Raw genomic sequence first — 72,089 nt, forward strand, 5'->3', positions numbered from 1 at the left:
ACAACATCCAGAGAACTACTCCATTGTTTTCCCTTACTCCTCCACCTATTTCAGTTAACCAGATATAAAAGATGATTGCATTTTGCATAAATATGAAGTTCTTTGAAGCTTATTCAAGCCATGGGGCAATAACACCTTCCATTGAGAAACTTATAAACACTTTCATTATGCCACCATAGAATCATAGCACAGTAAGAGCTGAATGAGAACTCCAAAGGCAATCTTTTACAATTATCTACATGGATTTCCCTCTGACAGGTCTCCACTTGAACAACAAACTTCTTTTAAATACCTGGATATATCTTCCTTTTCTAAATTAACAAACATTTAGTGAAAAAGGCACCTTTCTATCCACTGCTCAAGTACAAATCTGAAAGAGGCACTGGGATTATTACCAAAACGCATCAACTCATGTAGATCCCTTTGGAAGGCAGCATTTTTTGAACTTATCAATAATTAATAAGTGAGGAATTGTTGCAAAAGTTATACTTTAGGCTGCTTGCTTCAGTGTTCACCCCAGAAAAGTGTTATACCTTTCTGTTACAGAAATGCTCATCATTATTTACATATGTTGAAGCTTCTGATTCCAAGTCTATCATCCATCCACTCCACATATTATACACACAAGTTTCCTGATGACTGAATAATATGGTCAATAGACTACCACTTCTCTTGAATAACTGACACATATTTATACCACATGGATGTTATACATACCTCAGGGAAGACAGGCCAAGGGAATCAACATTCTCAGAAGTTGTAAAATATAATAATTAAATGAACAGCCAAAATAACTAGAAAAATATTTCATTGTTAATTATTAATATTAAAAAACAGTGATTCTAGTTTCCCTTAAAAAATAATCGCTAAGTTTTTAAAGGGCAATAACTAAAATTAATGAGAAATTAGGATAAAAATTAATTATATTTTTATGATTATATACGCATTTTTTTTTACATTAAGCTCCTTTAAGCAGCAAATGAATTCTTGACATATTTTGCATGGTAAGGTGGGCACTTACTAATGACTTATTCATGGATCAATAGTCCAGCTATATACAATTATAATTTTTCTACCCATGGGTTCAAGATTTGCATCACAATATGCTTTCCCAAAGCAGAAAGTGAAGCTTGTTCTACAGAGAGATCTGTATCATACTTATATACTTGGTGTTCTCAAAAGTGCACTAGGATAGGAGGGTGTAAAATTGAATCTTTACCAAGGCTCTTTTAATGATTTGTGTTCTCTTTGGCACATATCATAAATCATCATCATCATCATCTTATCTATAATCACAGTCATTTAAAATCTGCGAAGTACTTTTCACATACAAACTCATTTGATGCCATAATTCTCTAAATTATGTTCTATTATTATCTTTTTTATATTTGGGGGAAAATAGATTTTTTTAAAAAATAAAAGTTCAATGATTTTCCTAGAGACAGTAATTTGCCAAAGTAGGACCTGAATCCAGGTTTTCTTGACTCTAAATTCTGTAATCTAGCTTTAAATGTCTTTTTTTCTTATCCTTTATGGGCCTTATTTTTGTCATATCTGTGAGAAATTTTGATTAAATATTATTCTATTTATTATTTTGTTAAAATAAACTGCAGCTCTAATATGTGGGATATTTTGACAGGGGAATATATGAATACCATTAGAAGGATAAACTTTTAAAAGGATTTGATACCAACTAAATGTTTTATTCTCATATAACTGTATAATTTTCATTACTTTTGGTTTTTTTATGTTTTTCTTACTCCCAACATACACTTTAGCTGACAACTTGAGTTTTTTTTTCACTGCTCTGTACTTAATATATGCATTTGTATTAATTTAATACCCTCAAAACTACCCTTTTCATGGGCAATTATGTCTACTCTAAATGTATTTAAAGTATCTTAATTTGTCCAGTAGTTTTCAGTAAGTTTTTCAAAAATGGACAAAATTTAAATACTTTTTATCCACTTTGAAGGCACTTAAGATTATGCAAATGTAGCCTGTCTTTCAGAAAGCTTTCAATTCTTTATAAGATCACAAAATTGGTATTGAAATTCTGATGGTAACACTCATGTCAAGTCCATATCTTTTGCTTTCTGCTTTCTTATGATATGTGAAGACCACGTATTATTTCTGTAACATTGATGTTATACTTCTGTCGAGCAAATAGTCTGATATGTTAGATGAAGGAGTCAAGATCCAAAAAAAAAAAAAAATCTTGACAGCAAAGAACATAGGCTGAATTGAAAACATTGAAACGTAATAAGAATAAATGAAAGGTCTTAAAAATGGGCTCAGAAAAAGAGATCCACTGTTTGAGTACAGTACAGCACAAATATTGCTAGACAGCTATTATCCTGAGGGGAGAAAAATGATGAAATTAATGAACTGAAAGCTCCATGTGAGTCAATAGTACAATATGACAGCCAAACCAATAAGTTCTCTTAGATTTTTTTTTTCTAATATGCCAAATACCTAAGGCTAGGGTGGTCTTAACCCATAGCACTTAATCATGGTTAGATTCCATAAAATTTTGTTCAATTCTGGGTATAACGTTTTGGGAAGGACATTGGATAGTTGGGTATTTTCTGTAAAATTGTAAAAAGGAAAATTTAAGACTCATATGAAGATAATTTGAAGTAATATGAGAAGAGAAACCTTGTTGGGAGGTGGGGGAAGGCAAAAGCATATGTTAAACCTGCTATATTTTTAGAAAATCTGCAAAAAACAAATGTAGTCTAATTTTATCCTCACATCAACCCTATGAGGTGGGTACTATTATTTCCACTTATAGCTAAGGAAACTGAGGCAGGGGTGACATGACTTACATAAGGTCACATAGATAATTAGTGTCTACATGAGGCCATATTGGAACTTAGCAATACCTGCTTTTAGGCACAGTGTTTAATCCACTTTACAAGCTGACACAAAAGGGGAAAAAGATAGCACTCAAGTATCTGAAATGTTTCTCTGGGAAGAAGTTTTAAATGTGTTCTTCTACTTTAAAATAATACTTTTTCTATGAAGAAAAATTAATAATTGTAGTTGAAAGAATAATGTACTGTCTCTGAATACATTGCCCCTTCCATCATTAGAGGCTTTCAAGAAAAAAAATTGGATGATCATATAGGGGATCTAGGAGATTGTTTTTTAGGGTCTAGTCTTTTTAAATGGTTCCTGAAGTCTCATAACTCATAACTCATAACTTTTGTGACTGTACTAAGAGACTTTGCTACCAATAGTATTCATTAAAAAAGCACTGGGGCAGCTAGGTGGTGCAGTGGATAGAATACTGACCCTGGATTCAGGAGGACCTGAGTTCAAATCTGGTCTCAGACACTGATACTTACTAGCTCTGTGACCCTGGGCAAGTCACTTAACCCTAACTGCTTTACTAAAACAAACAAACAAACAAAGGAACCCAACAAAACAAGTATTTGTTAAGTACTAGTATGTTAAGTACCTAGTCATAGTGCTAGGTTCTGGGTATAAAATGACAAAGATCAGTTTCTTATCAGACACCACCAACAAGGAATTTATTTTATTTTAATTTTTTTCTAAATAATTTTTTTTTGCAGGACAATGAGGGTTAAGTGACTTGCCCAGGGTCACACAGCTAGTAAGTGTCAAGTGTCTGAGGCTGGATTTGAACTCAGGTACTCCTGAATCCAGGACCAGTCCACTGTGCTACCTAGCTGCCCCCCAAATAAATATTTTAAAAGAACCTTTATTTTTTTTTTTACTTTGAATTCCAAATTCTCTCCCAACCTCCTTCCCACATCACCCCGTACCACTGGAGGTGGATAGCATTGTTCGTCATGGGTCATTCAGAATTTTCTAAGAGCATTGTATTACTGAGAATAGTTAAGTCATCCACAATTGATTATCATATAATATTGCTTTTATTGTGTACAATGATCTCCTAGTTCTGCTCAATTCAGTTTACATCAGTTCATCTAACTCTTTCCAGGTCTTTTTTTTTTCCTGAAAGTACCCTATACATCATTTTTTATATCACAATAGTATTCAATCACAAGCATATATTACAACTTCTTCAGCTATTTCCCAAATGATGGGCATCACCATAATTTACTATCCTTTGTTACAACAAAAAGAGCTGCTATACATAGTTTTGTACATATGGGACATTTTTCACTTTTAAAAATCTCTCTGGAATATAAACATAGTAATTTTATTGCTGGGGCAAAGGGCATGTATAGATTTATAAACCTTTGAGCATAGTTCATAATTAATTTCCAGAATGGTTGGTTCAATTCACAACTCCACCAATGGTACATTATTAGTATGTGGATTTCTCCAGATGCACACCAACATTTGTCATTTTTTTCTGTCATATTAGACAATCTAAAAGGTGTGAAGTGGTACCTCAAAATTGTTTTAATTTGTGTTTTTTTTAACCAATAGTGATTTACAGCATTTTTTCATGACTCAAATAACTTTGATTTCTTCATCTCATATCTGCTTGTTCATTTCTTTTAACCATTTTTAGGTTGGAAATGACTTGAATTATTATAAACTTTACTCAGTTCTCTATATATTTGAATAATCAGCCCATTCTCAGTAAAAAAAAAAAATAATAACAGTATTTTTTCCCAGCTTTCATTGTAATCTTGGCTGCAGTGATTTATTTGTGCAAAATCTTTTAAATTTTATATAATCAAAATTATCCAGTTTATATCTCACAACGCTCTCTACCTCTTCTTTGGTCATAAAGTCTTTTCTTTTCCACAGATCTGACAGGAAAACTATTCCATGCTCCCCTATTTGTTTATGATATTACCCTTCAGACCTAAATCTTGTAACCCACTTTGTTCTCTGCTTCTATTTTGTAGGTGAGTCCATCCCATTCACATTCAGTTGTGATTTATTATTTATCTCTCTTCATCCTATAGTTTTCTTCTGATTATACTTCTCTTTTTTCCCCTCTTTTCACCCTGTACTTTCCCAAAGTGTTTCATTGGGGCAGCTAGTTGGTGCAGTGGATAAAGCACCGGCCCTTGGATTCAGGAGGACCTGAGTTCAAATCTGACCTCAGACACTTACTAGCTGTGTGATCCTGGGCAATTTACTTAACCCCAATTGCCTCACCAAAAACAAAAAGAAAAGAAAAAATGCAAAAGTGTTTTGTTTCTGACCATCATCTTCCCCAGTCTCCTTCTATCAGCCCTCATGCTCCTATTTCCCTGTAGGGTAAGATACATTTCTATAATGAAGTGAATGTGTATCTATGCTGTTCCCTCTTTGAGCCAATTGTTTGAGAGTAAGATTGAAGCCTTGTCTGTCACCCCACCTCTCATTTTCTGCTTTGCTCTAAACCCTCTTTTCAGTGTGTTTTTTCCTATGAGATAATTTGCCCCCTTCTACCTCTCCCTTTTTCCTTCTCTTGCATATCCCTTTTTTTTATCCTTTTTTTCTATTAGTTATTACAGGTATTATCTTCTCATGTATGAAAGTGAACAGTTAACCTTATTTATGGCCTTATGATTTCTCTTTCCTTTTAAACTTTTTATGCTTCTCTTGAATCTCATATGAGAAAGTCATTTGTTTTTCATTTCTGGTCTTTTCATCTAAAATGCTTCAAAGTCCTATTTTCAATAAATATCCATTTTTCTTCTGAAGAATTATATTCAATTATGCTCCTAGTTAATTCTTCATTGTAATCCTAGATCCTTTGCCCTACAGAATATCAAATTTCAAGGCCTCTACTCTTTTAATGTGAAAGTTGCTAAATCTTGTGTGAGCCTTACTGTGGTTAAATGTTATTTGAATTCTTTCTTTTTTACTGTTAGAAATGTTTTCTCCTTGACCTGGGAGATCTGGAATTTAGTTATAATGTTAATGGGGGTTTTCATTTTGAGATCTTTTTCAGAAAGTGATGTTGAAATGTTTCAATTTTAATCTGACTGTCTGGTACTGGGATATCAGGGCAGTGTTCTTTTATAATTCCTTGAAATATGATGTCTGGCCTATTTTGGTTTTAATCATGGTTTTCAGGTATTAAGTTAATTCCAAGATTATCACTCTTCAACATATTTTCCACGCCAGTTTTGTTTGTTTTTTGTTTTTGTTTTGTTTTTGTTTTTGTTTGTTTGTCCTTGGTAGGGCAATGAGGGTTAAGTGACTTGCCCAGGGTCACACAGCTAGTAAGTGTCAAGTGTCTGAGGCCAGATTTGAACTGAGCACCTTTTGACTTGTGCTTTATCCACTGTGCCACCTAGATGCCCTCCAGGTCAGGTTTTGTGTAAGAAAATATTCCACATTTTCTTCTTTAAAAAAAATCGTTTAGTTTTGTTTTATTGTTTCTTGATATCTCATGGAGTCATTAGCTTTCAACAATCCAATTCTAATTTTTAAGCAATCATTTTCTTCACTGAGATTTTTAAAAATACCTTTTCCATTTGGCCATTTCTACATTTTTAAGGAGTTCTCTTCAGTGGCTTTTGGGCCTCTTATATCATTGCCCTATAATGTTTAAGGTGATATTTCCCTTACTATTTTTGTGTCTCCTTTATAAAGTTGTTGAGTTTTTCATGATTTTCTATCATCACTCCTGTTTATTTTCCCAACTTTTCCTCTTCTTCACTTATTTGATTTCTATTTCTTTCAGAAATTATTTTTGGGTACTGAGATAATTTCACATTTTTCTTTGAAGCTTTACATGTAGTTGTTTTGACATTTCTTCTGAGCTTGTGTTTTGATCTTCCCTGTCATCAAAGTAATATTCTATGGTCAGTTTCTGGGTTGTTTGTTGTTGTTGTTGTGTTTGTTAATTTTCACATCTTCTTTCTTGACTTTCAACTCTCTTAAAGTGAGACTCTGCTCCTGGACTATAGGAGACATAGTCCAAAGTTTCAGCCCTTTTTTTGACATTTCTCTTAATATTACTTCCTGGGATCTATAGTTTCTTAGTTCTTCCAAGGTGCTACGATCTAAGAAGTAATCTAAGAATTAATCAATGCTTTCCTGGACTGTGTTCTGGTCTCTGAACTACAATGAACACTTTTATATCCTGGAACTGCTTGCAGGGTCTCTGCTCCTACTAGTGCTTTTTTCTCCACCTTAGACCTGGAATCACACATGGGCAATACAACAGTCCTACTTCCAGTTTCATCAAGTGGTCCCTTGTTATCGTCTTGATCGAACCATTCTGGAGAGCAATTTGGAATTATGCCCAAAGGGATATAAAGCGGTGCATACCCTTTGACTCAGCAATACCACTTTTGGGTCTTTTTCCCAAAGAGATCATAAAAAAGGGAAAAGGATACACATGTACAAAAATATTTAGAGCTGTTCTTTTTGTGGTGGCAAGGAATTGGAAATTGAGGGGCTGCCCATCAATTGGGGAATGACTGGACAAGTTGTGGTATATAAATGTAATAGAATTCTATTAACAGGATTAATGCAGAAATAGGATTAATGTTATTATGTGTATATATATGTGTGTGTGTATATATATATCTATATGTATATGTATAGAGATATATAGATATAACCTATATCAGATTACCTGCTGTCTAGGGGAGGGGGGAGGGAGGGGTGGCAGGGAGAAAAATCTGAAATTGTAAAGCATGTATAAACAAAAGTTAAGAACTATCTTTACATGTAATGGAAAAAATAAAAATACCTCATACATAAAAAAAAAGAATTCTATTGTGCTATAAGAAATGATGAACAGGAGGAGTTCAGAGAAACCTGGAAGGACTTGCATGAAGTGATGCTGAGTGAGATGAGCAGAACCAAGAGAACATTGTAAACAGTATCATCATTATGTGTTGATCAGCTGTGATAGATTTGATTCTTCTGACCAAGGAAGTTCCAAAGGACTCATGACAGAAAAGGCTCTCCAAATCCAGAAAAAAAATAACTGTGGAATATGGATGCTGATTGAACCATACTATTTCTTTTGTTTTTGGTGCTGTTTTTCTATTTTGAGACTTTTCCTTTTCGTTCTGATTCTTCTCTGATAACATGACTAATGCAGAAATGTTTAATGTTATTGTACATATATAACCAATATCAGATTACCTGATGTCTTGGGAGGGGGAGAGGTAGAGGAGGGAGGGAGAAAAATTTTAAAAGTGGAATTCTTAAAAAAAAAGAGTTTGAAACTATCTCTACATATAATTGGAAAAAAAGAAAATACTTTTATTTTTTAAAAAGAAAGAAAATGACACCTTGCCTTCATGAGAACATTTGAACCAATTAAAGAGCTAGTGCTCATCTTTTCCTTTTCAACTCTTGACACTGGTCATTAAATGTCAAACATGCTAAACCTAAATTCTATAAGCCCAGAAAAGTATACTCAAAACATAATATTCTAATAACCAAAATAACAAGAAAAATTAACTTAGAAATAACTCAGAAACAAACATGTAATGCTGTTTAATACCTATATGACGCTGAATAAATCACAATCTTTTTGTGCCACAATTCCCTTATTGGTAAAATAAGTAGTGTGATTACTTGATCTCTAATGTTCTTATGAAATCTGAATCCTCTGATTTTTGTTTGTTTTATTTAGTAACTACTTCTTAAATGAAATTGAATGCCCTTCAATTTCACAACAAATTGAAATTCTATGTCTTCTATATAATCAAGGTATGTTGAAGGATGTGAATATCCTAGAAATGTGTGCCCAGGAAAAGAGACCAATAGTTTTCTTTTTTAAAGAAAATATTTTATTGTTCGCAATTATATGTAAAAACTATTCATCCATCATGTTTTTAAAATTTTGAGTTCCAAACTCTTCCTTTCTCTATCAGTATTCTCCCATCATCGAGAAGGCAAACAATTTGATATAGTTTATGAATGTGGAGTCAAATAAAACATTTCCATATTAGTCATACTGTAAGAAAAAAACACAGGAGAAAAAGAAATAAGAAAGTTTAAAAGATATGCTTTGATCATTCAAGAAATTTGATGCATTCAGAAAGAAAGAAATTGACCTTGAAGAGATTTTGCAAATAAACAAAAAGACAAAAATGCTAAACATCATTTAAATCCTATTATAGGACAAATATTGTAATTAAGTTAATGGAGCACAAACAAAAGATATTTTAAATGGAGGCTTAATAATAAAAATCTTAATATCAATTAGGTAAAAAGCAAATTAAATAAAAATTAATAATTATATAAAAGACAATTATAATTATGGGGTAGCATATTGAAATGTCTAGTATGTAGGTAAAAAAATTTCAGAGAAAAAGGATGCTAAATGCATAAAGTGATTTTTGTTTTGTTTTTTGGGACAAAGAGGGTTAAGTGACTTGCCCAGGGTTACACAACTAGTAAGTGTCAAGTGTCTGAGGCTGGATTTGAACTCAGGTCCTCCTGAATCCAGGACCAGTGCTTTATCCACAGCACCACGTAGCTGCCCTGAGATTGGCCTTTTTCTAAACAAAAATGGAAAGCCAAGAAAGTGACTGATTTTTAAAAAGAAAGTATATTCAATTGAAAATGTGATTACAATTTGAAAGGCAACAGATCGATCACAAATTTTAAAATAACACTGCATATAAGGAAGCCTTAAGATTAGAGGAATTTATTTATGAAAATCAAAACCTAAAAGTTCGTTATTCAAAAACAGTAGCAAAAAATGCTAATTCCTTAGCCCGAATAACACAAAAGAAAAGGGAGAAATGGTTATTTTGCAGACAATTAATAGGTGGAAATATTACATATATTTTGAGAATTTTTCAATGAAATGATCAGTTTTACTGACTTTTTTCTTCTTACTTCTTATTTCATATATATGTACAATTTTACAAATTTTTTTCATTTATTTTGTTTCTATATCACCTCAATTTCTTATATCTTTCCACTTCCTTACTCTAATAGAACTATCTAAAAATAAATAAAAGTTATACATGAATAATTATATGTAATGTAATATTTAATATGGCATATAGTGCAATTGATAATAAATTTATATTAAATATCTTATATAACATATTCTACATTATTAACAATAAAAATAATATACACTATAATTATACTTGTATAACTATATATACAATAATATCACATGTGTTTTATATTATATTATGATGTCACATGATAATATTATATATATATATATATATATTATCTATTGGATAGTTCTAGGAGAGAGAAGTTAAAGAAATACAAAGAGAAATTGGGGAGATATAGAAGAAGAGATATAACTAAAATGAATTTTAAATATAATAGTCAATAATCAAATCAAGAAATCCAAAATGAATATTGTAGAACAGCAACAAAACTAAAAAATATATCAAAATCAGAACATATTAAAGACTTTTCCATTCAAATAAAATTGAGAAAGCAAAAGAAACCTTCCAAAATAAACCATCTGATTGGCATTCAAAGCCCATCAAACTTAGCTCCCTCCTATCTTTCAAGTCTTCTTACACCTTACTCCCCACCATGTACTGTTAGGTACAATGATACAGGCCTCCTTGCTGTTCCACAAATAAGAAAGGTCATCTCTTTGCTCTGGGCATTTTCTCTGGCTATCACCTGTGCCTGAAACTCTCCTCTTTCACATCTTTTCCAATTGATTTAATTTGTTGTTGTTCAATAAAATTTCAATCATATCTGACACTTTGTGAACTCATTTGGGTTTTTCTTGAGGACCCTGAAGTGGTTTGCCATCTCCTTCTTCAGTTCATTTTATAGATGAGGAAACAGGCAAAATTGTTTAAGTGACTTGGCTCATATTACACCGTGAGTCAGTGTTTGAGGCTGGATTTGAATTTAGGTCTTCTTAACTTTGGGCCCACTGCTTTACCCACTATATTTCCTACCTGCCCTTAGCTTCTTTTAAGTCCAAACACATAAGCCATTTAATATAGGAAGGCTTTCTTAAACCCTAATACTAGTGCCTCCTCTCTGTTAATTATTTTTTTCTATCTTTCAATTTTTTTTTTTTACTTATGTGTTTGTTATTTTCCCTATTAGATTATGAGTTTCTTGAGGGCAGGAGATTTCCATGATTCTTTTTTTATCCTTAGTTCTTAGCACAGTGTCTGGCACATGGTGGTTAGTACTTTATGTCCTTCATTCTGTAAAAAAAAAAAAATTACTTAGCTAATCTGAAAAATTATTTAATTGGACTTATATGAAAAATTAAGACTACATGAAAAAGTATAAGTATAGAAAAATTATAAATGGGCCATAAATCCCTTCCTGGTTGCCATTCAAATGTAAAAATATTTTACTCACTTGCTGGGACCTAATCTAAGTGGGTGCCTAATCTGGGGACTTTTGACTGGCTGACTATCTGGCTGCTATTAATTTCCTAAGCCAATCTGTTAGGACATTTTTAAAATTTCTCCACACAGCTCTGCTCCCAAATTGATAAGCAAACAATTAAGAATCCTCTTAACTAAATAATCAAAGCACGGTTTATTTAAAAAAATTAATGTAAGCGATAAGAAATGCAAAGTTATACAAGACCCGACAGCTTTCCACATGTCTCTATCCTACAGACCTCTTAGTCCTCCTGCATCCTGCAGTCTAACTCACTAAAAAAAACCTTTTCTCCATACTGTTCTTTCTCTGTCTGTCTACTCTGTTAGTCTGCCCTCTCTCTCTTTCTCCCATCAGCCCTTACTGTCTAACTCCCCGGTATATATCTTCCTTCTCTCCCCTCAAGCCTCAGGCTCCCTGCAGCCCCACACATGCTAAGCTAATTCGCTGGCCCAGCTAGGGATTTGGAGGAAAGGGGGGCGTGCCCCCTGCTGTGCGCCCGGGACTGGCAGGGCAAGCCCAGGATCTCCATCCACCTGGCAGGTGTTTCTTAAGGCCCATGGGGCTTTTCAACTCCGCTCAAGTGGAGGGGGAGGGGCACCAGCCCCTCTTACACAGAAAAAATCCCTGAAGGTCTAAGGCTTTTTAATCTCAGTCCAAAGGCAAGGTCCCCAAATCACAATAAATTCCCACAATTCTCAAAGAATACCAAAATGACATCACTATGTTGATGTCAAGGCACAGTGTGTCTGACTGTGGCTTCTCAGACCATACAGAATAGGCACAAATAATCCATTTTGGTATTTGGAGTGGGTTATGTCTCTAAATTTATACATCTCATCTTTCTTTTGAGCTACTGTAACTCTGCTTTCATCATAGTACATGGCACATTATTTTATGGGAGCATGCCATCCTGGGCAGTCCTATACCAGTGTCTTCTTTGTCTAACAATTTATTCAAAAGTTCTTCATAGAGACCTTCAGAAGGTTTTTGTATCACTTCTTCTGACCCCAGTGTGTTTGCCTTATGTGAATTCTCTGGAAAATAGATTTTTAGGCAAACACACATTTGGCATTTAGATATTGTGGCCAGTCCATTGGAGTTATGCTCTTTGCAACAGAGTTGGATGATTGGCAGTTTAGCTTGAGAAAGGACCTCAGTGTGAAGTACCTTATCTTGCCTTATGATCTTCAGAATCTCCTGAAGACAATTCAGATGGAAGTGGTTCAGTTTCCTGGCATGTTGCTAGTAACACTGTCCAGAATTCACAGGCTTACAACAATGAGGACAGCACAATGGTTCTGCTGACCTGCAGGATGGTAGGCTGTCATAATACCTCTTCTCTCTCACACTCTCCTTCTGAGCCTCCCAAACACTGAGCTAGGTGTGGGAATAAGTGTGTGAACCTCATCATATGTGTATACATCCCTGGATAGTATAGACCATGGTAAGTGAACTTATCCACATCATTAATATGTCTCCATTTGCTGTAACCAAGGGTTATTTATATTAATGTTGTAGTGCTGACTGGTAGAACATCTGTATTCTCTTGCTGTTAATTGTTATGCAAAAGTTAACACACATACCAGAGAATCAGTCAATATGCTGTTGTATCTCAGCCTTAGGGGCTGTTTTGAGGGTAGAATCATAAGAAAACAAAAAATCACCTGCCAACTCTCCCTTCACTTTAGTCTTGGATTGTAGACTTTTCAAGTTAAATAATTTTCTGTCGTTATGGTAGCTGACCTTGATGATGTTTTCATCATCATTGAAGGTATCTGACAACATTGCCAAAAATATCATGCTAAAAAGCATGGGAGAAAGTACAGAGCATCGCACTGATGACCGAGAAAGTTCAAGAGCTTCATCCATCATCCAAAACTCATACAAGCATTCTTTCATGAAACTGATGTACAATACTGATGAATTTCTTCAGGTGACCAAATTTTGCCATAATTTTCCAAAAGCCCTCGTGACAGACAGGATCTAAGGCTATGGTCAGATCTATATATTCTGTATAGATCTCTGTTCTGTTCCTGGCATTTCTTCTAGAATTGTTGGGAAGCAAACATCATATGAATCAGCCCTTTTTGAAGTCACACTGGCTCTCAGGTAGATAACCATCTTCCAGGTAAAGGATTAGCCTATTAAGGAAGACAGGCAAGAATCTTGCCAGCAATAACTAAGAGAGAGACCAACTTGTGATTGTCACAGGACAATCTATTTCCTTTACCTTTATAGAGATGGACAATGGTGGGATCCTTGAACACCTGGAGGATTCTTTACTCTTTTCATATAACCGGGGAGATTTCAGTCAGCTTTTATATGAGCAGTGGATTCCCAACCTTATAAATCTCAGCTGTAATAGACTCACAAGATATGACCCTGATGATATTCAAATCCTTATCTTCAGATGGAAATTCAGCTAGAAAAGGAATGACTTCATCCTGAGGTATATCATCAATGGCTCCAACATTGATTGATTGTCTGTTGAGAACACTATGGAAGTGTACGTCCCATCTGTCTAGGAACATGTCCTTATCATTAATCAATGTGGCTCAATCAGCATTGAATGTTTGAGATGCATCATAGTCTTTGGACCATAAATATCCATCAGGGCATCAAAAAGTGCTTTTGTTTGTTACTATCAACGTAAAACTGAATTTTATCTAACTTTTTACTGAGCCAAAAAACCCTGCATCTCTCTAACTTTCATTTACACTTTAATTTTTTTTTTTTTTAGTGAGGCAATTGGGGTTAAGTGACTTGCCCAGGGTCACACAGCTAGTAAGTGTTAAGTGTCTGAGGCCGGATTTGAACTCAGGTACTCCTGACTCCAGGGCCGGTGCTCTATCCACTGCGCCATCTAGCTGCCCCCTACACTTTAATTTTAATGGAGTTAAACACTGCCTCCGTAGAGACAGAAGAACTATGAATTTCGCCACCATTTTTGTTAAACCAGTCTTGATGTTTGTAAGTAGGCTGGCCTAGATGAGTAAGTGCGGAGCTGTATACCAAATCTCTAAAAGCTGCCCAATCCTTTTCTGTTCCACTGTGGCCAACCATGTGTTGGCTCAGCTTTCCCTCTAAGTTAGCAATGAATTGTTCATGTTCAGAGAAGCATTTTAATCTATTGGCATTAATTCTGCTGCTAGTCTTGCCTTGGGGCTACTACTTTTGTTGAATGTGAATATTAAACTTAGCATAAGCCTATTATCAATCCAGCTCTCCATATCACACATCACCTTAGACATTTTCATATCTTGTCTGTCTCTTCTCCTTACAATGACATGGTCTATTAAATGCTAGTGTTTTCTGTGAGGGTACATCCACAAAGTTTTACTGCATTTAGGCAAACAAAAGACACTGACGCTGATAGCAAGGTCATGAGATGCACAAGTCTTTAGTAGTAAGTGACCATTGCTTTGGATTTTTCAAACTCTATTCTTTCCCACTTAAGTAGACATTTAATAAGTGTTGTTCTATTGGTTGATTAATTGATATTGAATACTCAAACTATTTGAATAAAAAATAAAGGTCTTAGATAATTATATTTCAAAAAAAGGAAATAGAGTAAGTTGTAAAGGATCTCACAACAGAAAGCATCCCTGGTCCAGAAGGATACACAGGAGAATTCTAGCATATAGAATAAATTTTTAAAAATAATAATAAACACTTTTAGAGTTTTGAGGTCCAAGTTCTATTCCTACCTCCATCCCTCCTCTAGTACATCCCTGAGGTAGTATGCAATCAGATATGGATTATACATGTGGAGTTATATAAAAGCATTGACATATTAGTCATTTTCTATAAGAAAACTTGAATAAAAGAAAAAATGAAAGTGAAAAATTACATGTTACAGTCTATGTTAAACAAATATCAGTTCTTTTTATGGAGGTGGATGGTATGCTTTATTATTAGTCCTTTGGGATTGCTTTGAATCATTATATTGCTAAGAATAGTAAAGTTTTTCATCAGTTTTTCACCAAACACTATTGCTGTGTCTGTGTACAACATTCTCCTGATTCTGATCACTTCAGTATGCTTCAATTCATATAAGTTTTTCCAGGCCTTTCTGAAATTATCCTGTTAGTCATTTCTTAAATCACAATAATATTCCATCACAATGGTATACCACTGTTTATTTAGCGATTCCACAATTGATAGGCATTCCTTTGATTTCCAATTGTAAGCCACAGTAAAAGGAGCAGATATCTATATATCTATATCTATATCTATATCTATATCTTTATCCACACATATGTATATATATACATATATTTACAAATAGGCCTTTTTCTTTTGGGGGATGTCTTTGAAATATAAACCTAGCAGTACATCAAAGAGTTTGCATAGTTTTATAGCCCTTTGGATATAGTTATGAATTGCTCTTCAGAAGGATTGGATCCATTCAAAATTCCACCCACAGTTTTATAGTGTGCCAGTTTTCCAACATCCCTTCCAAAATCCAACATTTTCCTTTTTTGCTACATTTGTCACTCTCATAGGTGTGAGGTAATACCTCAGAGTTGTCTTCATTTGCATTTCTCTGATGAATAGTGATTTAGAGCATGTTTTCATATAACTATAGATAGATTTGAGTTGTTTGAAAGCAGCCTGTTCATTTACTTTGACCATTTATCAACTGGGGGAATGATGTGTATTTTTATACATTTGACTCAGTTGTCTTCATATTTGAGAAATGAAGCCTTTATCAGAGAGAGTTTTTTTTTAATTTTCTCAGTTTTCTTTCATTATATTCCTTGTTAGATTAGTTTTGATTGTGCAAAAGCTTTTAAATTTTATATTATCAAAAGAATATATTTTATATTTTTCTCTATGTCTTCTTTGGTGCTAAATTCTTCCTCTGTCTGACAGCTAAATTATTTCATGCTCTCTGTTTTTTTTTTTAATCTTAAAAGTATTTTATTATTTTCCAGTTAAAAATATTTTTCAATGTTTGCCTTTATAAGATATTGACTTCCAAAATTTTCTCCATTTTTCCCTTCCCTCCCCCCTTCCCAAGACAGAAAGCAATCTGATAAATGGATATGTATATATGTATGTGTATGTATACACACACATATATATATATAATCACATTAAGCATATTTCTGCATTAGCCATGTTTTGAAAGAAAAATCAGAACAAAAGGGAAAAACATCAAAAAACAAAAATAAAAAAGTAGAAACAATTTGATTCAATCTATATTCAGATTCCACAGTTCTTTTTTCTGAATATGGAGAGCATTTTCCTTCAAAAGTCCTTTGGAATTGTGTTGGATTATTGTATTGCTGAGATGAGTTAAGTATATCACAGTTGATCATCACACATTGTTGCTATTACTGTGTATGACATTCTACTGGTTTTGCTCACTTCACTCAGCATCAGTCCATTAAAGTCTTTCTCAGTTATTTCTGAAATTCTTCTGTTCATTAATTTCTGATAATACAATAGTATTCCATTATATTCATATACCACGACTTGTTCAACCATTCCCCAGTTCATGGGCATTTCTTCACTTTCCAATTCTTTGCCACTACAAAGAGAGCTGATATAAATATTTTTGTACATGTGGATCTTTTCTCATTTTTTATGATCAGTTTGGGAGACAGACCTAGTAGTGGCATTATTCCTGGGTCAAAGAGGATTCAGGGCCCCATAGCCATTTGGGCATAGTTTTAAACTGCTCTAAAAAATGGCTGAATCAGTTCACAACTCCACCAACAATGCATTAGTGTTCCAATTTTTCCACAGCTTCCCCAACATTTATTATTTTCCTTTGTTTGTCATATTATCCAATCTGATATGTGTCAGGTAGTAACTAAGAGTTATTTTAATTTGCATTTCTCTAATCAATAGTGATTTAGAACATTTTTTTTTTCATATGGTGATAGCTTAGATTTCTTCATCTGAAAACTGCCTGTTCATATCCTTTGACCATATCTAAATTGTGGAAAGACTTGCATTCTTATAAATTTGTTTTCATTCCCTATATATTTTAGAAATGATGCCTTTATCAGAAATACTGACTAAAAATTGTTTCTCTGTTTTCTCCTTTCCTTCTAATTTTGGTTGCATTTCTTCTGTTTGGACAAAAATCTTTTTTTAATTTAAGGTGATAAAATGATCTATTTTCTATTTAATAATATTCTCTATCTTTTGTTGGCTCATAAATTCTTTACCTCTCCATAGTTCTGAGAGGTAAACTACTCCTTCGTCTCCAAATTTACCTATGGTATCATCGTTTATGTCTAAATCATGTGTCATTTTGACCTTATTTTGGTATACAGTATATGATGTTGGTCTATACCTAGTTCCTGACATACTATTTTCCAGTTTTCTCAGCAGTTTTTGAAAAATACGGAGTTCTTATCCCATAATCTGGAGTCTTTGGGTTTATCAAACAGTAGATCACTAAAGTCATTTACTACTGTTTCTCCTGTGCCTAAACTATTCCATTGATCCATCACTCTATTTCTTAGCCAATACCAAATAACTTTGATGCCTGACACTTCATACTATAGCTTCAGATTTAGTATTCTTGATTTTTTTGTTATTCCAGATGGATTTTATTATTTAGGGGCAGTAATTATTTTCTTCAATTAGCTTTTGCACCTCTTTTTCCATTTGACCATTTTTCCCCCATTTGGCCAATTGTATTTTTTAATGAATTGTTTTCTTCAGTCCATTTTTGTGCTTCTTTTCCCAAGTAGTTGACTCTTTTTTTCCCCATAATTTTCTTGAGTAACTCTCATTTTTTCTCATTATTCTTCTATCTCTCTGATTTTATTTTTTAAATCCTTTTTTGAACTCTTCCAAGAAGGCTTTTCGATCTGAAGACCAATTCATTTTCCCCCTTGTTTCTTCACATGTAGACATTTTTACAGTATTGTCCTCACGTTAATTTGCGTTTTGTTCTTCACTGTTGCCACTATTTCTTACTCATATTTATAGCCTATTTTTTAACTTTTAAAGTTGAGGTCATTGCATGGGACACAGGGGCCACTGTTGCAGACTTCTTGTACTAAGAGATAGAGGCCTGGTCACTGGTTTTCTGCTCTGAGGCCTCTATGTCTTGGGGATTCCTCACTGCCCTGGGCTGGCTCCTAGTGCTGGGATGACTTGGCGTAATTGTTCCTATCCTGTGAGTAGTTCTCTAGCTGTCAGTTTGGTCTTCTCACCCAGGGCTGGAGTGTCCCACAACTAGCCTACTGCTTCATCCTGAACCAAAGGGCCTCAGCTGTTGATCTGTGCTGTTGCTAAGAGCCTCCTGCTGACATACCCAATCCCCCTTTCCCACTATGCTGACCTGTGCTGCACTTCCCTTTTCCTAAGTGATATTTTTCACATTTCTTTTTATTATTTCCCTTTATACACTTGAGCTTTTGTTCTTCCAGACTTATTTTTTATTTTGTTATTAATTTGTCTGGTTCCATAAAAGTTTCTCTCTCTCTCTCTCTCTCTCACACACACACACATACACACAGACATATATATATATATGTACATATGTATGTATGTATGTATGTATGCATGTATATATAGTTTGATTGGTATGGTACTAAATACATTAATTTATATAGGATTGTCATCTTTTATTGTATTGGCTCTGCCTAACCATGAGCAATTAATATTTTTCTAATTTTTTAGAACTGACTTCATTTGTGTGAAAAGTGATTTACAGTTCTGTTCATGTAGTTCCTGAGTTTTTCTTGGCATGTGAATGCCCAAATATTTTATATTGTTCACATTCATTCATTAATCTAGCTAGCTAGCTAGCTAGGTAGTGTGAGACTCAAAATTGGATATACGGAGCATTAATCTCCCCCTTTAAACTTTCCCTTTTATATATATATATATATATATATATATATATATATATATATATATATCCCAGGCCAATAAGAAAAGAAGCCTCTGAGCTTTAATCTGTGAGGGATCAGTTTTTTATTGCTTGGGAATTAATTAGATAACAAAGGTGAAACCAATTAGGGAAATAAGGAAGTAGAGATAGAGATGAATAATCTTAGATCTAAATTTAGTTTATTCAATCCCAGAGATTAAGCTGGTTTAAAGGAATTTAGGATTTTCCTTTATAAAACTCACCAAAATCCAAAATTGCCCACCAGGCTGCGAACCAGCATATCCAACGACTGAACACCAACCATGTGTTTCTGAACTCCTCTCACCAGAGCACCACCACAGCTAAGTTTAACAGCTAGAGAGAGAGCGAAATTCCATTCCTGCCTCAATTTTAAGTTGGTGTTCCTGGAAGTTCCTAGCATTTTCATGTTTTCCTCCCAAAATGGTTGGTCCTTCAAAGGCCACTTCAAGTAGCATGCACAATCTGCCAAATGATTCAGCTAAAACTTCCGATTTTAATCTTTACCACAAATAATTTTTACCACACAAGCTATCTATCTATCTAGCTAGCTAGCTAGCTAGCATATTTCTATCTATGTATCTATGCATCTATTTATCTATTTATTTAGTTATTCATTCATTTATTTGCCTAGTTTATTTTTGCACTTTATCATTTGCTTATTTATTTTTTTATTTAGTAGTTCATTTACTTATTCATTCATTCTTTGATTATTTATTTAATAAAAGGCTTTCTTTTTATACCCATAAAATGATACAATTTTTCACATATATAAATGTATCATAAATTATGTAGAATGTTCCTTAATTACAGCTCAATATAACTCAGCACTTCCCCCTTCCAAAAAAACAAGAGAGAGAACCAAAAATAATATATTACAATGTGTGTACATACACACATGCATATATGCATGTACATATTGTACATAAACATGTGCATAGATATGCACTACAACTGTATGCACACTCGTAGTGCATAGATATGCACTACAACTGTATGCACACTCGTGTATACATATGTGTGTGCACATACATATGTGTATGTATGTGCACACATATACATACTTATATGTATATGTATATATTAGACAAACTAAACATTAAAAAATAATTTCCTCTTTTGTATAAAAATCTTGCCTGAGAGAGACTTAAAGACATGATGTAAAGTTTGTAGACTCTAGGGCTAACAGTGCCATTCTTCTCCAGACTCCATCCATTCTGGACCACACTTCCCTTTGCCCCAGTAAAACTCTTCCTAACAAGCCTCCAAATCAAAGCATGAAAATTCACACATTCCCTGAAAGAGGGAAGGAGGTTTCCCCAAGATTGATTTGGTAATGGAAGAAAACTACCATTGTGGGTGATGAGTGCCCAGCACAAAGAGGCAGAGACAAACTGTCCTTCTAAAGCTGTGTTCTGTACATGCCAACCCTAGGGCTGTCCCATGTCCACTGAGTCCTCTCCTTGAGTTCTAGGCAAAGTACCTCTTATAAAACTTATATTGATTGATGGGTACAAGAAACAACATACCACGTAGACCCACCAAAGTAGTTCCTTCAGAGGCTGCTTGGAGGGATCAGGGAGGATTCAGAACTGAGGCATGGCCCGCCTTGCTTCTCATCTCAGAGCTGTAAGAGATTGGGGAATCATCTAATTCACATTCAGGGAAAGAAAGGGGAAAGAGTGATGAGCAGTAGGATCAAGTTCACCTTTCTACTGAGACTAAGGCCCTCGACAAACAGAGATTGGTATAGTCATATTTAGGCTGTTGAGGGAGGGAGTTTAACTCCAAAATATTTTGGATCAAAAAATAAAGAAAAACCCAAACCTTTTTCTTCTGAACTGCAGTTCTCCTTGGCTATAGCTTAATAAATGCTATTCCCTAGAATCACTCAGGCCCCAGCCAGCACTCATATGATCCTTGTGCCCAGGGGTACAGGCAAGGACCCCAAGGGCCAAGTTCTAGAACAGGAGGATGATGCACTTGAACCCCAAATTGAGAAGGTAAAAGGATTAGCACATCCCCTCCAGGCTGCCCCTTAGGTAGGCTATTCCCACAATTGTCTAAGCTATTCCAAAACTGCTTGAAAGCTAAAACAAATACCCTCAGACAAATGTTCTTCTGTATGTGCCTCCACATGGGGCCTAGACCCTGAGAGGGGAACTGTCTGCTTCAACTTTCCTCTCCAGGACTCATGATACCAACCAGAACACAGAAATCATTATAAAGGCTTCCTCCACTTAACAAGTAAGAAAATAATGTTATGTTTAAAATCTAACTGTTATGACAAAAAATGTAATGTGTGGTTGCCTTAAATTAGAAACTTATAGCACCATTCTTTGGACATTAAGCATTTATTAAAGTATATTAGAAGTTAGCAAAAGAGAGAGGAAGAACACATGGAGTTCACAAAGAAAAAGCCTAGCTACCTTCGCCCTACTGCCACCACCAAGAGCACCAACCAAAAGAAGGCAGATCCTCCAGTCTCCTAGAAGAGAAGTCCCTTGCAGGACGCAAGAGGGGGTAGTGCCCACACACAACTCCAAGCTAATTGACTGATAGCATTGATTGGCATGACTTAAAGGCATTTCTATGAATAGATGTAACTTCCAGATTTTAGTTACATGCTTTCTCCTCAAGGGGGTGTTGCCCTGGTTCCCTCACTGTCTTTCTCAGCAGTGAGGATGCACCCTGATTCTCACAAAAAACCAAACCATACAGAAACATGAAGTTATACATGACACATGACAGTGTGTGAGGGGCCCCAGGTCCTGCAAGCTTTTGGGCTTCCCAGCATAATACATTCTTGTGTAATTCAAGAACAGTGAATCTTGTGGTCCCCTCCAAGGATTAGGAGCAAAAAAATAATATTTATTGAATCCCACTTTCTCCTTTCATCCATTCAACCTGTGGACTTCTAGGCAGAGTAGGAACAGCTCTCTTTCTGCAATAGGTCCTTTTCTCTTTTTTTTTTCCTTTTTGGTTCCACATCTGTCTCCCCCTAATGAAACTGGTCCTCTTTGATCCCAGCTTTCCTCTCAGTACCTCAATACTCTCCAGCCTATTTTTTGAGCTCCCTCAGCTGAGGATGTTCTCAGTCATCCTTAGTTGGATCAGAAAAATGAAAGGAAAGAATGTTGGTGGAGAGACCAAAGGGGAACACCACCTAAAAAAAGGGAAAACAGAAACAGCTTCCTTAGTGTCAGGTGGGTACCTATGTTAAGCAAATGGCCAGGCTTTCCCAGATGAAGAAGTGGCTGATGTCTCTTCAGTATCCTGTATCCAGCCCAATCTGTACACTGACTACAGTGACCAGGGAGATGGACACAGTGGCAGCAAAGGATTGGTAATCAGCCAACTGAAGAGAAACAAGCCTCAAGAAGCATGCCATAGGGGATGAAGAATAGGAGTACTGAAGTGTAGATGCCTTGGGTTTTGCAGATTAAAACTTCCCCTTGTTAAAGAGAAGGTTGAGCAGACCTGGTTCATAGAGTTTTGATTACTCCATGCTCTGCTGTTCAAGTACATCCTGATTGAAGAGCCCCATATATGATATTATAAAGCATGATGAAATATTAATCATAGACAGTCTGACGTAAGAAGCTCCAGACGAAACCAAACCAGAAGTAGAACATGGTGAAAGCAAAATTCTTATAGAAGACATAACAAAGAAACTTGCACATGCAAAGGTGGGACCAAGGCCCATGCAACAGCAGAAGGCACTGCAGAAGAAACTTGAACTGAGAGGAGTAATATGAGACCAGCACTGCCTGTATCCCTTACTGTCCACTGATCCCCACTCCAGTGTGGACAGTCTTGATCATGCTGAAGTCATTGGCACCATCCCAAGTGTCAAAGGTCACAGCCTTCGTGTACTTCACCCAGTTCCAGTACTTGGGCTTTCTGCAAGCAGGTCATCCAGAATCAAATGACAGCTTTGCAAGCACAGGCTGTGTTAGCAACTCCAGTTCCATATCTGCTTCCAGGGCATGGGCCAGGCTATGACCACTGATGACAAGGGCATACTATGTAGTGATAGCCTCCAGGACAGAGGTGAGCTTGGAAGAGGAAAGTTTCTCCTGGTAAGAGAAGCCATTTCCCACTGTGTGTGATGACTCTACCATCTTCTCCTGGGCTTTCCTGAATTCCTCTTGCACCTCCAGAACAGTGTGTCCAGTGACATTAAACATAACAGTCATATCATCTGTCAATATCTTGCAGGAGTAGCCAATATTTACTGCAGTCTTTTGCTTATCTCCACTTAGCACCCACATCTTAATATTGACCAGAGTCAGAAGAGCAATCATCTGGTACCCCTTATTGTAACCTGTCCTCGATGGATTTTGAACCCAGCAGCATCATGCCATTTTCAACTTCCACATAGACATTAGCCAGACTGTCCTCCGCACTGTCATGGGCCAAGCAGACTCTGAGTCATCTTTCTGCCCATTCCTCATAGTAACATTCTTCCATATCCTTGTAGGCCAGGACCAAAGTCTGTAGCCCATCCCCTGCATATTCATTCAGGTGATCATTGATAGTATTGAGTAGTTCTTGTTTGGATGGGTGGAGTCTCTCCTCTAGGATAGTGTCAGCAGTTTTGCAATATAGTCAGGTCTTTCCTTCTGGATTCTGTACTATGACTGACTTGTGTTTGCGAATATTGTTGGTCCAGAGTGGCCAGGAGATAATGAATGGTAATTTTCATTTCTTTTTTGTTGTTGTTGTTGTTGAGGCAATTGGGGTAAAGTGACTTGTCCAGGGTCACACAGCTAGTAAGTGTTAAGTGTCTGAGGCCGAATTTGAACTCAGGTCCTCCTAACTCCAGGGCCAGTGTTCTATCCACTGCACCACCTAGGTGCCCCTGAATGGTAATTTTCTTTGGAGTGTATGAACAGAACACAAAGCCAAAGTTCCTGGCTGAAGTAACTAATATCTCATCATCAGAGGATTGAGCTTTGTAGTATAGCTTCCTTTCATTTTTTTTTCCTCAGACATGACCATGTGACACAGTGAAAGGATCCAAAAGAACTGGTGAGCATAGGGGTTCTCTACCTTCACTGCTTCCAGCAGACTTGGGTCCCAGAATAAGACTCTCCGATTGTTTTAATTCTTCACCCCTTTCATTTTTGATACTAATCATTTGGTTAGAATAAACTTTTAATATGATAAAATTAACCTATGTAAAATTAAAAGCAAACATTTTATACAATGAGGGATCATCACAAGCTCTCCCAGTAAATATGGGAAATTAATAATGAAACTTATTTAGAGAATTAATATTTGCACAAATTTTCATAATAAATCCACAGAAATCCACATTTCTATTTAATAATATCAAAATCAATAAGATAACAATAGAAAGGCAGTTCTCAATTGAAGTAACCATAAATGCTTAAAATATAAGGGAGTCAATCGATTTAATAAAATGACAATGGTCAATACTTGTACATATTCAATTAGAAAAGGCAATTCAGTTAAATAATGGGAAAACTAAATAGATAATTGTTTTACAGATTAGGAAACTGAGACAGGTTTAAGTAAGTTATCTAGGGTCACACAGCTAGTAAATGTTTGAGGGCAGATTTGAACTCTTCCTTACTTCAGGTCCTGGATTCTTTCCACTGAACCACCTACCTGCCTATAAATTTACATACAAGATATATAAAGTGAAGGTAGAACATAATCTAAGAGTAAAGCTCTAGTGTAAGGAATTAATTGTGATTTGGGGTTTCTATGACCCTATCTTTGGCTAAGATTAGAAACGCCGGTGCATGCCCGTGGACGCTGACCTCACACTGGACACCCGCACTCCTATATGGACCTGGCCAAATAGGAGTGCGCAAGAGAGGCGGAGAACCAGCTGCGCAGTCTCTCTCCCTCTCTCTCTCTGGCCAGAGTGATACCTCTCCTCCCCTGCTTTCTCCCCAAAATCCTCTCTCCTACAGGAAACAGGGCCATCCACACACATAAACCCAAGCTAATTGGCTGGCAGCCCTGATGGACAGAACTAACAGGCTGCTATACAAATGCAAGCCAGCTAGCTTCTGGACACTGAAGACCATCTGACCTGTCCTCACCAGGCTTCTCATCATGGCGGGGCTTCCCTACAGTATAATTTGGCCAGGTCCATGTAGGAGTGCGGCTGTCCAGTGTTAGGTCAGCATGCATGGCTGTGCACTGGGGTTTCTAATTTTAGCCAAAGATGGAGTCATAGAAACCCCAAATCAGAATTAATTTCTTACATTATCATTCAGAGTAGAGGGCCTGGTCTCCCAAAAGAAGGAGTTTTTTTGGGGGTGGGGCAGGGCAATGAGTGTTAAGGGACTTGCTCAAGGTCACACAGCTAGTAAGTGTCTAGGTCTGGATTTGAACTCATGTCCTTCTGAATCCAGGGCCAGTGCTTTATCCACTGTGCAACCTAGCTGCCCCAAAGAAAGAGATATTTGAGCTGATTGTTAAAGGAAGTCAGGGGACAAAGGGAAAGAAGGTGAGACAGGTGAGACAATTTATGAAAACTCATGAAATATAGTTATGGCAGATATTGTGAAAAATATACAAGTATTTTATATTTGGGGCAGCTAGGTGGCAGAATGAATAGAGTGCTAGGGTCACAAAGAGTCAGACATGACTAAAAAAGGCTGAATAACATTACCTTCAAAATCAAATTAGAAACTTTCGGGTTTTCAATTGTCTGACTTTTTATGGCACCATTTTGGTATTTTATTGGCAAAGATAACTGGAATGGTTTGCCATTTCCTTCTCTGTTTCATCTTACAAATGAATAACAGAGGCAAACAGGATTGTGTCTTGCCCAGGGTCATAGGGCAAGTGTCTAAGGCTGAATCTGAAGTCACAAAGATAAGTGTGTCTGATGCCCACTGTGCCACCCATCTGCCCTCTTGTAAGTAATAGAGGGGTGTGTGTATGTGTGTGTGTGTGTGTGTGTGTGTTTGAGAGAGAGAGACAGAGAGACAGAGAGAGACAGAGAGACGGAAAGACACAGAGACACAAAGAGAGAAACAGAGACAGAGACAGATAGAGAGAGAGAGTAAAAGAGACAGGATTCAGTGACATAATCATAATGCAATTTAGGAAAATATCTTTGGCAACTAAGTAGAGGATAGATTAGAATGGGGAAACACATAGGACAGAGACTGATCAGAAGAGAATTAATCTAGGTCTGGTAAGAAGTTATGAGGAACTACATCAGGCTCACCACTAAAAGAGTAGAGAGAAGAAATTGTGAAATGAAAAGTTAGAAAGGACAAGACTTGGCAGCAGGTTGAATGTGTGAAGAGAGTTAAAGAGTGGGATAAGTAAAAAAGAGGAATCATGATACCAAGGTTGTGATGCTGGGTGATTTAGAGGATGCCTTCAATAGTAATAGGGAAGTTTATAAGAAGTAAGGGTTTAGGGAAATATGATAATGAGTTATATTTAAGGGGAAAGATAATGGGATATTTTTGTACATATTGATTTTGAGATGCTTAAAGGATAACTACTTGGAAATATCCAAAGGACAATTGGTAACGGGAGACTAGCAGTCAGGAGAAAGATAATCATTAGGTTGGTTTATAAATCTGGGAATAATATGCAAAAAGATAATAATGGAGTCCATGAGAGTTGATAATATCATAAAGAAGATAGTGTGATGGGAGAGTACAACTGGAATATTAAGAAAAAAATCATGAAAATGTAGGTATTTGGAGGAAATGTGGGAAATACAGAATGGCTGGAAATTAATATATATTATATTGTAACAATAACAAAAAAACTGGTACTGTTATAGAAAAACATAAACAAAGAAGATTAGTGGAACAGATTAGAAAAGAAAGAATAAAAAAAAGTAAACACAGTGATTCAGTATTATACAAACATGAAAAAATAAATACCAAGCAAATAATTCTCTATTTTATTATGACTGCTTATAAAATTGGCAGTCAAGAAGAAATTAGACAAACTGACACCTCATACATATTCAATAGTACATTCAAAATTGATATAGGACCTGAATTTAGAATACAATATCACTTTTTTTTTTAAATGGAAGAGACGTGAATCAGATTCTTCTCATTACTATGAGTAGGTGGTAAATTCTGGAACAATGGGTTGGTTGGTGGTTGTCCTCCATTCTAAAAGGGGACCAAAATTAAATCACTATCTTAGAGTCTGGTTACAGTTTGGCTGATTGAGACTGATCAGACTAATACAAGTTCAGAATGCTCTACCACAACCCAGGCACAAATATGCCACATGAACATTTGGGTTGGATTATCTAAATTTGTACATCTAATATTTCTTTTCAGCTATTTCATTCTGTTTTGTTCATAGAGCACGGCACTTTCTTTGATGAGGGCATGCCATGCAGGGCATTCCTGTGTCAGTGTCTCCCATATCCCATAGTCAATGCTAAAGTTCTTCAGAGAGACCTTGAGAGTGTGCTTGTATCACTTCTTCTGACCACCGTGTGAGCACCTGTCTTGTGTGAATTCTCCATAAAACAGTCTTTTAGACAAGCATACATTTGACATTTGAACAACTTGAGTAGCCCATCAGAGTTGTCTCTCCACTAAAGTTTGAATGTTGATGACTTTACTTTGGAAAATGCCCTCCATATCCAGTACCTTATCCTCCAAGGTGATCTTCAGAATTTTCCCAAGACAATTGAAATGGAAGTGAATTAGTTTCCTGGCATGGTATAGGTATACTGTCCAGGTTTCATAAACCTACAACAATGAGGTCAATGCAATGGCTCTGAGACCTTCAGTTTGGTAATCTCCCACACATTCCTTCTGAGCCTCCCAAACATTATGCTAGCTCTAGCATTGTGTGCATCAACCTCATTTTCAATGTGTACATGCTTAGAAAGTACACTGCCAAGGTAAGTGAACTTATTCACAGAATTCAAAACTTCTCAATTTGTTGTAACCTATGATTCCACATGTCAATGGTATGGTGCTGGCTGGTGGAGTTCCTTTGTTTTCTTGGTGTTAATTGTTAGGTCAAAATTAGCACAAGCAGTAGAAAATCAATCCATACTCTACTGCACCTCAGAGGCTTCAAAGGCTGCAATGAGTGCACAGTCACAGAGTTGGTAAATGTCAGAAGCAGTATTTGAATGGTAGTATTCATGAATTCCAGAAGAGTATATTATCTAGCTATTTCATCATGTGTCTCACCAATTTTTTTTTTCTTTGAAAGAAATATTTTCAGATACAGGTTCTCAGAAACAACCAATTTTATATTAAGGGAGATTCATTTGATTTGACCAAATTTTGTAATTAATAATAAAAATGAAAGAAATGGTAATATGATATTAAACAAAAATAAATTATGGCAACATAGGATAGAATGTCTAAATACTATAATCATATTCCTATATCTGGGCAACTAATTGGTACAGTGGAAAGAGTGTTGGCCCTAGAGTCAGGATGATGTATATTTGTGAGTTCAAATCTGGATTACTAGCTGTGTGACTTTGGGCAAGTCACTTCATCTTGTTTTCCTAAGTTCTTCATCTATAAAATGAGCTCAAAAAGGAAATGGAAAGCAACTCTAGTATCTTTACCTAGGAAATCTCAAATATGGTCATAAAGAGTTGGATACCACTTGAAAACAACTAAACTGAATTAGCATATGGAGAAAATGAGATAGACTTTTGATTATTTCTTTATAGAAATCAAACACTATTAGATTCTTTGGAATTTAAAAGAAACAAAGTTAAACAGTAAAGGCAAAAAGTCTAAATAGCATGAAAATTCTGAGGGAGAACTAGGGGTGGATTGAGGCTCAAATGAAATAACAGATGCAGTGTATTTAACAAATGTTAAAATACTACATAAATACCAGTTGATAATAGTTGTAGCAGCAGCAGCTGTAGTAGCCTAGAGTCTAGAGTTACCAGGCCTCTAATATGGTGATGACCTTCATTACCTCATTCCTTGAGCTTTCTACTTCACTCCTGCTAAACCCAAGCAATATTTACAAAGAAATATAGGGATATGCTTGGAAATGTATAGCAACAAAAATATATGAATAATTTTAGGCTTAATTTAAATTAGTCACATATTTAATTTTAAAATTCAATAAAACAATAAATCAAGCCCCAATTTGTAATGATTAAGGTTTCTAAAGTAAATAGATATATATAATAGATATCTATATCTATAGATATATAGATATAGATAGATAGATAGATAGATAGATAGATAGATAGATAGATAGATAGATAGATATTCTAACTAAAATATTAACACAATTATCCCAAGCAGGTTAGGGCTTGCTCTAGCATAACTGTGGTCATAATTCAAAGTTTATATGTTGCATATAGGAGACAAGAGTCTTTTAGTGTTCCATCTTGCCTAAGCATTATTGAAGGAACAAAAAATGGGAAATCCCATAAGAGATAGCCCTGAAAAATTCCCCTCAATATTATAATGCTATATATGAAGATCATTAAAATGTCTCAGGTATTTTTGACTCCAAGGTCAGATATTTTCATGTTTCCACTCCAAAATAATTGAAATAAAAAATGTTGAAGCAAATGATAGTTAAGTGACAAAATACAAAAAACAACAACAACAAAAATCATCAGCATTTCTGTATGTTATTAACAACAAGAAAAAAAGAAACAGTTGGGAGAGATAGCAATAAAAACCCCAATTAAAATAAAAACATTCATTAAGCTAACAAGAGACACATTGGTAGTTATTTTAACAACACACAGAGATAGGACATGTAGAAATATAAATGCAAAAAAAAATGACAAAAAGAAAGATCTAAATAATTTGACAGGTATGCTTTGGTTATGGCTGAGCTACACCAATATAATAATGATGATGATACTACCTAAGATATTCTCCAAATTTACCACCAAATCAGTCAACTTATCACTAGGGTTCTTTACAAACTTGAACAAACCATAATGAATTGTTGGGAAAAGAGGAAAGGAATTTTCTGGTATACAAGTTTAGGTCAACAACTTACCTCATAGTTGAAATGATTATTTGTTATGAGGAAAATCCATCAATGTGTTTGTCAGTCTTTGATAAACATTTATTAAGCACCTACTACATCCTAGGCACTATGCCAAGTACTGAGGATGTAAAAAGATGAAAAAGACAATCACTTCCCTCAATGGACCCACAATCTAATAGGGGAGACAACAAGCAAATATGTAGAAACAAGGTATATACAGGAAAAAATGGAAAATATTTAATAACAGAAAGCACTAGAATTAACAGATGGTGGGAGAGGCTTCCTGCAAAAGACAAGATTTTTATTAGGGACTTGAAGGCAGCCAGAGAATCCAGTAGGCAGAAGGGAAGAGGGAGAGTCCTCTGGACATAAAGTAAAAACCAGCAAAAGCCTGGAGCAGGGAGAGAGTGTGATTTTTTCTAGGAACATCCAGGAAGCCAGCATCACTGAACCAAAGAGTATGTGGGGGATTATAAAATGTAGAAAGACCAAAAAAAGGTGGAAGTTGATTTTGAATGCCAGACTAGATATTGTATTTGATATTTAAGGCAATAGGGACTCAATGGAGTTGTACATGATTGTAGGCAGTAGGCAAGGAGCCAGCAGGAAGAGTTTGAAGATGAATAATAGAGTAGCTGTATTGGAAGGTGGAAATCTGTTGGAAAGTTGGGATAGAATAGGATTGCTTGTATAGATGGAGGGTTGGGCCTTAGTAGGTAATAAGGCCACCTGGGGGTGAAGATAGAGATAGTTGCTGAAGACATCTGAATGAAATGAAATAAAAAAGAGAGAAATAATTCATGGCGAATGACCTCAATTTTTTTCTGTAAAATGTGGGCAAAGTTCTTAGCTAAGAAGGAGAGAAGAGAGGAATCCATGAAAGGTTTGAGCAGCGACAAAAAGTTTTGGAAGAGCCACTGTGAAGAATAAGATAGAAATTGATAAGGGAAGTATGGAAGCAGCGAAGGCCCAATTAAACTTGTGTGACATATATTTGTAGTGGATGCTGTCTTGACCGACCTTCAGTTGCATATGTATAGGAGCAAAATCAGAGGATGGTGGGAGATATCCAAAGTTGAGGCTTGGCTAGGCATAATTGGTTATATGATTAAGGAAGATAGGAACTCAAGAAAAGATTATAAAGTAGAGTTGAACTTATTCACAAGTCAAGGTGAGAAAGAGAGAAGACAGTGGCTAATGCAGGGGAGAAGGCTTAAGAGAAAACTAAGTGGTTGAGAGATTGGAGGCCATTGTGTGGATAAGAGTAAGACTTTGTAAGGTTAGGCAGAGGGAGAGGTAGAGAGCCTAAAGATTATGGTCAGATAAAAGGGATTTTGGAATTCTTAAAAATAGAGACGATTCATTTGTGTCTGTGTGTGTGTGTTGGCAAGATAAAAGATATGATTATCTTAGTAAATGAGGTGGCATGGAGGAGTAGGTCATGGGAAGTCAGTAAAGAACTGAGTAGTTTAAATGTTTAAGGGAGAGCCAACATGTATAGTTGCCTACTATGATAATGGGAGTTGGAGAGAGGAGAAAAATTGTGAACTAGGTATTGAATTGATAAATGATATAGACAAAACCCCAAGCCTGTGGAAGCTTTCTTTCTATTCTCCTAATATCTCTTGGTTACCAAACCTACTGTCTATATGAGATGTCTCCTCATAGAAAAATGGTTCATTTCACTTTCAAATCGTATATTATTTCACGAGTATCATTTGTAATGTTTCTTAATTTCAAATTAGTTACATACTATTTATTTCCATTATTCATATTGTAAATATATTTTGCCTGATGTATAATTTTGATTTTTCCAATTTATAGTGGTCCAGAACTCACAATCTCATAGGACAAATTAAAAATATATATATGTATATATATATATATATATATATATATATATATATTTAAGATAAATGGATATTTAGGATTGCAGCTCATTTGAATAGTGAAAACACTGCACAATTTCCAAATGGGATCTAGTCTGCATTCTTTAAAAATCTAAATATGGGTTCTGATCTGTCCCCCCTAGTTTTGGGGGGAAACTGGCTAAAATCACTGAGAAATTCAGCAAGAGTTTAAGCTTTTGAGGTTTTATTAAAAGATATAAGATAGGGAAGAGAAAGATTGATAACAGATTCCTTATAGCATAGAAATCCTAGCTTTCCAAATAGGCCATGTGAAGTCCTGTCACCAAGTCAGTGTCTCAGACCAACAAAGAAAGATCCCATCCCCGCCAGCCTCAGCTTCCTATTTCCTGTCCTCCTCCCAGAAATGGGAGGTTCTTCAAGTTGACTAACTGAGAATGGTCTCCTGTTGATGTTGCCTCTGAGAACACACTCTTCTGAGGGTTGGCTTAATATAAACTAGGTGGCTAACAGGGCAGGCCAGGTGTGGCTAAAATCTAATCACCTTTAAGTGGGTACTTAGTAGTTCTTCATTCACACCCAATTCAAACAGTACTAAGTCAATCAAGTTGGACCCCTGGGCGTCTGCCAAATTTTAATATTTTACCACAAGCCCAATCTTCCTCTTCCTAAGAATTTTAGTAATAGCTACCATCATAAGATGTTAAAGTTTTTAAAAGTAAATTATACCCATTAGCTGTTAATAGATTATTCTTTTTTTTTTTTTTTTTGGTGAGGCAATGGGGATTAAGTGACTTGCCCAGGGTCACACAGCTAGTAAGTGTCAAGTGTCTGAGGCCGGATTTGAACTCAGGTCCCCCTGTCTCCAGGGCCGGTGCTCTATCCACTGTGCCACCTAGCTGCCCCCAATAGATTATTGATAATATCCATACATGAAAAGAATTTATCTAGATAAGCTAGCAAATGAGCTATTTCCTAAACATTTCTTTTATTTTTGGCATTGTGCTAAACATTGGAGATATAAATATAAGTAAATAAAACAGTTCTTGCCATGCTTACATTCTACTATATAGACAACACAAATTGACAAATGTTGAACAAAGGAGTCAGAGGGATTGTGATTGGAATCATTGCATACTTGATTTATATTTCCTTTCCAGGAGTGGTTGTGCTAATTTGACTACTGATCTCAGAGCTAGAATGGCAAAGCAGAGCAAGAAGGTTAGGGTATAAGAAGAATGAAATTAAAATTGTGAAATAAGATGGCAGATACATATATATGGATCTGGGTATGATATGATGAATGTTTATGAATAATAATTATTATACTTATTATGATTATTATTATGTGTTTACTATGTGACAGGCATTGTGCTAATTACTTTACAATTGTTATCTCATTTGATCTTCACAAAAAACCTGGAGGTAGGTGCTATTATTATTCCCATTTAACAGATGAGAAAAATGAGACAAACTGAAGTTGTTTTCCAAGTTTGTATCTCTAAGAAATTTCTGATGTCATATTTAAACTCAGGTCTTCCTAAATTCAGGTCCAGTGTTCTATACACTGTGCTACCTAATTACCCCATGTTCCAGTGTGGGAATCCTATAAGGTATCAGAGGTTCTTTTATAGAAGCTTTATTTGGGGATGGGAAGGGAATGAAACTTCATAAAGCACTTAGTATGTGTCAAGCTCTATGAAAAGCCATTTACAAATGTCATCTCATTTGCTTATCAGAACAACATTGTGATAAAGGTAGTATTATTATTCATATTTTATACTTGAGTAGAGTTGGCACAATAAAGTTTAAATGACTAGCCCAACTAGTAAGTGCTTAATTCCAGATTTTAACTCAGGTCTTCTTGACCCCAGGCAGAACTCTTTCTCTACTGAGTCAGGATTCTGGAAAGACATAAATAAAAAGCTCATAGGTTTAGAAAGAATGGAGGCTTTATAATTTGGAAAAATATGGAAGGGGGGGGTGAGAAGAGGTATATTCAGATAGATGCAACCACTGATCCACCATATAATCAAGGTGCTTTCTCACCTCATCAGAGAATTAGAAAGTAGAAGAGACTTTTTAAATATCCAGGCAAATATCAACTGAAAGTATTTAATTATATTTATTTGGTTGTGGGAAAAAAAAAACACAGTGAAATAGTAGACATGTGGCATCATGATTCATGTTGTCAATTGTGTATTAGATTATATTTATTCTAACAAGCTTTTCAGTAAGGAAAAGTATCTTCAGCAGTCAATAGTGATATTGCTCTCCAGCTACTTTGAGTATAAATTTATAAAGACTAATCTTTCATATTCATGATATGCTTGTTTGATGAGATCCTAATTCCCTTAAAATATTTGAAAATAACTTGTTCTCCATGACATTTTATCTTAATATTGTTTCAGTTATGTATTATATTTTGTTTAGATTCAATTCATTTGACTACCATAAACATTTGTTATGTACCTACTATTTATTAGGTGCTGTGTCAGAAGTACAAAGACAGAAACTAGTCCTTCCCCTCTTTCCAGGTTTTTCTGAGAGCATGCTACTCATCATTTCTTCTTTTTTTATTTGTTTTTTATTTGCCCAGAGTCACACAGCTAGTAAGTGCCAAGTGTTTTATCTCTTTTTGGATAGCAACCTAGTAGTGGTATTACTAGGTCAAAGGGTTTGCATGTTTTTATAGCCCTTTGGCCATAGTTCCAAATTGCTCTACAGAATGTTTAAATCAGTTTATACCTCTACCAACAATGCATTAATGTCTCATTTCCCCAATATCCCCTACAACATCTGTCATTTTCCTCTGCTGTCTTATTATCCAATTTAATAGGTATGAGGTAGTACCCCAGGATTGTTTTGACTTGAATCTTTCTAGTAAATGTTAAGTTAGAATTTTTTGTCAGATGGCTATAGATAGCTTTGGTTATTTCATCTGAAAACTCTCCATATGTTTTGATGGTTATCAATTGGGGAATGGCTCTTTTTTTCTTTTTTTTTCTTTTGTGAGGCAATGAGGGTTAAGTGAATTGCCCAGGGTCACATAGCTAGTAAGTGTCAAGTGTCTGAGGGCAGATTTGAACTCAGGTCCTCCTGCATCCAGGGTTTATCCACTGTGCCCCCTAGCTGCCCCTGAATAGCTCTTATTTTAATATATTTGACTCACCTCTATTTGTTTGAGAAATGGGCCTTTGTCACTCAAACTTGCTTCAAAAATTTTTCACACATAATATTGCTAACTATATTTCCCTCCATCTTATTCCCTCCCCATGCCATTTACGGTATTCTCTATTTGGTCAATTCTGCTTTTCAAGCTGTTGACTTCTTTTTCATGATTTTCTTGCATCACTCTCATTTCTCTCTTTTTATAACAGTATTTTATTATTTTCCAGTTACACATAGAGATAGTTTTCAACATTTGTTTTTATAAGATTTCTAGTTTCAAATTTTTTCTCCTTCCCACCACTCCCTCTCCCCCACCCAAGACAACAAGCAATCTGGTATAGGTTATATATATATACAATCACATTAAACTTATTTCTTCATTAGTCATGCTGTGTAATAAGAAAAAGAGCAAAAAAGAAAAACCAGGACAGCTACGTGGTGCAGTGGATAGAGCACCAGCCTTGGATTCAGGAAGACCTAAGTTCAAATCCGACCTCAGACACTTGACATTTAATAGCTGTGTAACCCTGGGCAAGTCACTTAACCCCAATTGCCTCACCAAAAAAAAAAAAAAAGAAAAACCTTAAAAATGAAAAACAAAACAAAAAATTGAAAGAGTATGGTTTAATACGTATATAGATTCCATAGTTCTTTTTCATCTGGATTTGGAGAACATTTTCCATCATGAGTCCTTTGGAACTATCCTGGACAATTGTACTGCTAAGGGTAAAGTTTATCACAGTTGAGCAACACACAATATTGTTGATACTGTGTACAATGTTCTCCTGGTTCTGCTCATCTTACTCAGCATCAATTCATGTAAGTCCTTCCAGGCTTCTCTGAAATCTGCCTGTTCATCATTTCTTACAGCACAATAGTATTCCATTTCATTCATACATCACATGCTCAGCCATTGCCCATTTGATGGGCATCCCCTCAATTTCCAATTCCTTACCGCCTCAAAAAGATCAGCTACAAATATTTTTGTACATGTGGGTCCTTTTTCCCTTTTTATGAGCTTTTCTTGGATAAAGACCTAATAGTGTTATTGCTGGGTCAGAGGGCATGCACAGCTTTATAGTTCTTTGGGCATAATTCCAAATTGCTCTTATTTCTCTTTCTATTTTTTCCTCTACCTATCTTATTTTATTTTCAAAGTCCCTTTTTTTTTTGGGTGGGGGAGGCAGGGCAATGAGGGTTAAGTGACTTGTCCAGAGCCACACAGCTAGTACGTGTCAAATGTCTGGGGCCAGACTTGAACTCAGGTACTCCTGAATCCAGGACTGGTGCTTTATCCACTGTGCCACCTAACAGTCACCTCAAAGTCCTTTTTGAGTGCTTCTATTGCCTGACACCAAATCACATTTTTCTTGGAAGCTTTGTATGTAGGAGCTTTGTCTGTTATTTTCTTCTGAGGTTGTGTTTGACCTTCCTTGTCACCATAAAAACTTTCTAAGCTCCGCATTTTTTTTCTGTTTGCTCATTTTTCCAACTTATTTATTGACTTTTAATTCTTTGTTAAAATGAGCCTGGTCAGCTAGGTAATGCAGTGCATAGAGCACCAGCCCTAGAGTCAGGAAGACCTGAGTTCAAATCTGGCCTCAGACACTTAACACTTAGTGGCTGTGTGACCCTGGGCACATCACTTAACCCCCATTGCCTCACCAAAAAAATAAAAAAATAAAATAAAATGGGCCACTGCTTCCAGGGTAGAGAGTGAACTGTCCCAAACTTCAGAGAGTTTGAGCATCTGTTCTCCATTTCTAGGAATTTGTAAGTCCTTAGTTCTTCCAAGCTGGTATGATTTAAGGAGAGGTACACTCACCACTCTCCTGACCTATGCTGTGCTCTGCAAGCAACCACAGGCCTGCTTCTCTGTCCTGGAACCTGGAACTGAGCTCTGTTTCACTGTAGTTACAACCTCTGGTGTGCTTGTGCGCCTCCCTCACCTGAGACCACCACCAAAGATTGAGACCTAGATGCGAGCACAGGCAAAGCAACACAGTCCTGTCTCAGCACCAACTAAGAGATCCCTGTAATCTCCCCTTGGCCAAATGCTCAACCACCTTGTCATCTGTGGGCTGAGTTCCAGAAGCAGGTGCTGCTACAGCTGATTCAGAGGCTCCCAAGGCCTGGTTCTCTGGGGTTAGGTCTTATTTTATTTTCAGAGTCCTTTTTGAGTGCTTCAATGGCCTGAGACCAATTCTTATTTTTCTTAGAAGCTTTGTATGTCAGAGCTTTGATTTTGTTATTTTCTGGGGCTGTATTTTGATCATCATAGAAACTTGTCACCATAGAAACATTCTAGGCTCAGCATTTTTTTTCTGTTTGCCCATTTTCACAGCCTATTTCTTGACTTTAAATCTTTGTTTCTTTGTTTTCTTTAAAATAGTTTTTTTTATTTTACATGTAGAAAGAAAACAAATTTTTAACATTGATTTTTAAAAACTTTATGTTCTAAATTTTATTCCTCCCTGCCTCCTCAACCCTCCCTAAAAAATCAAACAATTCAATGAAAGTTATACATGTGCAGTCATGCAAAACATCTTCACATTAGTCAGGTTGTAAAAGAAAATAGACAAAATAACTTTAGAAAGAGGAACTAACAAATAAAATTACACTTCAATCTGTATTCCATCAGGTATTTCTCTGTTGATTATATTTTTCATTTGTCCTTCAGATAGCATCCTGCTCATCATTTCTTTCACAGTTACTATTGTTAACTGTATAGCCCTCCATCCTATTCCCTCAACTTGATATTTACTCTATTTTCTATCCTCTTCACCCTATCTCTCCTAGAAAGTGTTTTGTTTTTTACTGGACCCTCACCCAATTTGCCCTCCCTTCCTTCACCTCTCCCCCCCTTATCCACTTCCCTTGCCACTCTCCCTCAAGGAAAAATATATCACTATACTCACTTGAGTGTTAATGGTATTCCTTCTTTGAGCCACTTCTGATGAGAGTAAGGCTCATTCATTCCCCTGTTCCTTCCCCATCTTCCCCTCCACTCAACAAGTTTTTTCTTGTTCCTTTTATGCGAGCTACTTTACCACCTTCCACCTCTCCCTTTCCCTTTCTTCCGGTGCATTCTTTGGAACCCTTAACTTTATTTTAAAGATGCCATCATGGTGGGGGCAGCTAGGTGGCACAGTGGATAGACCACTGGCCCTGGAGTCAGGAGTACCTGAGCTCAAATATGGTCTCAGACACTTAACACTTACTAGCTGTGTGACCCTGGGCAAGTTAACCCCAATTGCCTCACTAAAAAAAAAAAAAAAAGATGCCATCATGGGTCAACTAGGTGACACAGTAGCCAAAGCACCAGCCCTAGACCCAGGAGGCTGTGAGCCCAAATCCGGCCCCAGACATAAGCCAACCCACCCTGCCTGCCCAACAAAAAACAAGAATAAACAAAAAAATGCTCTACAGATATCATCCCTTCATATTCAATTCACAACAGTGCCATCTAAGTATATTCCTTTCAGCTACCCTAACACTGAGAAACTTCTTATGAGTTAGAAGTATTATCTTCCCATGTAGGAATGTAAACAGTTTAACTTTTTATTATCCCTCATGATGTCTTTTTTCTGTTTACTTTTTAAAGCTACTCTAGAGTTTTGTATCTGAAAATCAAATTTTCTACTCATTTCAGGTCTCTTCATCACAAATTCCTGAAAGTCATTTTTCATTTAAGTACCATTTTTCCCCTGAAAGATTATACACAGTTTTGCTGGGAAGGTGATTTTTGGTTGTTATCCCAATTCCTTTGCCTTCTGGAATATCATACTCTGTGCCCTCCAGTCCTTTAATGTAGAAGCAGCTAGATCCTGTGCTATCCTTACCATGGCTCCAAAATATTTGAATTATTTCTTTCAGGTTGCTTGCAATATTTTCTCTTTGAGGTGGCATCTCTTGAATTTGGCTATAGTCTTCCTGGAAGTTTTCCTTTTGGGCTCTCTTTCAGGAAGTATTCAGTGGATTCTTTAAATTTCTATTTTACCTTCTGCTTCTAGAATTTCAGGGCAATTTTCCCAGATAATTTCTTGGAAGATGATGTCTAGGCTCTTTTTTGGGTCATGGTTTTCAGGTAGTCCAATAGTTTTCAAATGATCTCTCCTGGATCTATTTTCCAGGTCAGCTGTTTTCCAAGGAGATTTTTCATATTGTCCTCTATTTTTAAAAATTAATTTGTATTTGCTTTATTTTATCTTGATTTCTCATTAAGTCATTTGCTTCTATTAGTTCTATCCTAATTCTTAAAGAATGATTTCGTTCAGAGTGTTTATGTACCTCCTTTTCCATTTGGCCAATTTGGCTTTTCAAGCTGTTGCCTTTTTTCATGACCCTCCTGCATCACTCTCATTTCTCTTTCTATTTTTTTCTCTACCTCTCTTACTTTTCCTTCTACCTCTCTTTATCTTCAATGTCCTTTTTGAGTGCTTCCATGGCCTGAGACCAATTCATATTTTTCTTGGAAACCTTGGATGTAGTAGCTTTGACTTTGTTATTATCTTCTTCTGAGGGTGTATTTTGATCTACCTTGCTAACAAAATAAGCTCCCAATGATCTGCTGCTTTCTCTACCTGCTCATCTTGACTGCCTATTCCTTGGCTTTTAACTACTTCTTATTGTATAGCACTATTTCCAGGACACATTGTCCCAAGCTACATAGGGTCCCAGGGGGTACTATTAGGCTCATTCTCATCCTGCCTGGCCTGTAGGTAAACACAGCCTGCTTTCTCTTTAACCTGGAAGTAGAAGTCTGATTGAAATTTGATTCTCTATGGTTAGTAGCTTGCTGTGCCTGTGCCCTCCCTGCACTGGGCCACTGCTGCTCAAGTCTGCTTACTGGTTCAGAATATGGGTGCTCCACCTTCACTCCAGCAGAGATCACAGCTATTCCCCCCCAACCCTCTGGCCAACTGCTAGATCCTCTCACCAGTCTCTGAGCTGAGTTTCAGAAGAAGCCGCTGAAGATCCCAAGGCTCTGGAGGTGCAGCCTGCCTGGGGCTGAATCTATGAACAGAGTCCTACTCCACTATGGCTGCAAGCTCATGTGTGCTTGTGTTCTTTCCCCACCTGGCACCACGAGCTACGACTGTGACCTGGATCAGAGTATGGGAAAAACAACAGAGTCCTGCCTCAGTTCTATCAAAGAGATCCCTATAATCCCCTTCTGATGAATCTTCAACCATCTTACAGTCTGTAGGCTGAGTTCCAGAAGCAGTTACTGATTCTGCAAGGCCTGCTCCTGGTTTTTTGGGGATGGGGTTGGGTGTGCACTGGTGCTGGGTCTGTACTGGTGCAGCCTGAGCTGGGTTGTGCTCCATTTTCACCCCTGTACAACAGAACTTTCCTGCTGACCTTCTAAGTTGTCTTTGGCTAGAACCTTATTTTAACCTGTCTTTTGGTGGGTTGTGCTGCTCTATGATTTGTCTTATGGCATTATTTGAAGGTATTTGGAAGGGTCTTGGGGGAGACCTCAGGAAAGATTGCCTTTCCTCCACCATCTTGCCTCCCTAACACTTTCTGCTTTTCAAGGTAAATTTATCTATATGTTCACATATCCCATTTCATTGTGTATTCTCCAGTATCTCTCCTCCTTCATTATCCCTACTTTCCTACTTATTTTCTATCTATGGGTTACTTCTTGCTGCCTACAAATATGCTTTTGTCTCTCCCATTCTACAACAAGTATAAATACTTTATTTGCTAATATCATAATCTAGGTTTCATCTTATATCTCTCCTCCTATTTGTGACTAAAATTCCTTGATAAAACCATATAAAATTGAGTCCTCCATATTTTTCACTTTCTCCTCAATTTGTTACAGAAAGGCTTCTGATATAATCATTCAATTAAAGTTATCTTCTCCAAAACTACCAATGATCTCTTTTTTTTATGGCTAAAACAAGTTCCATTTTTTATTTGTTATTAAGGAGCAATTTTAAACGCCATTCTGAAGAAGAAGAATGATGGGATTATAATTCCAAGTAAACTCTGTGTCTGGGTTTCAGGATTATTTTTACTTTTTTTTTTAAATTACTAAGTATTTTATTTTTTTTCCCGTTACATGTAAAGATAGTTCTCAACCTTTGTTTATACAAGCTTTACAATTTTACTTTTTTCTCCCTCCCTCCCCTCCCCCCCCAAACAGCAGGTAATCTGATATAGGTTTTATATATATATATATATATATATATATATATACACACACACACATAATAACATTAATCCTATTTCTGCATTAGTCATGTTATAAGAGAAAAAAATCAGAGCAATGATGGATAACCTCTAAATAGGAAAAAAACAACAGCATCAAAAACAAAAGAAATAGTATGGTTCATTTACCATCTATTCTCCGCAGTTCTTTTTTTTTTTCCTAGATTTGGAGATCCTCTTCCATCACAAGTTCCCTGGAACTCTTCTGTGCCATTGCATTGGTGAGAAGAATATAGTCCATCACAGTAGATCAACACTTAATGTTGATGTTACTGTGTACAATGTTCTTCTAGTTCTGCTCATCTCACTCATCATCAGCCCACGCAAGACCCTCCAGGTTTCTCTGAACTCCTCCTGCTTATTGTTTCTTATAGAACAATAATATTCCATTGTATTCATATACCACAACTTGTCCAGCCACTCCCCAATTGATGGGCACCCCCTCAACTTCCAATTCTTTGCCACCACATAAGGAGCAGCTATAAATATTTTTGTATATGTGGGTCCCTTTCCCCCTTCCATGATCTCTTTGGGAAAAAGACCCAAAAGTGGTATTGCTGGGTCAAAAGGTATGGAAAGTTTTATCGCCCTTTGGGCATCTTTCCAAATTGCTCTCCAGAATGGTTGGATCAGTTCACAGCTCCACCAACAATGGATTAGTGTTCCAATTTTCCCACAGCTTCTCCAACATTTATTATTTTCCTTTTTTGTCATTCTAGCCAATCTCATAGGTGTCAGGTGGTACCTTAGAGTTGTTTTTATTTGCATCTCTCTAATCATTAGAGATTTAGAGCATTTTTTCATATGGGAATAGATAGCTTTGGTTTCTTCATCAGAAAACTGCCTGTTCATATCCTTTGACCATTTCTCAATTGGGGAATGACTTGGGTTCTTATAAATTTGACTTAGTTCCCTATATATTTTAGAGATGAGGCCTTTATCAGAAGTACTGGCCTCAAAAATTGTTTCCCAGATTTCTGCCTCCCTTCTAATTTTGGATGCATTGCTTCTGTTTGTACAAAAATTTTTTAATTTAATGTAATCAAAATCATCCACTTTGCATTTTATAATATACTCTATCTCTTGTTTGGTCAAAAACTGTTCTCCTTTCCAATGATCTCTTAATCAATAAGCTTAATGGTCTTTACTCAATCATCAACTTTTTGTTTTTAATTATTTCTCTGCATTCTTTGATACTTTCAATCACCTTCTTTCTCTGGATATTCTCTCCTCTATAAGTTTTTGTGATATGAATTTCTGTAGTTCTCCTATCTGACCACTTCTTCTAATTCCCTTTGCCTAACTTGGCATCTATTTCATAGCCCATCTTTTATGGGTGTCTATCATCAAGACATCCTACATGCTCATCTCATTGCCTTTTGTATTATATTGTATGATGCTTTTATTAGTTAAAATGGATTCAATCACTGTCTCTATGCAGATTATTCTCAGGTCTATTTATCTATACCTGTAAAGAATTAATTGTTATTTGAGGTTTTTATGCCTTGGCACGCACTGGCCTGGGGCTCCACAAACCGCACAGTGCTCCACCCTCTGGTTGTAGCTATTGCCAGGGCTCTAGCACCTCACATCATCACCACTCGCCGATGCCTACGTGGGCCTGGCAAAATTATAATGATTGGAAGCTCACTAGGTTGGCAGTTTGTGAAACCCCAGGCCAGTGCGTGCCAAAGTATAAAAACCTCAAATAACAATTAATTCTTTACATATCTAAACATTTTTTCTCTCTTCCAGGCTTGTATCATCAATTGCTTGTTGTACATCTCTTCCTAGATTCCTTATAGAAACTTTAAACCCAAAACATGTCAAAACAGAACTCATTATCTTTCCTCCCAAACCCTCCTCTCTTCTGAACTTTCCCATTACTATTAAGTGGGCTTTCATTTTTAAAGTTACCTAGACGTGTAATCTCAATGTCATCTTCTATTTCTTCTTCATTCTCACTCACCCCATATTCCAATGTTTTTCCAGGTTGTGTTATTTCTACAATATTGGAAAAGTTTGGTAGCATAGTGGATAGAGCAATGGGCTTGAAATCAGGAAGACTAATCTTCATAAGTTCAAATCTGGCCTCAGACACTTACTAGCTGTGTGACCCTGAACAAGTCTACCCTATTTGCCTCAGCCCCACATATATAAAATGGGATGGAGAAGGAAATAGCAAACCACTCTGATATCTTTGCCAAGAAAACCCAAATAGGGTCAGAAGAGTTGTACATGAAATAAGTCAACCACAACAGTAATTGTTCCTACCTTTACAACATCCTTTGTATAGATCCCCTTTCTTTCACCTGCCGTTTCAACATTGATGCAAGCCCTCATTAACTCATTCCTGATACATACATACACACACATATATATATATATATATATATATATATATATATATATATATATATATATATATATATATATATATATATATATATATATCAGTTGCTTCTGCTTGGTCTCCTTCCCTCAATATATCTCCTTAATTCACTTCACTCAGATGTCAAGCAACCTTCCTAAAATGCAAGTCTCACAATGTCACTCCCCTGCTGGATAAACTTTAATGGGTTCCTATTACTTCTAGAATTATATATGAAATGCTATGTGGCTTTTAAAATTTCATGATTTTCCAGAATCTATCTTTCTAATCTTCTTAAATTACTTTCATACACATACCATTAATACCACCTGATTCATTCCTTTTCTTGTTGCTCAAACAAAACAACTAATCTCTGAATTTTATATTTATTTGTTTGTTTATAAATGAAATGTCCACCACACCTGTGATGCTTGCCTCCCCACATCCACATTGTGGCTTCCTTAGATTCAAGAAAGTCACAGCTTAAATTGCACCTTCATTAAAAGACCTTTCCTGGTCCCCTTTATCGTACTCTGAAGTATAAGGTAGTGCCTGCCCTTTGGGATTACCTCCCATTTATATGGTTCATAAGTTATATGTATGTATTTTTTTCAAGTTCTCTCCTCCATTAGAACTTGAATTCCTTGGGGGCAGGGACTTCATTTTTGAACTTGAATATCCTCGATATTTAGTACTGTGCCTAGCACATAATAAGTACTTAATAAATGCTTGGATTTACACATAATTTGCATGGTAATCAAAAAGTTTAAAACTCAAGAAATTATAGGAAGAGAAGGCAATCATTCCTAAGGCAAGTGTAGAGATCCTACACATTTTTTACCAGATTAAAGAATAAATGCTTAAATATATCTTAAAGGCCAGTAGGTCTTACTTGTACAATTGATAACAGAGAAAATTTAGGCATGGTGATGCTTAGTTATTTTCTCAGGGTCACAGAGTTATTGAATCTAAAAGCTACATTTGAACTCAGATCTTCATGATTTCAAGTCGATTTCACTATCTATTATACTGTGCCACCTTATTCTATTCTTGGGCTTTCCTGTATATTACAAGTGTGCATTTCCCAATATTCTTCGTGAAGGAAAAAGAAGTCTGTTGTATGTGCTAAGATTAACAAGAGTCACTTTGTCCATATTTCCCATTTAAAATCAACATTATTCCATGGCAAGAAAAGAATAATTTGATGAATACTAGGAAGCTGTATTGGTTTTAAAATATTCTATAAAATTAATTCAAAGTTTTGAGTTAAATACAGGAAATAATAAATGTAAATTACTCTGTCCAAGTGGATTTATAATGCCATAAACAGTGATTGTGTGGTGTTTTTAAATAAAATTTTAGTTTTTGGTATTTGTATTAGATAGATTGATAGATGGATAATGACAATTAGACCAGGAAAGGACTATACAGCATGTACCCTGCTCCCATTTTGCAGATACTAAAATTAAACTCCAGGAAAATTAAATTATATGATAAATATCAAAAGCAAAAAGTATCAAAGCAAGGATTCAAACTCATTTCTTTTGACTCCAAATCAATTGTTCTTTCCACCATGAAATATTACTACATTTTTCAAGGAGTGGTTAATATGTGGTGGGGGTGTAGTTTTGAGTCCACAAATGAGTCATGTGCTGCCAAGTACAGAGAAGATCCTTATTATATTAGTCCAAGGGATAATGAATTTTATGGTTATAGCAACCCTTGGAGAATGGTTGGGGAGGACATAATATAGATGTATCTTCATAACATCCTTTGAGCCACATTCAGACAGATATTAGAAAAACAGAATAGCAATAGTGGATATATGACTAGAGCTGGATTCAGGAAGAAAAAGGTTAAAATTCCATCTTGAATATTTATTAGCTTTGGGCCCATAAAGAAGTCTCTTAACATATCTGAACTTCACTTTCCTCAACTATAAAATGGACATATTGATTTTAGTGTTAATAGATTTATTTAGGATTTCTTAAGGCTTTGGGTTCTAGATTTAATATTCATACAAAATAAAATAAATGTGTTTCTAATTTTAGCCACAACAACTTTTGAAAACATCTACTAACTTCTGGAACGACTGAAATCTGCATTGGTGGAAGGAGGAACCACATAAGTATTTTTCTGGCTTTTCCATGAACAAGGAACTCTAAAATTAGGGTCAAACATAGCAATAAAATACAGACCACAGTCACTGAGATTAGAGTTTCAATAATACTAGACTAAAAACAAATTCTTTAGTTTTCCATTGTTTTGAGAAATAAATTTATATATTTAACCTGGCCTTGAAGATTAATATAAAATATACTAATCTATAGTGTTGCTCACAATTATTAGAGGACCAACTCTGTGCATAGTTCCATATTGGCTACCATAGGAGAGTTTACCAGGTATGGAGATGTGATTATGTTTTCAAAGACCTTACTATCAATAGTATCGGGGCAGCTAGGTGGTGCAGTGGATAAAGCACCAGCCCTGGATTCAAGAGTACCTAAATTCAAATCCAGCCTCAGACACTTGACACTTACTAGCTGTGTGACCCTGGGCTAGTCATTTAACCCCCATTGCCCCACCAAAAAAACAAAAACAAAAACAAAAACAAAACAATAGTATCCGGATAGAAAAATATATAAAATCAAAAGTGTTTACTACTGGCTTGACAGAAACAGTTACTGGTCCAGAACACATAAGCATTTACAAAGTTGATTTAAGTTCATTTCAAGCAATAATTACCTTAGCTCATGCCTCTGGAAAAGAAAAAGACATCTTTCAATAGAAAGATTTGGGGCATAATAATTTTAGCATTAACCTCATAGAATTCTTGTGAGACCCCAATAAGATAATGCACATAAAACACTTTCCAAACTTGAAAGTGCCAAATAAATTGCAGTTGCCCTTGTCCTGGAACTATTGAAGAATAAAAATTAGATCTGTGAAGCTCAAGTCATGTGTAATTATTGAAGGAGAAGCTATTTCTAAGATTATTGATCCCTACACTTCCCAACCATTTAACTATTCAAAATCATTGCTCACAATTTATTGATTACTCTACTATTGTATTAATCAATTTTCACCTTCAAAATTATCCTTATTTTTCCTTATTTTCACCTGTGTATGTCATGTCTCTTTTAGAAAAATGGGTGGGGAAGATATCAGGTGATTTATAAGACTTCTTAATTTAATTGTTGATGATTCTATTATCTTAATTCCTTTTGTAGTCACTATCTTAACTGATCAAAACAGAAATAGTTAAGATCCAAAAACCAGACAAATTTGCACTTGTAAATCAAATATGTGTAGTTGTCCCAGTTTAATGTGACAAGAAGAGCAGGGGAATAATTGATATAGGGAAGTTCTGTTATTGGGTGTGCAAGTGGAAGGAAGTGAGAGGACATCTAGTACTATATTTCAACTGAGCTCATGTAATCAGGTGGTCATTTTTAGGCAGTTCTGACAGAATTGAACATGAACATGAATTCAACCAAGGTGTTTCTGGTTCGGACAGAACTTCAGTTTCTGAAAAGAGTGGCAGAGCCAGGTAGGATCTTATTCTCACAACCGCTAACCCATTGTGCAAACATGTGAAAACAAGGATTAAGGCAAGAATTAAATGGTGATAGATGACAGAGACATAATTCCACAAATGGATACATATATGGAAAGAGAGATCAGAGAGCTTGATGATGGCACAGTGGATCGTGTTGGATCTGAATTTAATCAACTGATAAACACTTATTAAGTATCTATTATGTCCCAAACACTGTGCTAAGAGATGCAGTAAGGAAGATCTGCCTTCAAATTTCGTCTCATATACTTACTATTTGTATCAAATTGAGTAAGTCATGTAATCTTGGTTTGCATCAATTTCTGCAGTTTCTAATTGGGTATAATGATAGCATTTACTTCCCAGGCTTGTGAGAACCAAATGCATATAGTATTTATAAAATGCATAGCTCAGTGCCTGGCACATAGTAACAACATAGATATGCTAGATTGGATGAAGAGGAGGGGGATGCTGACAATGATGATGATGTTGAAGAAGAAACACAGGAGAGAGAGAGAGAGAGAGAGAGAGAGAGAGAGAGAGAGAGAGAGAGAGAGAGAGAGAGAGAGAGGATAAATAGAGACTTGGTTCCTGAATTTGGAAGGGAGAAGTTGGAGGGCATGATAAAATAGAGCAAAATTTATTAGACTGCGCAAGGTTAGGAACTAGAGGCAAAACTGATTCACTTTTCAGTTCCTGAGATCCTAGGCTTGGGCTTCATATCTGATGACAGGATTGGTCATAGAGTTAGATCTGGGGCTGAACATCTAGTTAATGGTTAAGTTTTACAAACTCTTAGGATCAAACAGGTACAGAGAAAGTAGATCTTTATAACAACATCTCTTTTCTCTAGGGTTAGATAAATGATTATCACTAGAGAGAATTAGATGGGATAGTAAATACAACTCTGGAGTTGGAGTCAGGAAGACCTGAGTTCAACTGAGCCTCAGAAGTTACTAGTTACATTTCCTTTTATGCTACTTAACATCTTCTGTTTCCTCAGCTTTAAAATGGGTATAAAAATCAAACCTACTCCCAGTATTGTTGGGAGGATCAAATGAAATAGTTCTAAAGTGTTTAATCTAATGCCTGGTATATAGTAAATACTTAATAAATCCTTGTTCCTCCCCCACTTTGATGTTAGTGAAGGGAAAGTTAGCTTTGTCCTTGTTCCGTTCAAGAATGTCAATGGTCTGAATAAAGGTAATAGATGTCATACTTGAGCAAATGTAAAGATATAATGAAATTGGGAAGAACTCCCCCTCAAATTGATTTTCCAAAGATAAATGGTATTCAAAAAAGTTTATGACATGCTAAAATTTTAGACTGAATATATGTAGACGACTTGAAGGCACTACTAACTTCTCATATAGGTTTTCCCAGACATACTTCCAAGCTTTGAGATCGTCTATGTGTTCTGTTCAAAATGATTACACTCTAATGTATTTACTTTTACTTCTCAGCCAGAGGACCTCATTGATTTAAAGCTAAGTCATTTCCAAAATGGGATTATAACAAAGGAATGAAATATTTGCCAGAAAAACACTGGGATACAGTTTGTCACACATGGATGTGCCATCAGTGGAAAAATTAGATAAACCTTAGCACAATTCAAAAAGCACACAAATAGGGGTACCTATCTCTTAGGCATTTGCGTTGAGAGGTACACATGTACAGAATACATATGGGCAGGTTACATATTGAGAAGGGCAAACATGTAAGATAGTTTTGTGATCAGATTAAACATGTGAAGAGACATACGTGTAGGCAACAGTTATAGACAAAGCAAATTCACACAGAGGTAATTCACAATTCTAAGGCAATGGGATCAAAGGTATCTTCTGTTGATCAACATAGTGCTCCTGCTTGGGGGGTTTCAAGATGTTACATACAAGTTCTCCCCTGATATATCATGATGCATCATTTCTTCAACGCAGTCAAGTATATCACGTGTTTCTCTCTTCTAGTCTTTCTGGGGTCATGGTTGGATAGTTCTCTGTTGTTCCCATAGTCACTGTTGTTTGCTGCTATGCATGGTTCCCTGAAACAAAATGGAGATTCTATTTTCTTCTAGTTTCTAGCTCCTGCTGGAGTCCCCAGCTGAGATGATACATTGTCCCATAATTGGAAGAATGGGCATGACATCTCCTTTAGGTTAAAGCTCAAAGGTTTAAAATATAATATTTTTAGAAAAGCAGAACACTTATTAATTCATTTTTTAGCCTAAGAGGAGGAAAACAGCAGTTTTGCTTTTCTACTCCCAAAATTTTATCCTGGTAGAGAAAGGGAAATATCAGAATCAAGAAAAAGTAGAAGGCTCAGTGTTGTCCATGGGCTTTAAGGCTTTAAATCAATCTCTCTGTCTTTCTCTGTCTCCCTCTGTCTCTCTCTGTCTCTCTGTCTCTTTCTGTCTCTCTGTCTTTCTCTCTCTCTCTTCCTTTGTTGTGATCAAATAAAGGATCACTGTTAGAAATCTCAATCTTATTTACCTAAAGTCTAATCTATATCACTCTAGAGATTACCTTTCCTACAACCTCCACAAGAAAACTCTGGGTCTTAGGGCTGCCATTTTTCTTCATCTGAAGGTTTTTTTCATCTTTAATACAAATGAATTGTTAGAAAATAAGCAAAGGAACCAAACCACTAAGGTGTATCGACTTTAATTTGTCACTTTTATCCCAATTTTCTGCTTTATTATGTATGTGTGGATGACACAAAAATTATTCAGTATTGAGCTTCACCTTAAGCATTGTGGTAAAATTTCAAGACATAAAATGTAAAGTAGTACACTTTGTTCAAAAAATCAACTCCATGAGTATATATTGGGTGTGGCCATAGTTTATTTGATAAAATTCCTAGAGGTTTACTGACTGGCACCCTCAATAAGACTTGACAGTCTGCTATAGTGGATAAACAGAATAATATTATCTCAGAATTCAATTACAAAAAGACATAATATCTAGAAGGAGTAAGGTGGATGACCTAATGTATTCTGTAATCACATTTGAAGGATTGTAGTCAGATCTGAGCACTAAATTCCATGAAAGACCTTAACAAGCTACATCAGGAAAGGATGCATAAAATAACAAGAGGATATAAATCTATGTTAAATAAGCATTGGTTGAAGGAACCAAATATGTTTCACTTTAGAAGATAAGACATAATGAGGACATCTTAGTTGTTTTTAAAGTTGTTAATGACCTGTCATCTGAGAAAGGAATTAGACTTGTTCTACTTACCTTCAGAGTAAACAACTAGGAACAAAGGGAGGAAACTGGGGAGAGGTTGATTTCAATTGAATAAAAAAGAATCATAATAGTAATAATGATTATAGCAATACAAAAGTAGCATGACCTCTAGCAAGAAATAATGTTTTCCCTATCAATAGAGATTTCCAATCAGAGGATTCATGACCATATTAAGGTAATATAGAAGATGTTGTTGTTGTTTGTAGTTTGTTCATGAAGAGAACCATGACATCAGGCTGATGTCATGACTTGTACTGAATTGAATTTAAGTGAGTGACTGCTGTGCAAGGTTAACCAACATCACTCTCTCCTCCAGAGACATCTGAATCCAGTGGCAAGATATATATCAGGACGATGGGAGGTGGCCCCTGATGTTTAAGGCAATTGGGGTTAAGTGACTTGCCCAGGGTCACATAGCTAGTGTCTGACATGAGATGTGAAATCAGGTCCTCTTGACTCCAGGGCCAGTGCTCTATCCACTGAACCACTTAGCTGTCTGATATAGGATTTATGACTGGTCTATATGATCATGACTTCCAATAAACTCAGATTCTATGATTTTGTGAATTGAATTTCCTTCTCAAAATGATAGAAATAGTCTGTCATAGAATATATTGCTTTTTGTGAATTTTCCAAGTAAGTTGATTATTAAGTTGTAAACCTAATGATTGTGGGATATGAAACGGTAGAGTATTTTGACAGTCATGGGACTTGGAGCCAAGAGAAACTGGATTGCAATTTGGCCTCTGATACTTACTTACTAGCTGTGTGACCCTAGGGAAGTCATTTAATATCTCTGAGATGCAATTTCATCTGTAAAAGATATACATTCATGTAGTGCCTTCCTTATAGAGTTATGTAACACTAGGACAAAGTGCATCAATTGACATGAAAGTTTTATTATAATTTTATTTAAAAATAAAATGTTTCATGCTATCTCTATTTTTTAAATAAACATCTTCATCCTATCTCTGTTGTCTTCCCCTTATGCATAAAAACATGCACTGTGTCAACTGACATGTCTTGGTCCTTTGAGGTATTCTTAAATTTTGGTCCTTCTGTGTCTGTAAAATGCTTTGAAAATCTTAATGTGCTCTTTAAGTGTCAGCTATTCTTAGTCTAGATGATGGGGGAAAAACTAATAAAATTGAATTTAATCACACTTTTAATCCCCTCTAGCTCTAAGTAAAAGAAAGGCAATGTAGATTTGGATGAATGACTGAAAGCCTATCAGAAAGCAGCAGCTTCACTAAATAAACTAAGTTTTTGAATGAGTATAATTTATTGAAAAGAAAGGGCAAAAAAATGGCTAGACAAACTCCTTGGGAGGAATTTTACCCAAATGTTCAATGTCTGTTTTTTTTTCCTTCTAAAATCTATTGTTCCCCTTCTCCTCCATAATTCACTGTGAGTTTGACTCCTAAGATACACTTTAGACAAAACTTCCCCCATATACCATAGATTTTAGGCCATAGATTCCCCACAAAAGCTCATAATAGTTTTACAAAAACCCAAATTGTTCCTCACCACTAAAAGCAAGATGAGTGTGACTGTAATTTTCTATTCCTTTAGCCTTTTGTGTGGAAGCTGTGGTGGGCAGATCTCAACATGCAGTTCAGTAACACAATACTTTGAGTTACTGTCTAAGGTGCATCTTGAAAACCAATTCTATATATCAAAATTATTTTTCTGGGCCATTTAAGTGGTTTCAAGTATTGCAGATAAACCTATTCCTTCAAAATTATCTTTCATAATTTAAGCATGAATTTATTTGGGATTGGCATAATTTAAACATATTATACCTCTTATTTATGCCACCTCCTCACCTTCAGTGTGCCTCCTCTCTATAGTCATCTTTCTAATACACATTTATGATCATACTCATTTCCTCCCTTGATATTGTCTATAGAATAAAATCCATTTTTTAATGTGACATTCAAGGTCCTTTTAAATTTGTTATTAATTTTCCTATTAAGCTTTGTCTAACTTTCCTAAGTTTCAAGCATATCATGGTCTGATAATTCAAAAGGTCTTGGGTATCATCAATGAGGGCAATTGATAAATATTTTTCATTCAATAATTCATTTTGCCACTGATACAGACAATCTTATAATGCTTTAATAGATGGCCTCATGAGTTGTAGAAAGAAAGAAAAAGGAAGGAAGGAAGGAAGGAAGGAAGGAAGGAAGGAAGGAAGGAAGGAAGGAAGGAAGGAAGGAAGGAAGGAAGAAAGAGAGAGAGAAAGAGAGAGAGAGAAAGAAAGAAAGAAAATGACAAGACAGCTGACCTTTAAAAATAGTTATGTGATTTGCTGTCAGACATCATGAAGCCCCTTTCTCTAGGTGTGGTTTTGGTCATGTCTCTGTCATGGCCTGCTCCTGCTGACAAAGATTCATTCTGTTTGGACAAGGTCAGTGATTTCTTATGGCAAAACTGTGATTATGGTCATGACCCAGTATTGTTCAGCAGCCTGGAGGTAGAACCAGTTTATGTAACTCTAATTTCTCTTTCCATTTTTTTCTTCTACCCCTTTCATTTGTTTTGTTTTTGTTTTGTTTTTGTTTTTTTAGTGAGGCAATTGGGGTTAAGTGACTTGCCCAGAGTCATACAGCTAGCAATTGTTAGGTGTCTGAGGCCAGATTTGAACTCAGGTACTCCTAACTCCAGGGCCAGTGCTCTATCTACTGCTCCATCTAGCTGCCCCATCTCATTTGGTTTTTAAAAGTCTTTTTGAGCTCTTCAAAGAAGGCTTTTTGGCCTTGAGACAAGATCATCTCACTTGAGTCTTCACTTTTAGGCATTTTGACAAATTCATCTGAGTTTGAGTTTTGGTCTTCACTTTCACCATAGAAGCTGTCAATGGTAAGGGTCCTTTTTTGTTTCTTTCTCATGTTGTAGCCTATTTTTAAAATTCTAAAGTTGAAGTCTGCTCCTGGGGCACATTGTTCACTATTGCAAGCTTCTTACTGCTCTCCGCTGCCTCACTCTCAGCTGTGTCGAGTTGCAGCAGTGCTTAGCTACCCTCCCCTTTCACCTGGGTAAGGTAGATCTTTCCTTAAGTCTTCTAAATTATCTCAAGAAGGATGATTGTGTCTCTTTTTGTAGGTTCTATAGTTCCGAATCTGTTTGGAGACTTGATTTAATGTTGTTTTTGAGGGAAACACGGGAAAGCCCAGGAAACTTCCTGGCTTCTCTCTGCCATTTTCATAGAACCAGTTCCAAGCTGCACCCTTGGAAAAGCAACTATTTGCATGGAGACCAAGACAACTGTACCTCTCACTTCTGTGAAGGCAGTGGTAACTGGAGAAAAAAGTGGCTTCTGGTTGCAAATCCCCTGTTTGAAAAATATTGGAAGCTGCACCTATAGAGATATATGTGAGACAATTGACTCCTTCATCCCACCTGGGGAGCCTTGCCCCAAGTCTCTCCATACCTTTGGCCTGCCTTGCTACTGCCCCTTTAAGAAGGGGACCTACTCCCTGCCCAAGACCAGATTCCAAATACCTCCCATGAAGATGCTGCCTTCTCTCAGCAGTGGCAACTACTATGCTCAGATCATTCTAAGCAATGATAATACACATCTGAGCTGTTTCAAGATCAATGTCTCTCTCATGGAGAAATGAAGACTGTGATCTATGCCTGGAAAGCAAAGTTGACCTTCCTTCCCACCTTCCCAAAGGTCCTCTCAGTTCCCCATCCTTTCCCATCCTCCTTCTTGGGGAATGGCTTTGCTGCCTAGCCATTATGTGTTCAGCTCCACCTCCTTCCTCTAGCATCAGCCAGGGATCCCTGCTAAGAAAAAAGTCCAACTCTAGCTATTTGAGTTGGGTGTATCAGCTTTCTTCTTTCCCAAGACAGCTACCTCTCTGTTCTTTTGTCTTCCCACATAACCCAGGCCGCAGGCTCTATGAGCAGCTAAGTGGGAACAGGCCCCAGGACTATTCCCTCATCGGAAACCCATTCAAGAAGCACCTTCCTGATGATATTTCTCAATTTAGCAAACGAATAATAGCTAACATTTACTTAGTTTGCAAAGGTCTTGAGATATATTTCCTCATTTTAATGACCCTCCTACTCAAGCTTCCCTCAGTTTTCCCCTAGTGCCACTTGTAGAATTTCCCTACCCTCTTTTTTTTTGGGGGGGGGTTCTGATTGAGGGACTCTATTCCTGTGTTTTCTGGAAAAGCAGCAGCCAATAGTAGCTACACAAAATGGATCCTGAGATCCTTTTTGGAGGGGGAGTCCACAGGACCTCATTCTTACTGGACAGCAACCCTAGCTCAGTTTGAATGTGCCTGAGCTGGTAATCCAGCCAGTATGCCATGGCAACAGTGATTATCCAAGAGTCTTGTTTATACTGTGGAGCCAGTGACCAGGGAGTCAGACTCTAGGCTTTCTGCATGGGCCAAACCTTATCATTGCCCAGGTTGCCCTGAGGTGCATGCCAGTCTTCTGAGAACATTTACCAAAGTTCTTTAGCTAAGGAGCCATGCCTCCCCTGCCCACCATATCCCCTTTTTAAGGGTTAGGGATGTGGGTGGAGGTGGGGGAAGCTGGAGCCTGAGGTGGATCAGTCATACCATACTTTTAGGCGAGGTATAGAAATGCCAGTGGTGAACCCAAGGTTAGGGATATATAGTAAACTGAAACTGGACTAAAATAAATTTATATTTAAGTCTTCTACAAATAAACAAACAAACAAATAGAGAGATAGATAGATAAATGAATGAATGAATAAATAAATAGATAAATGAATGAATGAATAAATACATAATAAAATCAATCATGCTACTTCCTATTCAACTTTTGGAAACTTTCTAGCTTGCTCAGACCTAACAGAGTTTTCTTCTGAAGTAGCTATTGATAAATCAGAGTGACTTCCAATCCATAATAAGTCATGAAGAATCAAGTTTATTCTAGTTGGATTTTACTAATTGCTATTTAATTGCTATTGTCATATGAGCAAGGGCACAGTGTCAGGGTCCAGTACTCTCTAGGATTTCTTTTGTTGGGCTGGAGTTGATATATTCACTCTACCTACACCCATACTGAAAGTTTTAGGTTGAGTCCCACTTTGGGGAAACCAGGCAACTGTACCTATTTTTCAGTATCCTAGAGATGAACATTGTAGGGAGGAAGGCACATGTATACAAATAATGCCTTTAGCTCCTGAACCTAATCAGAGTCTGCTGCTCATTTAATCAACTCAGCTAAAATGACAAAATTGGCTCAATAAAGCAAAACTAATAATAAAATAACATAATAGTATACCTGAAACTCTAGGTCATACTCCCTCATCAATGCATATTTGTGACCATGGGGGAAAGTGACGACAAAATTTACAGAAATCAACTCTGAAAAATATTAATATGGAAACCCATGGGCCTAAGGAACCCATAATTCTGGACCATAGTCTTGAATGTAATTGGTATCTTTAGGGAAGTATCTGCCCCATTTATTACTTGTTAGATGAAACTACAAGTATTCTGGAACTCGTTACTCTCCTGATGTGAAAAACCAGGACACTGACACATTTTCATACTTTTTTTCTTAAAGGAAACACCACTTTTATACTTAGGACATATAACACCCCATGTCTGTTCCTTTTGCTACATACAAAATAAGGTAGTATTGCACTCTTTCAGTGAAAAATAGTTTCTTTAAGTTCTTTCAAAGCCATCCAGTTTTGATCTGTGTTTATGACAAGGGGCTACTCCCTCTCAACATATAAAGGGGAGTAAAGAGTAACCATAAAGAAATGTATGAAAAGATTCCATACTCTTAAGCTACAGGTGGCACTAGAGAGTAATATAGCCTTTATTAAACAGCTATTCAAATAGTGAAGTAGTTTACTTTCTCTAATAAGATGATTCCCTCCAACTAGAGCTTTTCTCCAATGGGACCACCTCCCCACATCAACTGCATATCCTCTCTCTTAGCAGCTGGTACCAGCTGTGTTATAATTCTGTTGCCTTTTCACATCTGTCATATTCTCAGTTCTCTTTTCCTCTTCTTCTTCTTCTTCTTCTTCTTCTTCTTCTTCTTCTTCTTCTTCTTCTTCTTCTTCTTCTTCTTCTTCTTCTTCTTCTTCTTCTTCTTCTTCTTCTTCTTCTTCTTCTTCGTCTTCTTCGTCTTCTTCGTCTTCTTCTTCTTCTTCTTCTTCTTCGTCTTCTTCGTCTTCTTCTTCTTCTTCTTCTCCTTCTTCTTAAAGTAGCTTCTCTCATAGGCTCCTACCATCTATTACTTTATATTCTTAATTATGTTCCTGACAAATAAATGTCTCCTTGTATATATTGGCTCATCTTTATTTTGGATTCAAAAATCTAAAATCCAAATAATGATACAAATATTTACTAAACATTGTCCCATAGTCCTCATCCACATACTTCATAGCCCTAAAAAAACCACATATGTGAATTAGCTTTTAGGAAATAATGTACTTCAGTCATATTTGTTTTTAGTAAACAAGGTACTCTTTGCCCCAAGGAGCTGTTTTCTTTCAGGTCCTTACAGTAATTTTATTTGATGTTTTATTTCACGTTCTTAGAACTGCCTGTCCCTGACCAAATGCTAAAAAAGGCTGTTTTTCTCAGTGTCTTCCACAAACATTCTTTGTTTCTGCTTCTTTTTATAAATTAAATGTCTAAATATAAAAGGTGAACCACCTTATACCAGAATATACCCTGCACTTTCTCAACGCTCAATTTTAATTCATGCTATTTCCTCCATTTATAATTTTCTTCCTTATCATTTCTAATTGAAATTCAACACATTTTCTAAGTCTTGGCTCAACTCAATTACTCCCTCCTCCATGAAGACTGTCTTATTTATACTATAGGCCATTTTATTCCCTTCTGCGGTTATGGTATCATTTGTGTACTTATCTGATTTCTCATATTAGACTCTAAGCTTGTAGATAGCAAAGGCTGTGTCTAATTCATATTTGTAACTAGTATTTTGCCTTGTATATAAACACATATAGTTTTATTACTTTACAAAGAAGCAAATGAGATAATTAAAACAAAGTTATTTTGAAATTTTAACATACTACAAAAATAAGTTATTGTCACTGAAGTTGTTCCTAGATCACAGACATGGATGGAATGGATCTTAAAAGTTCCTGAGTTTGAGGGCAGCTAGGTGGCACAGTGGATAAAGCACCAGCCCTCTACTCAGGAGGACCTGAGTTCAAATCCAACCTCAGACACTTGACACTTACTACCTGGGTGACCCTGGGCAAGTCATTTAACCCCAATTGCCTCACCAAAAACAAAACAAAAGTCTCTGAGTTTGCCCCTTCATTTTTCAAGTGATAAATTCAGACATGTAAGGAAGTTAAGAGAATTGCCCAGGGTCACACACCAAGTGTATGAAGCAGAATTTGAATCCAGTTCATTCTGATTCCAAAATCAGTCTCCGATTCACTAGGCCACTGTTGTTGATATTGTTCTTCAGTATGTCAATTGTGTCTACTCTATGTGACCCTATGAACTTTATCCATTGAGTTTTCTTGGTAAAGATAATGAAGTGGTTTGTCATTTTTCTACAAGTGTGTCCCAATTTTACAGATGAGGTACTGAGGCAAATAGAGATTAAATGACTTTCCCAGGGTTACACAACTAGTAAGTGTAGGAGGCCAAATTTTGCATTCAGTTGTTCCTGATTCCAGATCCAGTGTTCTGTCCCCTGCACCAGACCCAGTGCTGCCCCTACCAGGCCATTAGTCGTTGCTATAATATTTCCTAAAAGTCTTGTAAGCCTGTCCAAAAATGACATGAGGTGATTCTGTTCAAAATAAAGCAAAAAAGCTCTTTATAAGCATTGCTTCCTTTTGTAAATATTTACTAATCATTCATTTCATTCAAATAATATATTGCAGATATTTTTGTCAAAAATCAGAGCCAAGATCACTGAAAAAAAGGATTATTTCATATGAATAACCAATTATGGAATTAGGACTAAGGTTTTTCCCCTTACTATTTCTTGGTTCAGAAATCAGCCCATTGTAGTTTATTCAGCCAGCATCTGAAGGACATTTCTGATAATGAGATTGGATTAAGTTTCTCTTCAATCTTGTTCAGACTATACCCAAGTGGGAAAGATTAGTTCTGATTAAAAAGAAAAACAGAATTTAATCTAGGTGAATTGCAGCCCAGTGTGTTTTACTCAAGTTTTGGTTGCTGGGTGGTCTAGATTTCCTGGGCCCTGGGGTGGTCTGGGTACAGATAAGTAAGAGTCATATAGTCAAAGTCATGGCTCCTGGCCCCTCATTAGAATAGGCCCACCTGTCACTATAATATTAATTTTATCTTTGTTAACCAATTAAATTTGATTGTCATCTGTTGGGAACACCCACTCTTCCAAGGGCATATAAATATCAATAGGTAGACAAGATTCATCTTTGGTTCAAAAGAGATGGCCAAATGACTGTCAGTTTTATTATTTGCTAGCTATAATTAATTAAATAAATAATTACCTAGAAATTATGTCTTTCAAATTTTTAATACAACAAATCACTGACCTATAGGTAGCAGATTCTACTTTCCATTTTAAAAAAATATCACAAAATTTGCTATTCTTTAGAGTTCTTATTTTTCTATACTGTCTTTAAATGATCAGTGACAATAGATCAGCAATTTTTTCTGCCCTCTATACCCTTGGCCTAATGATATGATTTCATCAGGGACACTAATACTCTCTTACTGCCTTCGTACTTTTCTTGGGCAATAACAATCATATGTTGTTGTTGTTTTAAATATCTGCTTCTTCCTATCAAAATATTATTCTCAATGGCCTAGAAAATATATATATAAAATAAGAGTGGAGGGTTTCAGTATTGAGCTTTTTCTTCTTGCCTTCATCAAATATCACCATCCCATTTCCACTAAGCAGAACAATTTTCTCTCAGTTTTGGTTCTTCATTTTTCCATATAGATAAAACAAAAATTTTGCTTCACATTCCTTACAAAGCTCAGCTTTTTCTGAGTTAAACTGCTTCTGACACTATTCTAACAGGACTATATTAAGTCAAATCAACAAGCATTTATCATGTACCAAAGATACAAAACCCTGTCCCAGTTCTCAGGGAACTCATAGTATAATAGAAGAGATAACATGCAAACAACTATATGCAAACAAAATCAATCAATTGATCTATCATCTCTCCATCTATTACACACACACACACACACACACATATATATATATATATATATATATATATATATATAGAGAGAGAGAGAGAGAGAGAGAGAGAGAGAGAGAGAGAGAGAAGGTAAACTATATATATATGTATGTGTGTGTTTGTATGTATATATATATATATATATATATATATATATATATATATTCAATGAAACATTAAAGGGGAATTCTTCAGTTAAAAAGTCTTTACCTCAAGGCCAATATGTTGACAATCTGCCTCTCTAGCACCCAGAATCAAATAAGAGGTAGTTTCTCAATTTTTCATAGAAATTAAAAGGCTCCTTTATTGACCCCAAACTTCTTATTTCAAACAAATCAACAACAACAATAACAGGTGAAATAAAAAACAAAAACCACCACCCAGAGTTTTATATCATTTTTCTTCTGTTAATGCTGTATAACTAGAATTATGGCATACAATGATCTCCAAAGAATGTTTGAAATAAGATTACCCCCTAAAGTAAGTAAATGTTGGGCATATGAACAACTGCAACATATAAAACATAAGTAACTATGAAAAATGGTTTGAGTAAAAGATGTAAAAAACTATCTATGATATAAAAAAATCTGTAATGGTAGCATGGTGAAGGTTAGGAACAATTAATAAGAGGTCCAACCTTGTGCTACACTAGTGTTCCCATAACATTAAGTGAAAGTGAAAAAGTTCACTAATATTTTGAGTGTATTCCCTATGGTTAACTTACGGAAGTGAAGTAGGGGAATGGATTTAATTGATCAAATTGATCATGAGGCATCTCAAAGAATTACAAGACTCAGTGACTCAGTTTCCCAAGTTTTATTAAAATACTATGAGCTCACAGGGAGACCACCTGGAGGTGTCTTGAGTAGGGTTAAATTTATAGTGAGAAAAGTAGGTGATATTTTCATTATTTTAATCTCCTTATCCTAATTTGGACTTTGTGGGGTCCTATGACCTGCTCCAAGGTGGGTACCTTTCTTACTAGGGGTGTGTTTTGGGGGTTTAAACATCATAAAGTGAACCTAAGGACACATTTGTTCTTTTCTATGCATGTTTTTAAAGACATGCTCAAACTTGTCAGAGCCCAAGGGTCTCTTTGTTTATGATATCTCTTTAAGATCTGGTTTCTAGGTACAGTTTCTGTTTCCGTTAGTCTAGGAATATTAATGGCTATTAATGGTTGATGGTCCCTGGTTACCATCCCTAAGCTTTTCTTGATATTATTTGTTGATAGGGACTTAACCCTCTGTTACTGTACTGTTGATAAGAACACAAACCTTAGTTTCTCTGTTAACCCTTTTAGATAGGATTGATCAAGTCTTAGATTATCTTTTAACCCTTTTAGCCTCCTCCATCACTTAGTATGTGGTCACTTTAAGAGCTTTCTTGTTCACCAGCAATTTCAAGGTTTATGAATTCTGGAAAAGAATAAATAATAATTTAGTTTGAAAACTAAAAGAGGGCTAAAATACTGTTGTATTTCACAGTTGCTTTTAAATTTGGGTATGTGTGTTAAAATTAGAAATAATTGTAAATTTTTGGACTCCTACTTATTTTTGTTGACTATTTATTATTTTTTTCCTCTAAGACATAGAGGAAAGAACTTTAATTTAAATTAAATTAAATTAAATAATTACATAGAAAAAAATTTCTAGAATTCTTTTAATTTGTAAACTTGCCAGAATGGAGCTTGTTATGGGTTGTGAAATTCCTAGACAAGGAATGGTCTTAGTCAGAATTGATAAGGTTGGTTATTATATAAAAGTAATTTCTAATGGTTGATTTTTACACTAGGGTAAATTTAAACTCAAGAAAAAGGAAAGGAAAACCAAGCAATATGTGTGTCTCTCCTGGTAAACTTTTTTGCTTATTGCAACCCCATGAGAGTAGAGGTTTGATATTCAAAATAAAATATTTTGGGACTGTAATTTATACTATTTTGAGTTTTGAATTCAGGTATAGTTCTCTGGATCACTAAGCCAGTAATCCACCACTGGAGAGAATGCCACAAATCAATGCTATAAGAGAGAATGTGCTGCTTATAGGTAGAGATATCTGGGAAAAAGCCAAGAGTACAATTTCAATCTCAATCAACCCTTCTGACTCATTGTTTTCCTGCTGAATAGGAATTGTTTCCCACCTGGATATTCCTGAATCCATTTGGCTATTACTTCATGATTGTGGTTATCTGTGACTCTTATCTGAAATCAAACAGAGCTAAGAATGTTTTATCCTGGCCTTATTATCATGTCCCTGATTTTTCTTTTATAACAGATTTCTAAAATAAGAGCAAGTAGTAAGTAGAAGAAATGAGAACAATGCAAGTATGTAAGATCTTACTGTTTTCAATCTTAATGTGTGACCACCTGATATGCCAAACAACTTGGTATATTAATACTTAGGTTTGCCATCTGCCTGCTAATGTTTACATGGTATTATGATAAGGCTAAATTAACTGGGTATCTTTTTGGTTTAGAAGAAAGTGAAATTCCTCCCCATTACAAAGAGGGAGGATGGTAACTAAGAGGAATATTGACCTCAAAAGAATTATCCTGTTAATCATGGAAAGGAAATTCTGGATTTACTTGAGGCCATAAATCTGCCTAGTCAGATCTCCGTTAAGTACTGCCAAGGGCACCAAACTATCAATTCCAAAGCATAAGGAAATCACAGGGCAGACCTTGTTGTTAGATCAGTTGCAAGGTCCATTGACCTGTCCACCCTAGATCTGGTCCCCTGGCACCCTATTGTACCCCAAAATATCTCCCCTTCCTATAGAAAGGAGGAGATTAAAACAGGTGCCCTGACTATCTCCTGGTTTGGGCATCTTTAACATGAGGCTGTGCTTATAAATTTAACTGTGGCAATAGAACAAATTTCTAATTCTACAGCATTAGGGTTATAATAATTGGAAGAGTCTTTAAAATATCTGGTAAATGTGGTCCTGGAAAACTGGATTGCCTTGGACTATCTGTTGGCCATAGAACACCTCCTGCTGTGTGTACATCAACAGTTCTCAGAAGGTTGAACACCAAGTCCACCTGGATGGCTGAAATTCATTCAAAACGATTAACTGTCTGTTAATCCTTTTTGTTTTGTGCTGTGGCCCTTGCATTTGTAACTCTGGCTCCTAGATCTCTCTCAACTCATAGACCCCTATAGGACCCTCCCCAACCCTCCTGTGGGCCCCCATGTCACCCCCATTCAGCAGGAAGTAGATACAAAAGAAATGAACTTTGTCCCGTTTCCTGGGGTATATGAAAAGGGGGAAGTGATGGAGGAGACTTAAAAGGGTTAACAGACAACCTAAGACCTGAGCTCTAAGACCCAAGCTCTAATCAATAGTAGCTAAAAGAGTTAACAGATAACAGAAGGGTTAACAGAAAACCTAAGATCTTAGGAACCAGAGGGTTACTATCAATCAACAATATCAACAGAAGCTTAGGGAAGGTAACCAGGGACCATTAACCATTAATAGCCATTAATATTCCTAGATGACAGGTGTTGAATATTAAATATATAGTATAATTTGCCTGTCTCCTACAAACAGATCAGAGAACATGGCTAAAAACCAGATCAGAGAACTTAATAACTCCTACAACTTAAACCAAATCAGAGACAGACAGATAAAACATTATACCAATTTAATTTTTGTTCCAAGAAGAAATATAAGCATGATCCTGCTGGAGATCCTTCCCAAAAGGGCTCAGAGACCCATTCTTTTCTCAGTGTTTTAAGATTTCTTTGCTCACAGGTTATAGAATAACTTCTTTAGCTTGATACAAATAAAGCCAAAGCAAATACTAAAAATGTAAATCAATAAAAATCAGTTTAACAGCTCAACTTAAAGCAGATGGTACGATTAGATTATGTGGGAAAAGGAAGAGTATTATCAAATACAAGAAGGTCTAGATAGTTGATCAGGAGAACAATCAGATCTATATTTTTTGGGGAAAGAAGACATTGAATAAGAATTCCAAAGGGGCATTTAAATTTGTTTATTCTCTTATGAAAACTAAATAGGGACTGTCTGGTTTCAGTTTGAAGTCTTTGAGCAAAGGGCATTTTGCTCCTATTAATCCAGGGTCTCATAAGGTCCATTTGGATAATAAGGCACCTCCATCAAATCCAGGTGATCCATACATTCATATTAACATAGGGCACCTAGAAACCAGATCTTAAAGAGATATAATAAACAAAGAGACACTCTAGCGCTGACAAGTTTTAACATGCCTTTAGGAACATGCAAAGAAAGACCAAATGTGTCAGGTTAACCTTATCATGTTTAAACCCCAATAACACACCACTTGGGAAAAAGATACCCAACTTGGAGGACGTTGTAGGACCCCAGGAAGTCCAAATATGGATATGAAACCCCACTAAGGAGGAGATGAAGATAATGAGGAGATAACCTACTTTTCTCACTGTAAATATAACCATTTTTCCTCTCCCTTTTCAAGACACATTTGATGATTCTCCTTGTGGTCAGCACGGTATTCTAATAAAACTGGAAACTGAGTCACTGAGTCTTGTAAATCTTTGGGATACTTCACAACCAATTTGATCAATTAAGTTCATCTCTACATCAATATCTAGATATTTTCTATGTGGAGATGTCATCCTAACCACACACACACACACACACACACACACACACACACATAAGAATACTGTAAGGGGCAAATTCAGTATGGGGAGAGTTAATTGGGCAGCTCGCCATAATATTAGGGGTTCAGAAAATAAAACTGCCTTTTGTTTTAGTTATTTCTCTCAGACTGATAAGAAAGAAGATTAACAGCCTCTTTTTTAAAATTTTTTTTGAGGGGGTGAGGCAATTGGGGTTAAGTGACTTGCCCAGAGTCACACAGCTAATAAGTATTAAGTGTCTGAGGCCGGATTTGAACTCAGGTACTCCTGAATCCAGGGCCAGTGCTTTATCCACTGTACCATCTAGCTGCCCCAATAGCCTCTTTTCCACAAACAAATCAGGTTTTATTAATGGGAACAAATTTACAACACAAATGAAGTTAATAAAGTCAGGGAACATGAGAAAGTGGATAGACAAACTCACCACCACCTGGAATCAGTATTTCTGAGGAGAATCAGCTGTGCAGTATCCCCCGGTTCAGTCCAAAGGTCCACACACCAGCTCGTCTCTACCTTTCTCTCTAGCTCCCTTCCTGCCTCCCCAACCAGAAGGCAGGTTCTTAGCTTTGCTGAGCCTCCAATTAGTTCAACATACCCCCAGGGCTGTCCCCATTATATTTTTGCCTGGCCCATGTGGGCCTGGAGGAATTCCTAGGTGGGGCTTTTCCAAGGTTACATCTTTCAGTCTGACCATAATGAAACAAAGAGGGTCATAGAAACCCCCGAATCACAATTAATTACTTACAGTACACACACACACACACACACATACATATCAGAGAAAGAGAGAGAGAGAGAGAGAGAGAGAGAGAGAGAGAGAGAGAGAGAGAGAGAGAGAGAGAGAAGCAGTTTCTTTTTTTCTTTTTTCTTTTTTGTTTGTTTTTGGGTTTTTTGGGGGGGCAGGTGGGGCAACGGGGGTTAAGTGACTTGCCCAGGGTCACACAGACAGTAAGTGTCAAGTGTCTGAGGTCAGATTTGAATTCAGCTCCTCCTGAATCCAAGGCCAGTGCTTTATCCACTGTGCCACCTAGCTGGCCCCTAGAGAGGAGCACTTTCAAGTGCTTCCTAAATTATTTTTTATTGTAGATTAAACTTTCTTGGATCCTTCAATTATATTTCATGTGACTTTGCTTTTCTGGTAGTTCAAACTCCTTTTTCTTTCTGAGTGGCATTATCACCCTGGTATTGTATAACACTCATAGAATTTTAATCTCAGGAGGATAAATGAGACTGAAATTAAAACAATTCCATCTTATTGTTTTTAATAACCTAAGGCAACTAGTTTTATCATGAATTTCTATTTAATTACATTTTATAAATCTTATACTTGTTCAATCAATTCTTTGAATCTAAATACAGGACTTCACATGCATTCCTACTGCATTATGGGAAGGTAGTTTCAGCATGTCATTAGAGATCTAGTAGTCAATTTGAGTCAATGTTTTGACAACATATTTTACTCATTTTTCCTCCTATATCAACTGCAAATTTGATAAGGAGGACTTTTAATATAGTATTCTGAAAGATTGGTCATCCCATACATTTCCAGATTATTTAGTGAGAATAAAAATGATGGGAAAGGCTTGCTTTCACTGTCTAGATCTCTTTAATTTTTACCAATGATGGGGATGAGGGAAGATATTAAAGTTTATGGAAAGAAGGAGGAGTGTGAACATAATTGAAATGTTGTTTATCTAATAGGCACAATAGACTCAAGAAGAGTGAAGGAAGGAAAAAAGGAAATAGCGGAAATGAGTGTTTGATCTGACACAAACCTTGCTGTAAAAGGGATTGGAAATAAGTATATTACCATGGGAAAGATGAAGATTATTTTGTGCTTCCCCATATATTTAGAATATATACTTGACTCATACAAAAGCACAACCTGAAAATAAAAACTTACTTGTAAAGAGACCATGTTGTCAGATAAACAATATCAGAGTACTCAATAAGACTTTAGTGTGAATAATGCTTCTAAAAATGGCTCATTACTTGTATCTATCCAAATCACTTCACTCTGACTTTCAACTTCCTTCTGGATAAAATTAAAATAATAATCATTTCCCTACCTCTCTCATCAGGTTATTCTTAGGAACACAAAACATTCTTTTTAAATCAAAGTTGTTATTGCTATGCTTGTATTAAGACTGAAATCAAAGACCAAATATGAATAAAAAGAAAGAAACAAACTCTACTCTCAAAGAACTTACGTTCTAATGGGGATAATAATAAGAGCACAATTAATTACATAAATAATTAAAATAAAGAGGATCAGTACAAAGTCATTAAATATAATGAAATTTGTAAGAAAGAGTTTAACAACTGAGGCAATTATAAGAGGTATCATGTAAAAGATAGTGCTTAAACATTATCAAGAAATAAAATCTCCCATCTCCCAAAGGGCCAGGCAATTCTGTAAGATGAGTTGTCCATCTAATTTAGTGAAATAGGTTCATCACATAAATGCTTCCTAGCCCAGTGAAATCACATGTGTTTGGGACAGTGGATGTGAGGGTGGGAATTAGATACCTTAAAGGGTTGTTATGAGTTCCAAATGACATGGTGGTATGCAAAGTTCATTGTTAAATTATAAGTGCTATATAAATGTCAGTTATCATTGGATGAGGTCATATCCAGAGCAAAGAAACCAGAGCTCCTTGGAATTAAGTGAAAATTAAGTTTTCATGAAATAAATGCTAATCACAAAGAAAATGAATTTAAAATCATCTGCAAACAAATGACCTTGAAAATTTATTTGGGCATGCAAAGCCCGTTCTATCAAGTGAATGGAATCTAATTACTCTATATCTTTATAGTATATTTTGACCCATTGTTTATATTTCAATTCAAGGACAATCTTAGTATCCTGGTCTATATTAGTAAAGACTGAATATATGTTAAGGAAATGATGAACTCTGGCCCATTGTACCTACTATACAGTATACATGACTATGAGGGGATGAAAATTCAGAATTTTAAATGAAATAAATCATGAGTCATACATTCATTATATAGCAAATTGAAAGGAGTATAAGGAGGAGAGAAAGTGAAGATGAGGAGAAAAAAGTCTTGGAAAATAAAAATTATTGCAAATAAACTTAATCACAATTCAAAGGTGACTATTATTCAACTAGCTAATTAGGCAAGCAAACAAAAAACATTGGCAAAAAAAGAGGATTAGAAAGTCCAAAAGAAAAACTCACTCCTGCCAAATCATGAACAGCTTTCAAATAGTATTCAAAATGCTTTCAGATGAGGATGATAGGCAGGAGAGAAAATGCTATTGTAATGTTAGCTTATGAGAGAATGGCTGTTTTTGCAGCAGAGATTTTGGGGAAGCAGATCACAGATTAGTTTTCTGTCAAAGAATCCCTCAGAATAAATTTTGTTCTTATGCCTGCACATTTGCAGACCCCAATCCCTATAGCTTTCCATTTTCTTTGTAGAAATTGTAGGAAGTTCTGAAAACTTTTTAAACAGTATAAATATTAGAGAGAATAATCTGCTAAACAGTATTGCAGCATTGTTCCCCATTTCTGGTTGTAAGGGTGGCAGACATGCAAAATGCTGCACAGAATCTCTTTTTGAGGCTCCATTGGAGGTCTAGGGTGCACTAAACTTTACATATACCCTTATGCTGAATCTCTCTGCTGTACACACTCACTACTCCTGGATATCTACATGTATTCCTTCTTTGTCTGTGCTTCCATCCTTCTTCTTCCTCAATATGCCTTACTTTAATCATTTCCTCCACTAACATCTCAAGGCTAGGGTCAGCTAAATTAACATAGACACACACACAAATGGGGAGACAACAAGCAAATAAATATATACAAACAAACTATATAGGAAACGATTTAAAAAAAGATATAGAATCAAGAGGTGTTAGGAAAGGCTTCCTATATAAGAATTTTTTTTGGGGGGAGAGGACTCTAAGGAAGCCAAACAAATCTTTGAGAAGAAGTGAGGAGGGAGAGCATTCCAGGCATGGCGGACAACTAGAGAAAATACCTGGATCCAAGAGATCGAATGTCACTTTTTGTGGAACAGCAAGGAAACCAATGTCACAGGATCAAAGAGAATATAGCCACAAGTAAGATGCAAGATGACTATACAGCTCTGTGTGTAGGGCTGTGTGTGTGTGTGAGTGTGTGTGTGTATTTGTACATGTGCTCAAGGGGGTTGGGTGAGTAGGTTATAAAGAGTTTTGAACACCAAACAAAGGATTTTGCATTTGATTCTGGAGGCAATAACCCATAATAAGAGTTTATTGATTAAGTCAGTGACATGGTTACACATGGACTTTAGGAAACTCCCTTTTGAAGCTAAGTGGAGCACAATTCGGACTGGAGAAAGACTTGAACCAGACAGAATTACCATTAGGGTATTGTAATATTCCAGGCATGAAGTATTGAGGGCTTACAAAAGGAAGAAGGCAATGTCAGCGAAAAGAAGGAGGTATAATTTGAGAGATGTTACAAAGGTGAAATTTACAGGCCTTTGCAACAGGTTGCATATAAGGGGAGTAGGGGGAAAGATCATGAAGAACTGGGGACAATACTTAAGATATGAGATTGAGGTACTGGGAAGATGGTGTTGCTTTATGCAATAATAGGCAAATCAGGTAGTGGGGAGAGTTTTTGTGGAAAGATAAGGAATTCTGTGTTGGGCATGTTGAGTTTAAGATGTCTATTTGACATCCAGTTCAAGATGGCTGAAAGAGTTAGAGATATGAATTTGGACATCAGCAGAAAGTTTAGGAGCCCAGATACAGTGGTTGTGAGAATCATTATCACAGAAATGGTAATTTAATCCATGTAAGCTAATAACATCACTTGGTGAATTGATATAGAGGGAGAAGAGAAAATGGCCTAGGATAGAATCCTAAGTGATATCTATGGTTGGAGGGTGTGGACTAGAAGAGAATCCAGAAAAGGAGACTGAGAAAGAGTGAGCATATGGATAAGAAGAGAAACAAGAGTGAATAGTGAATCTAGAGAAATGGGAATTTCAAGGAGAATGATCAGTATTATCAAAAGTTGCAGAGATGTCAAGATGAATGGGGGTTGAGAAAGGGACTTTGGATTTGACAATTAGATCATTGGTAACTTTGGATAGAAGATTTTCATTAGATTGATGAGGATCCCTACTATAATTCTATATTTATAATCTATGTGACATTTGGTATGTCAAATAACTCATATGGAGATCTGTTTCCTCATTTTTATTGCAACATATTATAAGATCATATGTTATTAACCTATATTTTATATTCTGGACACCTTTTGTCAATCTGGTGAAACTTTCAAATCCTTTTCAGAATAGTGATTTTTAAGTAAATAAAATAATATATAGAATAACTAAGACAACATTGGGTAATGAAAAAAATATATTTTTCCAACAAAGTACATAGACCCTCTACTTCTCTGGAAATCTAGTCATAGGACCTAGGCTTGGTCTAGAGGGATTCTGAAAGTTTTTTAAGGCTTAGTCTATGAGATAAATATTGAACAAATATTATTCTTTTATTATGGCAGTAAAATATCGTGTTATACACAACATATTTAGCAATATTTGATTTGATTAATTGATATAAGTAGAAATGAGAAAAAAAAGGATTCATTGTCAGATTTGAAATAGAGATAACATTACAGAGTAGTTTTCCCACAATAAGAGATTAAATAAAATTAGTACAGCTAGTAAGTGTCAAGTGTCCGAGGCTGGATTTGAGCTCAGGTACTTCTGAATCCATGGCCAGTGCTTTATCCACTGTGCTATCTAGCCTCCCCCCATGGATCTACTTTTATGGAGACCATTTTATTTTGACACTATGAAACAAATTATATAGAGATGAATTTAGGTGATGATTTATATTATATCCATCATAAAACAGCATTAATAGAGAAGGTTGAAGATTTTCAACTCTCCATCTACATAGGGGACAGAATGAGAATAATGCTATATTAAGAGAGATCAATGCTAAGGAGAAAAATTAATTCCCTGACAATAGAAGTTTTTAAATTGTGGATTTGTTTTTTCAGAGGAATTTGGTAAATTCTACTATGTGGAGTATTTTTTTCTTTTGAAAAAATTATTTAGAATTTTATTTTCCCCATTTACATGTAAAAACAAATGTAACATCCATTTAAAAAAAAAAAAACTTTGTGTTCCAAATTCTCTTCTTTTCCCCCCCAACAATGCAAACAAGTCAATATTAAGTTATACAGAACATTTCCACATTAGTCAGGTTGTAAAAGAAAACTGACAAAAACCTTAAGAAAAAGAAATTTTTAAAATATGTATCACATTTTTTATAAGTCCTTCAGAGTTGTCTTGGATCATTGTATTTCTCCTAATACCCAAGTTATTCACAGCTGATCATCGTACAATATTGCTGTTACTTTGTATACAGTACATCTCACTTTGTATCAGCTCATGTAAGCTTTTCCAGGTTTTTCTGAGAACATCCTGTTGATCATTTCACAGTTATTTTTGCTAACTGAATTTCCTTTATGTGAAGTATTTTTTAAGAAGTAAATTAGATGGGGCAGCTAGGTGGTGCAGTGGATAGAGCACCGGCCCTGGAGTCAGGAGTACCTGAGTTCAAATCCGGCCTCAGACACTTAACACTTACTAGCTGTGTGACCCTAGGCAAGTCACTTAACCCCAATTGCCTCACTAAAAAAAAAAAAGAAGAAGTAAATTAGATTATCATATCCTGAAACAGCCAGTGTATAAGTAATTGACGATGAGTTCAAAGAAGGCTCATACTCTTCCAAGCATTCCAATCTTTCAAGTAGGTGTGACAAGAGAATGTCATGGTTGTTGAACTTGGATTATAGAATAGAGAAAAATAGTTTTTGACAAGGAACATGTGCTCAAGTGGAAAAATATGCGTGTATGCACACACATATGCATATATGTATATAAATGACTGTTATATTGTTTATATTAACTAATCCTTTGGAGGAACATAAATTACTACAAATGTGGAATATTAAGACATACAGATACATGGAAAAAGTAAAACAAATTCTCATAGTTTTTTCTTTTCTCTACTAACGATGTATTTATTCACTTCATCAAATGGAATACATATGCAATAGATATGCATATATATGTATATATAATATATCAGATGTATTTTCATATATATATTTGCATATATTTTTGCCTTCCCCCTCAAATAATTTATGATTTTTGAAAGAGATTATACAGTACTCTCTAATGAGTAGGACCATTTAAGAATAATTATACACACACTTACACATCTATATATTTATATACAGACATATATGCATGCATGCATACATACATACATACATACATACATACATACTTATTTCACTCCTAGAAGAACTCTTCAAACCAGATGGCTGGTCTTAATTAATTCTTATCACAGAGACATCTTTGTCATAAAGTATTTTTCACAGATGAACAGGATTATATAAGTGCCTTTGTTTACTGAATTACTAAAAGAATGGCTTTTCACAAGGGAAACAGTCACTGTAATTTTCTCTTTTATTATTCAAACTGCCTTGGCACTTAAAAGCAATTACAATATTTCAGCTACTGTGCCTCCACCAAAGTAGAGAGCTTTTTTTCTTTATTTTAAATGCTTATGTTTCCAGAAAGATGGAATTTGCAACATTTTTATGAATGTGGTATTTGGTTTCAAAATAAATATTGCAAAGGACTTTTTAAGTT

The 72,089-nt window shown here is 35.9% G+C and overlaps 1 protein-coding gene and 1 pseudogene across 1 annotated transcript; one reads left to right on the forward strand and one right to left on the reverse strand.

The window, feature by feature from the left end:
- Positions 1 to 22,349: 22,349 nt before the first annotated feature.
- LOC122739420 lies at positions 22,350 to 40,484 on the reverse strand (annotated as a pseudogene).
- Positions 40,485 to 52,874: 12,390 nt separating this feature from the next.
- Positions 52,875 to 54,174, forward strand: LOC122740069 (ganglioside GM2 activator-like). The gene is made up of 3 exons (XM_043981884.1): positions 52,875 to 53,036; position 53,419; positions 53,768 to 54,174. Exons 1-3 carry the CDS (start codon positions 52,875 to 52,877, stop codon positions 54,172 to 54,174), a joined length of 570 nt encoding a protein of 189 aa, XP_043837819.1.
- Positions 54,175 to 72,089: the final 17,915 nt, after the last annotated feature.

The sequence above is a fragment of the Dromiciops gliroides genome, chromosome 2 (genome assembly GCF_019393635.1).
Source record: "Dromiciops gliroides isolate mDroGli1 chromosome 2, mDroGli1.pri, whole genome shotgun sequence".
NCBI lineage: Eukaryota > Metazoa > Chordata > Mammalia > Microbiotheria > Microbiotheriidae > Dromiciops > Dromiciops gliroides.

Bases quoted from the DNA above. Each gene is read 5' to 3' on its own strand.
- LOC122740069 (XM_043981884.1), top strand. From the start codon at position 52,875: ATGAAGCCCCTTTCTCTAGGTGTGGTTTTGGTCATGTCTCTGTCATGG.